General features: G+C 34.1%; 5 protein-coding genes across 6 annotated transcripts; 4 read left to right on the top strand and 1 right to left on the bottom strand.

The window, feature by feature from the left end:
- The first annotated feature begins 17,136 nt into the window (after positions 1-17,136).
- Positions 17,137-22,893, top strand: CaMKII (Calcium/calmodulin-dependent protein kinase II). 2 transcript variants are annotated; one of them, XM_073084705.1, is made up of 2 exons: positions 17,137-17,714; positions 18,540-22,893. In XM_073084705.1, exon 2 carries the CDS (start codon positions 18,624-18,626, stop codon positions 20,157-20,159), a length of 1,536 nt encoding a protein of 511 aa, XP_072940806.1. In that variant the 5' UTR covers positions 17,137-17,714; positions 18,540-18,623; the 3' UTR covers positions 20,160-22,893. The 2 variants fall into 2 exon arrangements, with proteins under 2 accessions (XP_072940806.1, XP_072940807.1); XM_073084706.1 differs by lacking the exon at positions 17,137-17,714 and adding an exon at positions 17,920-18,091.
- Positions 22,894-23,928: 1,035 nt separating this feature from the next.
- Positions 23,929-25,248, bottom strand: LOC140750786 (torsin-2A). The gene has a single exon (XM_073084508.1). It carries the CDS (start codon positions 24,990-24,992, stop codon positions 23,979-23,981), a length of 1,014 nt encoding a protein of 337 aa, XP_072940609.1. The 5' UTR covers positions 24,993-25,248; the 3' UTR covers positions 23,929-23,978.
- Positions 25,249-26,189: 941 nt separating this feature from the next.
- Positions 26,190-32,484, top strand: bora (aurora kinase A activator-like protein bora). The gene is made up of 8 exons (XM_073084704.1): positions 26,190-26,383; positions 26,463-26,627; positions 28,005-28,141; positions 28,675-28,760; positions 29,078-29,266; positions 29,822-30,067; positions 30,800-31,097; positions 31,442-32,484. Exons 1-8 carry the CDS (start codon positions 26,265-26,267, stop codon positions 32,293-32,295), a joined length of 2,094 nt encoding a protein of 697 aa, XP_072940805.1. The 5' UTR covers positions 26,190-26,264; the 3' UTR covers positions 32,296-32,484.
- A 3,375-nt stretch (positions 32,485-35,859) lies between these two features.
- Positions 35,860-46,796, top strand: LOC140750946 (pancreatic lipase-related protein 2). The gene is made up of 11 exons (XM_073084707.1): positions 35,860-36,386; positions 36,539-36,656; positions 39,336-39,483; positions 39,719-39,880; positions 40,273-40,368; positions 40,693-40,840; positions 41,988-42,196; positions 43,240-43,405; positions 44,076-44,214; positions 45,583-45,774; positions 46,570-46,796. The coding sequence occupies exons 1-11, from the start codon at positions 36,284-36,286 to the stop codon at positions 46,655-46,657; spliced, it is 1,569 nt and encodes a 522-aa protein (XP_072940808.1). The 5' UTR covers positions 35,860-36,283; the 3' UTR covers positions 46,658-46,796.
- Positions 46,797-47,663: 867 nt separating this feature from the next.
- Positions 47,664-48,838, top strand: LOC140750770 (THUMP domain-containing protein 1 homolog). Its single transcript, XM_073084485.1, has one exon. It carries the CDS (start codon positions 47,822-47,824, stop codon positions 48,680-48,682), a length of 861 nt encoding a protein of 286 aa, XP_072940586.1. The 5' UTR covers positions 47,664-47,821; the 3' UTR covers positions 48,683-48,838.
- The last annotated feature ends 23,251 nt before the right edge of the window (positions 48,839-72,089 follow it).

Consider the following 72,089-nt stretch of genomic DNA (forward strand, 5'->3'; position numbering starts at 1 on the left):
AAACCTACATAATATACGTAACGATATGTATTCTTTTTAACAGACTTAAAAAAGGAGGAGGTTTCTCAATTCGACCGTATATATGTTTTTTTTTATATAGACGCTTATCCCAAACCTTTCCTTTTATTATTATTTCTATCTTTTCAAAAGCGAAATAAAATGCAATCATTTTCTATTATGACAGAATTTTTCCACATTTTCTTTTCGCAACACGATTATCTGTTGGCCTAAGAAACGGGTCGCGCCAAGTTATCACGAAAGTTGATACTAAACCACAGATCCAAGATATAAAGGAAAAAGAAATTCAGCTTGTGGTTTTTGTACTTTTATTTATTTAACATGAATAGCTGTACACGGATTTGTTATATTGTATTTTGCAACGAAATGGAAATGGAATTTTGCAACGAGCGTGCATTCCACCTGATGGTAAGTGGCTACTGCCCCATTCACATCTGTGATCAATCTCAGTTAAGATGATAATATTTAGATTCCTATCTGGAGTCGGCCTCAAAAGTGTTGCTACTCCCGCGGACTAATTTGGATCATCTTGGATAATCGTGGTAAGGGAGACATGAATATGTCCTTACCTTACCTTAAAATTCGTTATTCTAAAGCAAATTTAAGTTCTGTGAAACCAATTCAAGATAAGACATTTACTACTTACTATCTACTTTATTTTTTCCTACTTCCAACCATATTTAGAAATCGCTACAACTTTACTTTCAACATGTCTATAGTTTTTGAAAAAAGTTCCTTAACCTGGAATGCGGTAAAATTTGAGTGGTAGAAATGGTCATATAAGGAAAAAGTGTTGTGTCCCTGCATCTTTCACGCACTTTATTACATACTAGCTGACCCGGCAAACTTTGTACCGCCTCAAAATCTATTTATGAAATATATTTCATATAAAATATAGCCTATGTTACTCGTAGATAATGTAGCTTACGAATGGTGAAAGAATTTTTAAAATCGGTCCAGTAGTTTTTGAGCCTATTCATTACAACCAAACAAACAAACAAAGTTTTCTTCTTTGTAATATTAGTGTAGATACGTACTAAGCTAAATTAAGGTGTGATAAGTGACCATAGAGCATTTATTTTACATTTCAATTTCATGTATAGGTACCTAAAGAGTGATGTCATCAAAAGCTGAAGTAAAATATACTTATTAAAGCTGATAGGTGCCTTGCCGCAAAATGTTTGACCTGAAATGTAATTTCGGTGGCCCTCGATCGTCCCTGGCAATCTGTCGTTTCACATTTCCGTTGAAATTGTAATCACTTTACCTTTTGGATCCGGTTATTCAAATTGCGAAGCGGTGCTACGAATGTAGCGAAGTTTACGTGTAACTATCTCATTCCGAATTCTAGTTTCCAGAACATTTTCTTTGTCCCTGCCCTAACTACTTACGTCATTATATATGCTGTTCACTTCGTCGTTTTTGTTCATTAATGAGTTCTGGGTTTTTCTTATACGGTTTGGTACACACGTCCCGCTCCTCTCCCCGTAACTTGGATAAGCCATGATGCTAACAGGGGTAGCTCAAGAACGCATATGGGGGACCACTAACCCACGGGCCGAATGTGGCCTGCCGTTAGGATCCGATTATCCGAGCCGTGGCACACGTTATAGGGCGGCTGGAAAACCTTTTTTCGTCGACCAAGGATGCAGAATTGTACTGAGACCTGGGGCGGCACGTTTTAGGGGCGGACAAAAACATTTTTTTCGATGCTCTATTTTTAGAAGGCAATTTTAATCCTTGGTAGCTTAACCTTAACTTGTCAAATGTGACTTATAAACATCTTTGTTTTTTGTAGAAGTACCCAAAATAGTGTCTTTAAAAATATCCCGCCAGTCCACTTCACACTTGACCAAGTTTTATGGGACAGAAGTACGAACCGCCCGCCTCACATTAAGTCGTAACTGCCGCCTAACTGCCGCCCAAGCACAGCTATACGCTCTCCATGGACTCCGTAATCCTTAGTTTTAAGTTCATTAAATACGGTGCTAAAAAAACCATACGACTAAAATATACAATAATTAGTCAAGAAAAAAATATATCTACTTACCACAGTTTAAAGGACTAAAAAGTACAAAACCAAAAACTCGGAGCGCACGATTCAAAATATTTACAGTTATAAATGAGTAGAGTCACTATCAGATTGATGACTTCTACTCAGTTTACATGATTTAAAGTGAACTCAATAATCAATACATTGTATATCGGATACGCCCCGTTTTTCGATAAAATGGTATTCTACTTTTTAGTCCGTAAAAACATGGTATATGTTTTCACATGGTTAGCTATAAATTTCGTGTAACTTTTAATTGCCCCGGGCCCTACCATAGCCTTTATGTAGATATTCATAGTTTGATAGCTTTGTAATACATATTGATGAATAAAGTTCACGTGTTAGTTTACTTTCTATTCATATATGTGTTAATTTGGTTTTGAATAATCGTATACGTAACTTATTTACTTATTTGAGTTTAATTTATTATGAAATAATGAACAAGAAAAACATGCACATTACTAACGTTAGGTAAAAGTTCGGATTATTTGACCTCTTTGTAGCTACACTTTTTTAACGCAGAGAAATCCTTATGGTCCCCCTCCCGCCAGAGGGAGCGTAAGGGGTATGTCGAACTCTCTCTGAAAACTCTGAAGCATTCCTCTAAACGCTCGGGGCCGGGTTGCGAAAAGCTTTTTAGTTACACTACATTATGACTCGCAAATAATATTTAACAATGTCTTTTTTAATTTAATAAAAGACCCACATCTCGCAAAGCTAAATCCTAAACATATAAATGAGTAATTAAAAGGAATATCTATTTTTTTTATAATCCACCTAGGTATGTAAAATTGTCACACGCTCTCATTATTTCTTTTATTCCTCTGGCCTAGCCTGGGCAACCCTACTATTATTTTACCTTTCTCAATGATACATTATTTACCAATGGTCTACAAAAACAATGAACAGGCTAAAACTATAGTGGTTCCGTTCCCTATTATTTGGCTGTGGTAACCCCAAGGGAACAGCTTAAAAATTGTTAATGACAGCGACAATAATTATCCAAAACTAAACACATTGTGGAAAGCAGACACAAGCATCCTAGCCCCGTTATGATAAGGCACGCACATCCCCACGGCGAGTTTCATCACGACCTCCTATTTTGTGCCTTTATTTACTTTGCCGAAAAAATGTGACGCCATTTTGTGATTTTTTTAGTTTAGTGTTTTAATGACCTAGTACACTTATTGTACTTGTGTTTTTATTGTTAATTTTTAGAGTAAATAAAATATTTTTTCTAATCAACTAAGTACAAAAGTACGGATTTTATGACAGTTTTCGTTAAGTCGTTTCGTAACACTACATTTGCGATCGCACGTGCAAAGCTTAGTGTACCTTTATTAATTAGTTTTAAACAAAATAACATAAAGCCGTAAATTATTACAAATATGTATTAATGGATTAATAAATAATTTAATAATAAGTAGGTACTAAAATAATGATTAAACATGCTGATTGGTAGGTAGGTAATAAGCAATTACTCAAGAGTTACTTTCGCAATAAATCATCGAGTGACAGCGTAAACGGCATCGTGACGCCCGTACAAATGCTAGGTTCATGCAATTCTTAACTAGATTGCAAGCACTTCCTAAAGAAAATTGCAAAAAAACAATAACTACATCGCCTTTCAGAATTTCAGGAGTTTTGCCCTGGTTATACCCGTGGAATTGACAGACGGCACAGGCCTTCAAAATTTATTTAAAAAACATATTTCTCTGTAAAAATAATAGGTATATCCATCCAACCAAAGTTTAAATTCTAAATCCATAATAGAAAACCGATATTCATATTACTGAACAATGACCACGTACATATTCAACAATAATCCGGAAATTTATTTCAACGACATAGGTCAGCGAAATATCGGCTGCGAATGAAAACCACACTCCGCTCGTTTGGCAGGCCACAGTGTGCCTGTAGATAAGATAGTTATCTAGCAAACTCGGCTATTTGAAATTTCCGTTCGGAGCTAATGACTGAGCCTCTAATCCCTCTCAGCGGGGATTACCGTTAATATCTTACGACTCAGGAACCTATCAGAAAACTACTGATAGAACCAACTTTGACGCGGAAGTCGACCTATCTAGGTTTTTTCACTTGTAGGTATAGTCTATAGGTATCTAATGTAAGCTGTTCAAATAGCTTATGAAGCTTACTATACTACTAACAATCATTTTCAATCAGAATAGAAAAACAGCAAATGCGCACGTCGTCCAATAAGATTTAAATAGGTAGTCACTGCAGCTCATGGACTTAAAACTTCAATTAGTGTAGGACGCCCACATAAAGTCGATTGGTTCGTGGCCCGCTCCATAAAAGTAAGCCTCTTACCAAAGCCGTCAATCTAGAATAGAGTGACATAAACAACGGCAGGTACTATATAAGACAGTACCTAAAACCGATCCTAAACCTCATACTCTTAGATTCTAATACATACACCTTCAATATGTTTATCAGATCAAAACATGTTTATGATGAAACTTCATACTTTCAGGAACATCGAGCATAAAAATAGAATGTGTATTAAACTTCAAAGAAAATAGGTACGAGTAATGAGTTATCCGTAACACATTGATACCATTATTATAATTATAAGCATATTCGATGATCTTCGTGGAAAAGTTAAATTTAACTTTGGTTTTAGGTATTCAATTATAACTTGGCTTCGTTAAGAAAATTTCTCTGAAATGTTTTCATTTTCATGTAGGTATTTTATAATTTCAAAGTCTATGTTTATCTAAAGATTAAAAGAAGGAAGAAACCAATAGGAACGAATTTCGAAATAAAATATGTATTGAAATATGGACCAAAGCATTTGAAAAGATCCGCATACAGTGTCAAAGGAATTTTGTTCAGTCGTACCTATATCCAGTTTCGTTAGCACACGCGGTGAGTATGGATAAAATCAATATAGTAATGGATTTTTTTATGTCTCATATTACGACTGATAAGAATGGGGAGAGAAAGGCAGTTCCCAATTTTCCATCGCATTTACGATCTAGAAAGGAGCTGGAGAATTCACATTAAAAGCGCGCGGACGAAAAACTACGAAGCAATAAATGTCGAGCTCGCTAGAATAGGGTTAATATCTTGTACTTTAGACTAGCAATTCTTGTATATAAACATATATGTAAATGGTTTCTTGAAAACGACTTTATAGATTTTAATAAATACAGAGTAGGAGTTCTTGGTGTTGAAAAACCAGATTATTTAGGAGATTGAGGAATAGTAGATGATACTCGTATGATTGCAAAGATCAAGAGCACTAAAAATCTTAAGTACCTTTGTCTTATTACTACCATTAAAACTGAAATATCTTGACAGTAGCGAAGCGAAGAAACAAAATGAGAAATTGAAATAGAATATTGGTGTCATGGGTCGGTGTTCGCATAAAAAGAGCAAGTCAATTTATTAGCAAGCAATGTTGGCTTTTAAGAGAATGAGCAACTAGAGAAAATTCCAAGAGAAATGAACTTGAAGATAAAAATTAAGATTGGTAGAAGCTAGGAGATAGAAAGATAGAAAAGAATTGAATATAGAAATATGGAAAATAAACGAAACTTACATAACGATTTAGGTATAGAAGGGAGAACATCACTTATTTAAATAAAAGAGCAGTATAATGCTTAAAAATATTGATATGTAAAGGTTCGATTAAGTCATTTAGGTCTCTGAGTTTTCAACTTAGATTCAATTTTATAAACGTGGACACCTTACTTTATTTATTTAGAGAAAAACTTCGTACCATATTGTACCATCATACTGAGTCAATAGTGAATTAGTGACGTTAATTATAAATAACAATACTGTACCAGTAGGTAATTATATTGATAAATTATGAACAACAGCTATGTAGTCAAATAATAAACTCTAATAAATACCATCAGGCGAAACGCCTTACATTGAAGCGGTTTAGCGTCTCTTATCGGTTTCGAATCCATCTATAAATAAAACGGTTCTATAAATCGAAGGGTTGAATCTGTGCCCAACTTGAACGTTTCTCGTCATCCGAGTAAGTTTGTTAAAGGAGTAAAAATGTGCTTCTGAAGCAGCATTGGAGCTCATGATGAATAATTCAAATACAAAGTCCGTTAGGTTGGGATTGGAAGTTGAGTACGGTCTTGGTGATACGGAGATCTACGTACGCAAGATTCTTATTTATTGCGTGCATTCGCATTATGTTTTGACATTAAATATATTATTCTATGAATTAATGTTGTCCGGAGACTTAATTAGCATCGTTGTCTGAATTCTTGAATCAAATTCGCCTTTTTCTAATCTAGGTACGTACTTTTGTTCCTACCCTGATTTTCTCGCGAAAAAATCCGCATGATAATTCCGCTTCAGAAGGGATCGTTATGAAAATTTGCAGTTAATACTTAAAAAGTTTCAAAGTCTCATATACCTATTACTATAAAAATCTCGTGGTAAAGTGAAATGCATTAAACAAGAACTAGTTAATATAATAACCTATGTAATATTAAATAATTATAGTTTAAACTAAAATCACGCTAATATCGCACAAGGAAAATTGTTAATCCTGATTCCTGACGATTCTGATGAGGAGAATGGGATAAAATTATTAAAATCGTGTATTGTCATCGGTTCTTGATAATTGTTCAAAACTTTAAATTGGGTTCAAAGTGGGTAAAAATCGAGTTCAAAGATTCCGTTACATACATAGATACAACCCAAGCTAATAACAGCGTAGTAAAATGGGGAACACGAAATACAATTATAGAAATTGCACGGTAAATTACTTCTATAATATGAAATTAAAGAAAGTACTTGTTCCTTCCACTGTCACAATCATGAAAATGTCACGGATACTATCTATACAATTATTATAACGTGTGTAACCGCGCCACTAACGTCAGGAAAATTATCGGCAAACGCCCACTGCGAAATGAAACACATTAAAGCGTAAAGTATCACTTGTATTTTATTTGTGTTTACTTTATTGGTTGCTTTATTTTAAAGATATATTAGATCTTATTATGGTTAACTTTTATGCCAAACATTCATGATCATCAAAGACCAGTTATGAGTTTAAGTAGAAGTAAACGGTGGAAGAACCTATTATGGTTGGACTCCGAAGGCACCATCGCCACATCAATACCTGCCTAATAACAACGCACTCTGCGCCGTTTTATTCCGGTTTGAAGGATGTAAGGGGATATACCTACTTATCGGAAGCGCTTCCAATTTAGTCCTCAGGGAGAACTATAGTGTATCTGGAGTCAACAGTTATATATGGGCTGCAGTAGTCACTCACAGGTGGACTGGCCTGTTTATTATTTCTAGATTACAAAAAAGAAAAATAGTCCATCTTTTTATAGAAAAAGCACACATTTAATAAAATAAAACCTCAATGGTCACAATCATATAGGTATTCGTAGGTGAATGTCACTTGTTTATTTATAAAGGCGTCACCCGCGCATTCCACAGAATTTTTGACGTCGAGTTATATCAATGTGACAGATATTGACAGTCTCATTAACTCTTTATGTGGGTAGGTAGAAATAAACATAAGCGCCATCTACATAAGGCTTCGAGTCGCCTACCTCTTGAATAACACTGCGTGACAACACGCGTGGATCGATAGGCCTATACGAAACAAGTTAAGAGAATAAAGCGGAAGCAACGCTAATATATAAATGGCTTTTATTCATGAAACCACAGTGTCTATTCTTCTATTCTAAGCTTTCCTTGACTTAAATGACTCAAAATAGTAAGTACATATAGTTTATTTAAAGGCAAATTTAAATGAGGAGGTCTGTTGTCGGTGTTTCATATGTTTGCCTTAAATTATTAATATCATATTTATTGCATCCTCCATTTGAACACTGCTCTAATACAAGTGTAGAATCAAGTGCAGAACAAAGTGGTATCAAGAATTTTATTTTCATTTCCCTTTTGTTATTCTTGTGTATGTAAAACCTATTATAATTAACATATTTAATTTTCTTTTTGGGCATATTTTCCTACATTTGAAGACATTTTATCGGTGTAATATAAAGTGGTCTAAATAAAGTCCAAAAATGTGAAATTCAGTGTTAAAAACGGCGCGCGTATTACATATGTACGTTACTTGTAACACACGTATGTAACTTGGTATTACGTACAAAACTGAGGTATGAAAGCGAGTTCATTACAGTGAAAATTAAAGGCCTCCTTTGCACGAAACAGTAATAATCTTACCTTCCTGGCTTAAATTTTGTCCTCTTTCATCCTGGCTTCGCGCCGTCTTATATTTGGTTTAATAATATTATTTTCATCTCATTTATTTTGTATGTTTTAGGTAGAGTGGATGTTATTTACATCTTTAAATACAGATATTTTTCTGTTTTTAATAATTATATTAGTAGGTAGGTAATGTACCGAAAAATAGTAGTTTAGTTTAGCCTTCTTAAGGTATTATTTAACCCTTTTAAAATTAAAAATTGTAAGTCTGTATATATGTACCTATTTACATACATAGGTATCTGTATCGTTTTATTTAAAGCACATTAATATCACTATATAATTTAAATCGATCAATAATATGTTTAACGTTAATGCAAATTTCATTCAACTTATTATCAGCTGTGGCAACATGCGATTAACTAGGATTGCGTGAAACCGGAGACAGCGGTATCTAGTGTCAACCAACCTCCATTCTCATACATCTGTATATATATAGATATCTGGACGCATAGGTATCTTTAAGTAGCGCGTATCAAATAATTTATTGCACAAAAATACATGGCCGCTGCAGATAACAGTTATTTTTACATTTTGAAATATTTCTTTTAAACATAGATTTAAAGGCAGTCTTAAATTCAATGCACAGTGTTTTGATTTTATTTACAAATTTGTGTACACAGAAACATAATTAAGAAATAGAGCATTAAAAAGAAATGTAGTACAAAGGACTACTTATTCCAACCTGGAATTTCTTCCAGCAGCCCCTATGGTCAGAAAATTTATATGATAGGCAAATAAAGTGCACAAAATAGATAGGTAGGATAGATATCATATACATATACATATATACAATTAAATACACATAATATATACATATGATAATTTTATTATAGTTTAGGTACAGTTTAAAACACCGTGATATTTTCTGCGAAATCGGACTAATTGTTTAAAGCTAAATTGTTTTAAGGAACGCCGACTGTCGTATTGTGTTGTTGACAATATACTGAAAATCATTTTTTACCTAATGAAAAAAAACCCTGGTTTTTCGCTTATTGTTCACTAATTGGCCGTTCGCAAATACCGAAACAGTCAGGCCGACTTAATGTGAACTGGCACTTACATTTTTCATAAATCGAGAGTAATAATTTACCTCCTGATAATTCCATATCCATCATCCAAAAAACGAAATATTGTAACTTAAAAATTTCAAGTCAATACCCCTCTACATGCTACAAAAAGAACTAGGAGCGGTATCTAACTAAACCTTTAAATATATAGCTGTTAAAGTCTTGTAATTAAATTAGGGATAAAGACGTTGTAAACAAGAACTATATTTTACAGTTTACGGAGAATAATAGTTATGTGTAGTGCTATCTAGAAATTAGCATTTATATTGGCTAGCCAGCCCGCGTCAACCACTGAAATGTCACGTTGTATCTACAAATGCGTAGAGGTCAAATAGGAAAAACTTATAGGTACATGGGTTTGTACCTCTGGTACATAAAAAATACTTTTAAGTGCTTCTATTATAATTTAGTTAATCAACTCCACGCATAAATAAAAACAATTTGGCACATAAATACAAACTTAAAATAAAATGTACCAAACACAAAATTTGTATAGTATGTATAAACGTATAAACGATAGTTGTATAAACACAATAGTTGACGACCCGCGTGGCGGAGCGGTCACCATGCCGGTCTGACGCGCAAAGGGTCCCGGGTTCGATCCCCGGCCAGACAGATATCTAAATGATGAATTTAGATTTCTGTTTCTGGGTCTGGGTATTTGTGTATTTGTCTGTGTGTGTCCATAGCACCCACGACACAGGGAATCCTAGTGTGGGGCTGTGAGTGTAGAAAGCGTTTGTTTTTTTGTTTGTTTTGTTTGTATTTATACTACAAAATTACACTCATAACCCGGTCTTATTTTTTGATACTAATATTTTATTCGGAATTTATCTACAGCAGTTTAAGTAAATAATTTATGAAACTTTTCTTTCAAATCTACAAACTGTACTTTCGTTCAGAGAAAAGTTTATCATGTCTAGGGCTTTAATCAACATTTTATTAAGTACCGAAAATGTATTTAAGTACCTCATTTTGAGTCACGAGACTGTAATGAATGAACAAACTAATGTAACGACTTCTTCTGATCTCAGTAAATTACTTAATTCCCTCTGGATCTCAGAGTAATCACTTGTATCAAGTTTAATAATATAGTTAGCAAAGAGAGAGTGGCCAATGATTAAATCGTTAAAGTGTTCGTAAAAGAAAAATGTCGTACTGGCATCTAAGAGACCTACTTTTTTTTATAAAAGTAGCTGACGGGCAGTCTAGCGTTTTTTTTATAATATAGGAGTAGCAGACGAGCATGCAGTCCACCTGATAGTAAGTGGCTACTGCCGTCCATGTGTAATCAACTCCAGATAGGATTAGATATTCCTACCTGAGGTCAGCCACAGATGCGCCGCTACCCCTGGGGACTAAGCTGGGACGCGTCGGAAAAGTCTGTCTCCCTTACCACACCCTTCAAAACGGTAGAAATAGGTGTGGTGGTAGTGCCGCCAGAGTCGAACCACAAAGTTGAATTGAAGGTGGTAGAACCCACCTTCAATTCCTACCTTCTAGCTGATAGTAAATATTCACTACCGCCCATGGAATTTCTACCTAAAGCTGATCACAGGTGCGTTGCTTCTCCTGAGGACTAAAATGGTCACCTCAAATTAGTCGATATTTACAATACCATACCCTGCGAACAAAATGTTAATTCCACGTTAGAAATAGGTGTGGCGATGGTACCTTCCCAGGCGAACCATGCTAGTTCTATTACCTTATTACATATACAATACCAACCTAAGCTTAATAAAGAGAAAGAAATCAAAATAAAAAGGTACATCTGTTTTGATAGGTGAACACAATCATAAAGGACCACTTTTTTAAATTAGGTAACGTTTAACAGAAAATGTCCAGGTGGCGATTCATTTTGTAAACCCGGTTTTTTGTCAGTTCTAAACCCCACTATAAAACGCATGAACAACAACCCAAAATATCCTATACAAAGAACATCTCTACATAGGATTTTATTTTGCTCCCCCTATTAGTCCCTGTGTGGATTTTAATAAAAATTCAGCCATTGGGGCGATTATTCCTCGATTCCCGTTCTACAGGCCGGGGGCATTTTGCGCGGTGGAGGCAGTGATGACGTCAATACGTGCCCTGTCCAATACTTCGGAACGATCACGTGGCCGCACACTCGAGTATGCGTAATCACAATATCGTCGATCGTGCAGCTCCCGTTTCCCGCTCCCAGATTACCAGTTGGTTGTTAGGTTGGATGGACTTTGTTAAGCTTTTCAGAATACTCATTTTTGTCCTCGAAAGATTAAACGGAATGATAAGTGCCAACGACTGCTTCGTAAATTTGACGACTGACAATAGATCATATTTTTGATGTGAAACATCTATAGCCGCACGTAAAACCGATTTCTGGCGTGGTAACGCATGCCGTGGCGACGCGTCGCCACGCTATACGATGGTATATATATAGTACAGTCTATATGCAGTAGTGTGTACGGTGTTGCGACGCGTCGCCATGCGCAATCGAATTCAATAAATAGTCATCGTTATCTGGAAAAAAATCGTAATATTTTATTTTATCATTATAACATATTTAGTTCCTATCACAATATATTCTTTTCTGCATATTAATTTTACAAAATAATGTCGATGTTTCACATCTGCCAGGCGTCCCGTGACGGCTCACATTTTTTTACCCCATAAATAGGATATTTTTCGTACTCATATTCGCAAAAAACAATAAAAAGGTATTGACTGGTTTCCATTATAGGTACTCTTATTTTATACTGTGACATTTCGGGTTTCGCGTAGGACGGTGATATTTTTCATAACTTTTACGAGATACATAAGCATGTGATGCTTAGGTGACTGTCCAATTACTTAACCTTAGGGTGTATATTTACAAATAATCCATCATTGCCGTAAAAGTTACGCGTCATTTCGATATAGTGAATCACATGGGCGTGTGACCAAAATATATTTGTAGATACTTACCATCAACTAGATCACTTGCAATTTTAGCCGCGCGTTTTTACGTATGAACAGTTAAATGTATGACCGAAATGACCGCTGTGGCCGAATTCTATCAAAGTTATAATAAAGTTTATCCATATTTTCGCGTCTCATCTTATCTTAAATATCTTAGGAACGTAGTGTAAGTACACATTGATGTTTCTAAGGTACGACTCGTAAGTCACAATGTCAATAACTGTGATAATTACTATTTTGAAAGTTTACATTTTCCAAAATGCCGTAAAATACGAACCATACACAATGAAGGTTCTTGTCGGGATAAGATATAATTTAATCGGCTGAAAAAAAAATTGTACTTTATTGTAATAAGCACACGACACACAGCACACGCACACGTGCAGACATGGCGAAATAAAGTTTTAGTTGCGAATATACCCAAATGGGATAGTAGTTTGAAGTAAAAATAGTTTATATACCTTTCACCATAAAAAATTGATATATCTTGTAGGTAAAGAAATCGAGGACTAGGTAAAAACATTTGAAGAAAACTAAAATTATAATTATTAAGCTTTTGTGCCATAACCTTCTTTAGGTACGCTCGTATATCTATTACTCACAGCATTTCAGTGGAAATGAAAGTCTGTACAGAAATGGATAAAAAATTAATGAAATACCAAATTTTAATTTCGGTTTATGGTTCGTGCTCGAGTCGCGCCACGAATATTGCCATTTTAAGGGCTTTTATTTTTAATTCAACGCCCTCAACTCAACTCATCCGGGTGTTTTTGTAGCAAATGTTTGCCCGGACCGTCAGCGACCAAATAGAAGGGTAGGGGTTGATTAAAATCCAACCAATTGCGACCGAACTGCGAATCCGGTGAGTTTTATGTGATTCACGCACCGAAAAATCGAAGACGCGAATCTTCGACAACGTTTGCGATTTCAACATCGCTTAAAATGGTGTATTTATAATTTGTTATTAAAAGAAAACATAGGTACATAAATGTTGAATTGTATTCTTAAAATGATTTTCTTTCTTTAAATTGGACGCTCGAAACAAAAGTTTTGCTCTTTTCGCCTATTATAAAACTGTGTAGCTACTAAATTATTTAATTGAATCGATAAATACATTAGTAGTTTATTGCTTATTTAGAGTTAAGAGTAGGTAGCAATTATTTTAAACACATTTATGGAAAACACATTATAACATAAACAATAAACATAATAACATAAAAAACAAGAAACATAAAAATAAACAAGAAAACTACTTATACATAAACATTATATAAAAACTAAATTAGAGGAACTGCTGAACGTTAGCATTATAGCATTTTTATTATGAATGAAAAACTAATTTAAATAGTTTTTTAAGATTTAGTGATTTAAACACAAAAAGCTGTAAATGTTATCTACTACATAGGTAACGTTGTACCATAAAATATGTCATTTAAAACCAAGCTAACTTACCAATGTCATGTCAAATATTGGCGTGGCGTCTCCGCTCCCGCCAATTGAAGGATCACCGAATACACAGAACGCACCGAACACGGATAGAGAGGTAGTACGCGATCGATATCCGTTCACTGCACAGCCGAGCTGGCTTGCACGCAGCGCGCCGTGCATCCGACGCTCCTACCACACAACATATTACTCTCAAGTTATTATTTTACAAGTACGTCCACTCATGAGAAAAGCAACCTGAGACGACCGCAGCGTTCGAAACCTTAATACTTCCCTTCGCTGCAAATATTAGGTGACAGCCGTCGACGGGTTCGATCGAATACCTTAGCGCAATTATTTCGCACAACTAAGCCGACGACTGACAAGTTAACACACCGAATTTCACTTTATTTAAGTCAGTTTTCTTAATGATATTGATAAAGCGCGTCTACAGCTAATGAAGTACAGAGTACGAAAATTCGTGACGCGTCAAGCGACTACCAATATAAAAATAATATGAACAATGTGGGGACAGGAACAGGACCCGCGTAATAATAAGAGAACTCGCGTGGGGATGGTACGGAGGGTGCATTGTGCACCGGCGAATTTCGGAAGGGCCCGTCCCGAAAGCCCTTGTTTTGGGCCCCCTACACTTGCGCAAGATGCGAACCAGTTTTGATTTTTGTAAACCGTTCACAAAGGGGAGTTATCCAACTATACCGTTATACTGTACTGGACCAAACAATTATTCAACGCGTTTCAAAACTTAACACATACGTGCAAATATTACAACCTTTTGAGAGCAAAATTATATTATTATTCTTGTCTATCTGTAAGTGTTGGTACTTACTATTTTACTGTAGGTTACTGTAGGTGTACTATCGTACTATCGTACTATATATTTGTATTTCTATTGTATAGGTAGTATTGTACTGTAAGTACTGTAGTTGTAACATAAGTAGGTTGTAATATAATTATCATACTGTTCAAAATACTTATAGGGTTTAATATTTGTTCAGTTCTTTCAGGTTTATCCTTATATTGTTGGCAAAAATCCAGCTCAAAGGACCAACACGCGTAAGGAGAATGACATAAAAACGTATTCCATTTGGTTTAAAAAGGGTACATTATATAATATACTGAATATGTAATATTTTTATCTACAGTTATTGTCCGTTTTAATCTGCATTGTGTGACTGTACTTCAATCCCTTACCCAGTACCATATGCGTCTGCGCAGCCCTTCATATCAATTCTACTGAGCTCCAACAAAAGGTGCACCCAAAAATGCAAATTTGTGAAGTCGAGTGTTTCGATATCGAAATAAAATGTTTATTACAGAGTGAGTTCAGCCAAGGACTGATTTACTTTCGCAAATTGAATAAAACTTATATAATTATACAGTGTACTGGTGACAGTTACAAAAATATCTTTCATGTGAATGAAAGATATTTTTGTAAATTAATAGCTAAAGTTAAGTCTAAGAAAATCAAAACTGGCTAATCAAATGCCGCTAATCATTGGTTCCTACAATACGAGTACCTACAATTAATTGTCACCAATCTATTCATAGTTTTACTTAGTTCGCTGATGACTTCTTATATGTATATTATATAAGAGCGTATAATCTCTAAGGGTAATGTTAGAGTCATAAGTTAAATAAATAACATTTAATTTTAAGTTCTTGAAATAAATAATCTATCTATCTATCTATCGAATGCATAGATCAGATGTCCAAACATTTAAACCTAAAAAGATTTTATTCAAAGGACAAATCAGCTTTGCACGATTGCTATATTATGTGGTTACGGGGGAAAGATTTTACCGTCCTTTTTATTGTATAGATCTTACCTATTACTATAAACCTTTTTCAAATTACTTAAAATTATTTCGTTCCTTCTTTTAGTATTTCTTTGCCTGCCATGTAAGGATCATAATAATTGGCTAAATGCGAGTCGGATTCGCACACAGAGTGTTCCGTGGCACCAGATTTCCATTTTTTTATGTTCGAAGGTATTTATAGCGTCCATAGAAGTAAATGCAATGTGAAAATTTGAACTATGTACCTACTATGGTTCAATAGATAAAACTAAAAACGCCGAAAATAGCGGTCCCTTGTATGGCGACCCCCATTTATTTTGAAGATGTTTTCTTAGTATAGTCTTGTTATTATACCGGCCACTGTTATACATATTCTGCAAAACTTCAAGTACCTATTACAGTTCAACACACAGAACACTGTGACAGACGGTCAAACAGCGGAGCCTCAATGATAGGGTTCCGTTTTTATGCTTAAGGTACGGAACCCTAAAAATTGATTACCTACCTAATTTTTGGTTGTATGTTTTTGTTGCCCGTTCTTACGAAATAATTAGGTGTGTGAATGTGTCTGAGTAAAGCTGTTAAGATTAAATTATTTTGAGATAAATCTTATATTGTGAACCAATTTTCCCGTAATATTTTTATGTAATGTTCTTAGTTACGGTATAGGCCTTACCAGATGATAAATGTTGTGCCTGGAGATCTTCAAGCCCAGAATAACAAAGAAAATGTACATAGGCAGTAGATACAGTATACCAATCTTCGATCACTAATAGGAATTCCTATTAGTGATCGAAGATACCAACATAACTAGTTTATGATTCATGCATACTATGGTATATACGATAGGATAACGAAAAATAGCCAAATGTTGGAAATTAAAAAAATGTAATTTATAATATTCATAAAATTTTGACATTAAAAATGTTAAATAACAATTATTATACGAGGGCATGAAAATTTTAGTTATAAAATATGTGATACACAAATAGTATTTTCTAGTAAGAATAATCATTTTAAAATAACTGTAAGATAATTTATTAGTGAACTATGTATTTGCATAAGTTAAATTAAGATTATGACAATTTATATTTAGATTTACAACTACGACAACAAAAATATAAATGGAATTACTTTGTATCTATATAAAAGAAATATTTTATTCATGTCATAATGATATCAACGCTATGATATCAACAAAAACAAAAACCTTTTATAAATATAATTTATAAAAATGTAATAATCTGCCTTATTGCTAATTCTATTATTTTGTAAGACAATATAAAAAGGACAAATTAGGTAGATATTTATCATGTGGTGCTAAATTACAAAAACGATCTAACCGATAGGATTAAAAAAGATCAATGAACTTATTTAGTATTTAAATAATATATTACCAATACCTACTGATACCAGAATCAAAACGGCCTATTCCTGTTGTTTATAATTAAATACCAAACGATCATTTTTTCCAGCCATTCTCTCTTTAATATATTATCGTATGTTACATTGTAATCATATACAACTACAATTGTAGGACGGTTATCCTGTAGCATCCGCCAATAAAAATAGAAAACACCGTATTTAACATTAGATGTTACGTATTAAATTATACGTATGCTAGTAATGTACTAATCGGTCCAGAAACGTTATACAAAGATACAAGAAATCAATAACCACAATAATGTTATCGCTAGTAAATTAATTGCCTCATACTAATTTTTAAACTACTTCATACGTCGATAGATGGCGTGGAACTCAAGACAACGTACAATCATATTCTCTTTGGACAAGCGCTGCGCTGGTGTATCGATTTTAGACGACACGACGGTATTATCATGATTAAAAATTCTTCCATACGCTTATGTTCTAATAATAGTTTTTTCTTATTTGTTTCAGTGTAGCGTTATAATAAAGGGTTATAAATAGATTTCAAATGGTTTCATACGCATTTGAGAGGCGGAACGCGCCGTTTTAATAGATTTGTCAAATATTGTTGCGCAGCGCCCTCCTGGCAACACACAAATGTCTATGAATTTGACCCCGAAGCTCGTGTCCGGTGCAGAAGGAGAGTGTGGTGTAGGGCCAGGCCCTTAGTTTTCGGTCTTCACCTCGGTATTACTCTGTAAAATGGGCACATAATAGGTAAATACGTTTTCATTTATCGAAAGATGTTAATGAGACATCGTTTATTTCGTTTGATCGACATATTTTTATATCATTAAAAATACATCGCGAGCGCTCCGAACGAGTTACTACTGCTAAGAATATCGTCAAAGTTGCGCACTGTTCCTTTTACTGAATAATTTAATGACAGTGTTATTTATGAAATAATAATTATGACCTTTATTATTTCAAAACGCGTCGTTTAATTTAATAACGCGAAGAAGATTATTCTGTGATTTTCATCTTAGAGATTTTTGTGAATGTGTTGAGACAATGGTGTATCGATTATTTTGCGCTAACGAAATGTCATCCCGGTGCCGTAGTGTTAATATTAGAAGTCTATGTTTGTGATCACGGTAACTATTGTCTAGGCATCTACGCATTTTATATTAAGCCTGAAGATTGAATACAACTAAAATTAATCAATATTTCATTTTAGTTTTGATAGATTATTTAGTATCGTTGATCAGTAATAAGTCGATTTAATTAGTTTTTCACAATTAAATACAACACAACAGATAAAATGTCTATAATATTTAACAAAGTTTAGGGTAACAATAATAAAATATTTGGAAAGTACTAGTACTACACAGCAATGAGAAGTTGCTTTCGATGTTAATTTTAATAAGGCATGAATTAGAAAATCATTTTCCCTCTAGCAAACCTGTTTTTTGCAATGAATGCTCGTGTCTATTGTCTTAGCATTTTTTGCTACTGAACATCAAACCATGCAAAATTGTTACTAGATATACGTAATTTTGTTTTTAGGCGAGTGAATTCATAAAGTATTTTGTATTGTTACAGATCCATACAGTATTGAAGAGATTTGTGCGGAAAAATACGCCGTCAGTTGCCCATTTTGAACCAGGTAAAGTATATTGATTTAACATGGCCAATCCAAACCGTGAAAGTGTTAGTACTCGTTTCTCCGATAATTATGACCTTAAAGAAGAATTGGGAAAAGGTGCTTTTTCAATAGTGAGACGCGCTGTTCAAAAATCTACCGGACACGAATTTGCTGCTAAAATTATCAACACCAAAAAACTTTCGGCTAGAGATTTTCAAAAATTAGAAAGAGAAGCACGTATTTGCCGAAAATTACAACATCCTAATATTGTAAGATTACATGATTCTATCCAAGAGGAACATTTCCACTACCTAGTCTTTGACTTGGTAACTGGTGGAGAATTATTTGAAGATATTGTGGCAAGGGAATTTTACTCTGAGGCAGACGCGTCTCACTGTATTCAACAAATTTTGGAGTCCGTACACCATTGCCACCATAACGGCGTGGTACATAGAGATCTTAAACCTGAGAATCTATTACTTGCCAGCAAAGCTAAAGGCGCTGCAGTCAAGTTAGCTGACTTTGGATTAGCTATTGAAGTACAAGGAGACCAACAAGCATGGTTTGGATTCGCTGGCACTCCGGGCTACCTATCACCTGAGGTTCTGAAGAAGGAGCCATATGGAAAACCAGTAGATATTTGGGCTTGTGGTGTAATATTATACATCCTACTCGTGGGTTATCCACCTTTCTGGGATGAAGACCAGCACCGACTGTATGGACAAATTAAAGCAGGTGCTTATGACTATCCGTCCCCCGAGTGGGATACGGTAACACCAGAAGCGAAGAGTCTTATAAACCAAATGTTAACGGTTAATCCTAGCAAGAGAATTACAGCGTCCGAGGCTTTGAAACACCCTTGGATTTGCCATCGTGAGCGTGTTGCTTCGGTGATGCACAGGCAAGAAACCGTGGACTGCTTGAAGAAGTTCAACGCCAGGCGCAAATTGAAAGGTGCCATTTTAACTACCATGCTTGCTACGCGAAATTTTTCTGGGAAGTCCATGGTAAACAAGAAGGGTGATGGTTCGCAAGTTAAAGAGTCTACTGATAGCAGTACTACTCTTGAAGATGATGATTTAGATAAAGACAAGAAAGGAGTAGACAGGGCATGTACTGTAATTTCAAAAGAACATGATGAAGATGGCCTTACAAAGGCGGATTCTTTTGGTAAAGCACGCGGGGATAGTAATGCTTCTTTACGTCGCGCCGAAGTTATCAAATTCACTGAACTTCTCATAGATGCTATTAACAATGGTGATTACGACACATACTCTAAATTGTGTGACCCGAATGTGACCGCATTCGATCCAAGTGCTCTAGGTAATCTAGTGGAGGGCGTAGAATACCATAAATTCTTCATTGATAATACGCCAACACATGTTAAGACTAACACCACTATTCTAAACCCTAGAGTGCACCTTCTGGGCGACGACGTTGCAGTTATAGCTTATGTTTGTGTTACCCAAAGCGTGGATGCCGAGGGTCGACGCTCTACCCATCAATCCCAGGAAACTCGTATATGGCACAAACGCCACAACAAGTGGACAGCGGTTCACTTTCACCTCTCCAACTAAACCCTTCTTCAGGCCACTACGCCAGAAAATAATGGGTCTCAAAAACCAAATTAAGAGCAATGAATTTGCTATTAATGTAACTATTTATGGCGTAAATGACTTCAGAGACCTCGTAACTAGATGACAACATAAAACTATTTCAAACTTGGTATCAAATTCTGCTATGAAAGATACACGAATTTTATTAGAAATTCTTTGTAATTTCAAAATTAAGTTATAACTTCTAGGTAATTGATATCTTTACCCATATAAGCGATTCAAATGCTTACTTTTCATAGTCGAAAGCCCAATTTTAAAAGGCATTTAAATAATATTGTGGCTAAAATGTGATACCGTTGAAATATCCAATGCTTGATGCTAGTTATAGTAGAGTATAAAAATCCTGATCTCTGCCACTATCGAAGATTGCAACGAAATTTTATTAAAATCGTTGTTGATCGTTGAATTAAATCAAATAATCTCGAAACTAAACAGATCTGATACTAATGAATCTATATTATACCTAATGTAAGTGATCCTATAAATCTGCAGAAATTTTCAAGGTTTAGAATTATTAGCACATTTCTCAATAAGTCTCTCTACATTTTTAACTATGAATGTTTTGTCGTGCTTAAAGATGGTGTTCTATTTGTTATTGAATACCTAGCTAGTAAGGTTTAAGTAACTATTCATGCAGTTATTGGCACTACGCAAGCATCAGTGAAAATATTTCTAGTAGGTAATAATTTAAAGTATAGAAAATATATTATATTAATTCTCTTCAACTCCTAGTGTTAGCTAGTGCAGTTTCATTGTATCTTTTTAAGTGAATTATATCAATTTTGTCAATTTTTAGATTTAAAGTTGTTATGATTGCTGTGCTTCTGGCTTCACCCACAAACATTTGTGTATGTTAACTAAACCTAATTATCGAAATGTTATTTTTAAATGTTATCCACCTTGCAATTTTTTAAAAAATCTGAGTTTTCTGTTAAACTGTTTGATTTTATATTTTGGTAGATAATTGAAGTGCAAACTGTGCTACAAATTGAGCTGCTTTGTTATAAAAACATAACAAAGAGGATCTTTGAGGACAGTGATATTTAGTACCTTTAAAATAAAGTAACTTGCACAGTTTCACTTAAAGTACCTATGTGCTATTACTATAAGTCTACAGAAAATTCAGTATTTCCTAGAAATATATTTAGATATAAATTATGACAATTATTCATGTTTTTTACGATTTTGTAACATATTTTAGTATAGTTAGCAAAACTTAATTTTCAAGATAATTGAAATGTAACTAAGTATATTATGAAATGCATAATAGTTAACTTTAAATCGCGATGATGTTGTCGCTGTATCTACAGTACATAGTTGTGCCATTACCATTGAATTTAGTGCCAATAACTGTAAAACCTAAAAAAAAATGTATTCTAGTCTTTATTGTTACGCATATTTAGTATTTAATCAATGTTTTGAATTAATTTTGAGAATTATACATAACTACATAGTAACTTACGATATGTACATAGATACTGATTTGCACGTTGCATGTTTGAAAGTCAACTTCAAATTTTCTATATAAAGTATTATCATTTTTTTATATTGATACACAGATGTTTTTATAATTTATCTAATATTGAATTTGTGCCACTTCTACAAGTGTGCATAGGCTTTGCTTGCTGGATTTAGATGATAGGTGTACCTTGTAATGTATTGAAAAATCCACATTGAATGACATTATCTATCCAGTTGATGTGTGGCTCTTTACTTAACAAGTTAGGTCTTATAGAACAACTATAAAGGACTAAGCTGTTAAAGTTAAAAAAAATTACCCGTTACTGCCACCATGTAAGCTTACGTCCCATCTGATAGTAATTATCTGGGAGACTAACTGAATGGTGATTTAAATATTTATTTGCTTTAATATACTTACTTTATATATACTTACTTAACTATTTTTAGTTATTAATTGTCTTAGGTGCCATAGTTTGTTGGTGAGCAATATTTCAAATGTTATTATCTTATACAAATTTATATTACACATAACTACCAGTTACATTATTAAATATAGTATTAATATAATAATATGTCCCTATAATGTTATTACATTTAAAACCATTATTAATCACAAGATGTTTAATAATTGGCATTTTCTCTGAAGGTTGCAGTCACTTTTAAGATATAAAAACCAATCAGTATAATAATATGCACAAACATGCAAAACATCTACATTAAATCTCTCTCGTTCTTTCATCAATAGTATACAATCTTCCTCAAACAGTGTTCCAGATATGAATTGCATATTGAAGAAATAAATTACAAACTTCAAATTTAACTACTTTTGGAATTTTTATGGCAGCTCTCCATGTATTATTATGGCACATATTTTCCTGTTTGCATGCACTAACTTGCTCGCTTTTAAATTTAGGAGAGCTTTTTAAATAATGTTTGAATATTGCCTATTGAATGAAATGTATATCTTCTTAACAGTAAATATAATGGAGTATTAGTTTTCATTTTAAGGATATGTACTTACAATTTGATTGTGTCAAATGGCCATATGCGTGCACACATTACATCAATGAACCAAGACATAAGGACTTTGCACTCATCACAACAAAATGATTGTGCTGAATCTCCTATGGTTTATGATGTAAACTAAGTAAATACATTTTAAAGGGTGCAGTGCAATAATATGGTACTGAAATGTTATATATTTTTTTAAAGCTTCTGTTGTTTTTTTTATACATTTTTGTAGTTTTATTTTACTAACAGTACCCTTTTCTAACTAACTTTTGACCATTCAGCTAGCATATGTATTGTGTGGATACCTATAATGAAACATAATGTTATATGATAGGGATGGTTTGTTAAGCCTATTATCAGCATTGTAATGAAATAATATAGGGTGTACTTAAATTGAGTGAATAGTAACTTTAGTTAAATTTAAATCATTATAGCACCCTATTAGGTATATGATTGAGATTTTTTGTCATAGTTAGGTCTAACAAAAGTATTTTATACTTTCATGCACCACTAAAATTATTTTAAATTTGCTCTTTATTATTATATAAAGGCTAAGTTTGTTGTAGCATAATTTCAACATGTGAAAGTGTAGGTGTATTAAAATTTGTCAATATATTTCTATTCAACATAATTTCTTGAACCTCTGCATTGCCGATTATCATGTAACATTCTCTAAAATAAAATTCTTTTGATCTATAACTAAACTTATTTAATTTACTACTAATTACCCATTACATAATTAAGCATGAGACATAAGTTCTAACACTGACCTATTTACTTTCTGTTCGGTCGATCACCAACTGCATTGTCCCCAATTGGTTTAACCAAATTGATTGGTTACATTAGGTGGGTGACTAACAGTGACAATTTTTATTCTGGTCAGTCACTGCAAACTTGCTACATTAAAATACGACCACCCTACGTTACATTTGCATTAGTCCATGACCAAAATAATTTGTAGGAGATTTGCTGACTTAGTATCTTTCGATCTATTTCATAATTCATTTATTAAAAATTTTACTTCAACATATTGAACAGATTAAACCGGTAGTTAATATTAAAAAATCTAATTTTATTTCTTATGGCAATTTTTATTTATTTCTACATTTTAAAATCCTTCTTACAAATATGTGTCAGAACTTACCAACTTGGCGATTTAAAAAAATATACCATATAAAAATAAAATAATCTACATAAATAAAATTAAATTCTAAATTTTACTAAGTACTGATTAGTTGAAATAATACTACTAAATTAATTAATAAATCACAATTTTTAATTAAATAATAGTCATCACATACCTCAAATTTACAGATTCAATAATTTTATCTTTGTGTATACACCTTTACAACCATCAACTGATACATTGAAATTTTTAATAATATCATTATATACTTCTTCGCTCAAGATTTTTGTACCCAATTCCTTTTGAATACATCTTCGCAAGTGTTCTTCGGTTAAGGAATTGAATTTTATGAACTTTTTCGAAGCATTTATTTCTTTGAAGGCTGCCTTTAATTCAGTATAGAAAGAATAATCACATTTCTTAACGTACTGATCATTAATTGTGTCGCAATTGAACACCAATATTATCGTGATATTCTTGTTTAAATTCTCACTTTTATCAATAAATTTTCTTATATGTTCCTTAACGTACATATCAGTTTTATTCAAGTCGTCAACAACAATCATTGAAGCAGGACACATAGTCAGTCCGAGCATCAAGTCTGTTGAAAATGTATCGACAAAACTTGGCATTGTGTAGTGATATACATTTGCATAGTGGTAAAGATTCTCTAAAATTAGTGACACGGTTAACGTTTTTCCAACTCCTGTTCCACCATAGAACACTAATATTTTACTTTTAGACTTGTCTTCAAGGGATTCAATTATATCTTCTATTGCCTGTGATTGCCCAAACAAGTTATTTGACAACGATTGCTTAAGCGCGTTCAAGTCTAATTCTTTACTGCAATCGAAATTCATAACTTGGTATGCTAGTAACGACAGTAAGGCTAGAGTGCTGATAATGACTGATAGCGCAAAGTTAGACACAAAAGGCATTTTTTCTTTACGTGTAGGAATTTTTAATGAAAATCGTTTAATTATTGTTGGAGCTTGAATGATTTCTTCGTCGTCAATTCGTTCTTTACAATCTACATAGTTATCGTCGGCAGGTTCCTCCTTAATTTTAATTAAAGGTATAGTATGTTCGATATGATTACTGTCATTATACGAAATATCCATCGCGCTCACTGAATGACTGCTCAAATCTATGTCCATGGGTTCATAATCGGAGTCCATGATGGTATTTGTCTTCATTGGTCATTTATTATCGTTTGTATTTGAACAGGACTCCCAAGTATCAGTTTCCGTGAATGTCGTTCCTTTGCGTCGTCAAAAGTATAAAAACAATTATTAATTTTAAACAGAGTTACTTGGTTGATTGCATGTAGAATTCAAATCCAAATAAAATATTATTACTTTCATTCGATAGTAAAAAAATAAAATAACAAATAAAAAAAATAATCAACGGACCCTAATGTCAATAAATTTGGCAATTTTGGCATATGTCAAAACGTCGTATCGATGAATTTTAGTTGATTCCAGATTCCAGTTGGCTGTGACATATTCGATATTCTATATACTTCTATAAACTTGCCACGCCAATAAAAAAAACTATTATTATTATAGTGGTGCGACTAGACTCAATGTATTGGTGTAATACGATCATTATACTTAGTCAAATTTAAGAAAGGACTTTATTTCAAATGAATATGATTAACAAAGTAATAATGAACAAGTCTAATTGCTTAACTCAAATAACTTGAGTAAATTTACTATCAATAACAAGTATGTTTTACTTTCATCCGCCTGGATGTTTCCTAGTTAAAATTTATCAATAGTTCAAAACAAATATTGTGTATCAGCTCTTTAATAGACACACGGCACACACTACCTATCGTATTGCATTCAATTTATAAAGTTTAGAAAGTAAAAGAAAGGTCTCACTATTTTTAAAATGGTAAGTATGCTATATGAGATATCTGGAAATGATATCACAGATATTATGTGGATCAGTTTATATTGAAATATTTTAATATTAGAAATTTAATAAAAAACATCTCTATCAAACAAAAGGTTTTAATACTTTGTGCAGCAATTATCTTATGAAGACTTATAAAGCTAGAAATACAATGAAGGAAAAACACAGTTATTTTATAACAAAAACAATACATCACGTATCTGATACCAAAGAGTATTCTGATACATCATATATATCATAGCAGCCACTATTATCATAAAGGCACATACGTACTACTGTTTTACTCTCTGGTCACAGAAATGTTGACGAGGCTAAATAAATAAAATAATGAGTTTAGAATCTTTGCTGAGTGAATATCTATTTTTTTAAATATAATAAGATTAAATATTCATCGAAGATGAATATTACAAAATATGAAAGAAGTATGATCTTATCATCTTTGCCTCCCTTCGATCAAAATCAAATGGACACAATGAAGTCAATGAACGTTAAAAAGTTGTCAAAATCACTCAAATAGTCAAGTCCATGTCCAAAACGTTATTTTCGAAATGAGTGCTAAAAATGATGGACCTAACAAAAATTTTAAATCTACACCCCCAACAAAAAATAAAGTTCGCAATCCCTTTGACAAAGCTCTTATAGAGAGATTACATAAACCGATATGCAGGTAAATAGAGAAAATAATTTGTGTTTATGTTCGTAATTAAGTTTGGTAAAGTGAGTTTATAACAAACATTATTGTCTAGCCCTGGTATGTGCAAGATTTACAAAAAGAAAAGCGGTGGTTCGTTCAAATGGGATATAGACCAAGCCTGCACGCTGGTGCCTACGGATATCGTCGTGTGCAATAGTCAGTTTGAGCCATCTCCCGACCCCGCTCTCGAGAAAATTGCTGAAGAAGCTACTGAAAGGTAAGTATACGATGATTTTCCCTGAATGTAACAAATAAACAGATCTTCAGATTTTAGATTTTAGAAGGTGGTAGAACCCTTTGTGGTTCGACTCCGGCGGCACCACCGCCACACCTATTTCTACCTAATAACAGCAATGTTAGGCGCTGCTGTGTTCCGGTTTGAAGGGTGTGGTAAGGGAGACAGACTTTTCCGAGGCGTTCCAGCTTAGTCCTCAGGGATAGCGGCGCTTCTGTGGCCGACCTCAGGTGGGAATATCTAATCCTATCTGGGGTTGATTACCGATGCCCATGGGCGGCAGTACCTTTTTACCTTGAGGTGGACTGTATGCTCGTCTGCTACTCCTATATTATAAAAAAAAAAGATCTGAAACAGATTGTTACTAAGTCCATACAATTCAGGAGTGCTAGGTACTTGATGTTGATAACTGATTCATCACTGTTCACTGCCTGTAGTGATGGCCTAGTAATTTGGAACACTGCCTGATAATCTGATTTTCCATGGTTCGAATCTCAGACGCATTTATAGATTTCGAAGTTATGTGCTCAGCTGTGGAACTGTAAAAGGTTGATGAAGACACTGTCCTAGGACATAGAAGTTTTTAATTCAGCAAAATTAGTACTAGTTGAAACAGAAATAGTTCCATTTCTGTAGGTTCATCTTAGTCTTTAAGTAATCAATAAGTAATATTGTTTCAACATTGAAGTTTAGGGTAACATAGTATGTGACCAGTACTGTACATCAGTGGTTAGGAAATTTTAAAGTAGCAGAAGCCTTGCTTGTGCAAATCTAGAGACAACACTACCATATTGTGTTCTGGTTAATAGAGTGCTAAAGGGACACAAGTCAGGTAAGAAACAAGCATAATGGCAAGATGCTCATTGATATCTTTCAATCAATACCAGATAATACTCTTATCTGAGGTCAGCCACAGGTCTATTTTTACCCCTGCAGGCTAAGTTAAAATTACTCATTAATTGTCTTTCCCTTATTAAATACTGTTTAACCCAAAACACAGCAGCACTTAACTACTGTTACATGTCAGAAATAAGATTTGTAGTAATTGATCACTGGGAAGATTCACAATAAAAACCCTAGAGTTGTATGTAATAGGAATTTTATTTTTTTTTAATAAATATTTAGACCTAATTTTTTATATTTTATTGTTACCAGAGAAACCATATAGATATTATTAAAAATACTATTATAAAAATAACAATATATGTAAAAGAATACCATTTTAAAAGGTACACAAACATAGTAAAATGATTCAAATGTTTCTATCTGTTTGAAATGTTTCGTATTCTATACTCATAGCGATCTGACTGCATTTGTCAGTCAGTTGAACTACTTACTAAGTATATGTTATTATTTCAGATTTTTCTCCCAAGAGATGGTAATGCCTAGTCCACTTGAGTCATCGAAGAAAATAAAGCCCTTAATTCAAACATGTGTTGATGCTAGTATCCAGATAACTAGCATTGTTAAGGAAACTACCATTGAAACGAGGGAAGGTAAGGATTTTTTCTTGGTTTATGAACAATTTTTTTAATAGTTATAGTGATGAATCCATATATTGAGATTTACATAACATATAGGCATAGACACCAAAAGAGCAGTTTTACATAAATTACAATAATCACAATAAAATTAAAATTACTTTATTATACAAGACAGACATAGACTATAATATATTATAGGAAAATTGTAAAATGTATCTTTTATTGTTATGAAGCCTTTGATGTAGACTGAGATAAAATTACATTAAATTTGATTTTTAATTCTTTCACTCTTTAATCAATCGAATACTCCATGTAATTGTAAGTCATTTGAAAATAGTGTGGCCTCCCATATCTAGCAGACATATGAGGTGATGGGATCTAACCTAACGTATAATATAAAAGTAGTGGCTAAAGCTTACTACATAATATTAAATGTAATTAATGTGTAGTCTTAAAACCAGATACATGATATCACTGCTTTTTATGGTAACAAGTGCAAGTATAGATACCATGTATGCACAAGTCATTATTAATTTGGTGCACAGTTTCAGCTCAGACAGTATTAACATTGCCACCAATTCTACCTCCAGAGGTGGAGAGCATCTTACAGCCATTCTGCACTTACACTCAGGTAATGGTCATGTAACATACCATACATAAAGTTTACATCTATACCATTTGTATCGAAAATACCATTGCACATATTGCATTTTACTAAACTAAAAATTTAGACAAGGTTCTTCTTCCAAGGTTGGAATAATAGTTATATTTATAGATGCTTGTAGAACACCTTTATAATTTTTGTACAACTAAGCTTTATATTAATGAAAAAACTTTTTACAAGTCCTGTACAATCACATACAATTAGGTGAACTATATGCTTATATAAATATCGTGTTTACCAAATTCTGTACTACAATATACAAAAAGATTTAATTTACATTTCAGGATCAAAACCTTTTATCAGATGAGTATGAAATCACGGCGAATGGATCGCTACGGCGTAAGTTGTTCTTCGAAGAACACAGTGACATGGAACACTATGATTCTGAGCAAACTGATGAAGAGATACATATAGAACCCCGTCCTCCATCCAGATATGAAGCTCACACTCCTGTGATATTCAGTCCGGACTTAGTAAGTTAATTTGATAAATTTGCTAAGTAAAGTTTTTAGGTTTAAATCTTTAGCGAAGAATAACACTTGCTTGCAAGCCTATAGAATGATGATTATGGTTTTGTGTTTGAAATTCAGGTTTGAAATGTTTTTAAGTTATAAATTAATGATCACTTTCTTATACCAAGAAAGATGGTGTCGTAAGAAAGCTTATTCCTGAGATATCTCTATAAAGTTCTCAAGGTGTGTAAAGTGTAGCAATTCAAACTTGATCATGCGGTGGATTGTTGTTATTCACCCTTTTCATTCTGAGAGTAGAGCCATGCTCAGAAATGGGACAATAATGGGATAATAATGGGTTGATAACATGATAACAATCTCCAATAGTTAAATATGGTTATTGTAACCTAATGCCCTAGTGTAACTAATTCCATACCTTCCCGGTGTAATGGTTCTTGGAACAATTTTTCCTCTCAAGACGCACATTAACAAGTTTTACTCCAATAATCTAACAAGCCTTATTCACTTGAACAAAACCCATCTCCACATTTCAATGAATTATTTTTCTATTTACAGAGCCGTGACCTAGTCGCAAAGGGAATGAAGCGTACATTCGGTACGCCGTTGCAGAAGGGCAAAGCGGGTACCAGTAAGCCGTGCTACAGGAACAAGATTCTGGACGTAGTGGACTTTGGAGAGCCTTGCTTCAGCCCTATAGAGTTCAGGACGCCGCAACGCCTTGATCCAGAGTCGGCGACGTCATCGTCACTCGCTTCGGTCTCGATATCGCCGGTCACGAAAGCCACGTCTAGTGATGAAGAGGTAAGTCTGTATATTAAGAATAGAAAACGATAGAATAGAAGACGATAAAAGCAGTAGCAAACAAACATGTAGTCCATGGCTACTATAGCCCATGGACATCTGTTATCAACCCATGATAGGATTTCCTTGCTATGCCTGAGGAATAAGATTGAATGCTTCAGAAAATTTTGTTTCCCTTACCTTAACTTCCTTTACCTGTTTCTACCTAATAACAGCAGTGTTAACTGCTGTGTTCTGATTTGAAGGGAGACACATACTTTTCTAAGGCATTCTAGCTTAGTCCTCAGGGGGTAGTGGCGCATCTGTGACCAACCTCAGTTAGGAATCTAATCCTACCTGGGGTTGATTGCAGATCTCCATGAGCGGCAGTAGTCACATACATACAATTCTATAATGCGTTTCAAGTGTTTTTTAGCTGTAATGTATTAAAATATTTTTATACAGAAGTTACTATATGTTTATACTAAACTGGGATTGTTTGTAAAGCTAATAATATTGTCAGTGAAATGAAGCATTAACAAAATATGATTTCAATATTTTCATCAACTTATCTGTACATATATCTATGAGATGTATGAAAATAGAATATTGGTTTACTATATGAGGATTATATATTATGATAAACCATTGAAAAACTAGTAATAATTAGTATTAATATGTAGATTAAGATTCTGTCGTACATTTTGGCACTGAATTTGACATTTTGGCATTTGGATGCATGTTTCTTTGCAGAAAAACAACTTTACATCGCCAGAGTCAGAGGCAATGGCTACCTGCCTCGATTGTATCGAATCGGAACCAGAAAGTGCAAAGAAGGGATTGTGTCTTTGTAAAATAACTCCAAATAAATCGCATTTAAAGAGAAGTGCGTCCCTCAAAAATTCTCCATTTAAGAATAGGCGAGGGTCGGAGTCGTTGTCAGAAAAACGAAGCCTCAGCATGTCCAGTTTACATAGAAGCCGATCAGTGCAAAAGTTAGACTTTAGTATGGACATGAGCATTGATGGATCATTTCACAGTAACACACAAGGTATGTATTTTGGTTATATATTGAGTCATAAGTTCATTTTTTTCCATTTCAATGGAAGCATCGGCCATTCGTGTTGTAGCGATTGTATCGATGCTGCATCACGTTTTGGCTATTGCATCGAAGCTAAAAAACTGGTTTGGAGTGTAGCGTTGACCACTGAATCTTATTTCCGAAAAGCAGCTAATGTGATGTGTGATGTCTGTCTTAAGTAGTATTTTCTGTTTTTTTTTCTTTTTTTTCTCATGGAAGGTAACTAAGAGATTGAAGTTGGTTAATATCAACCCTTATCACAATGATTTCAAAGTCACAACAATATTTTTGACATTCAAATATTTTAATTTCAGCTGATTCGGAAAGCAGTCCTACACAAAACAAGGACACATCTTGGTCCATAGTCGAAGACACAAGCATACAACAACTAGTTAAAGTACAGTCGTTAAGGGAAATATCTCGCGAAATCCAGTCTTCCAAGGAAATATATCATATTAATCTACTAGACGATACTCCTATCAAGGGGAAACGTAAAATAAATATACTCTCCCATGAGATTAGTAAAATTCGTGCCCCGGTGACACTCAGCCCGGCGCACATGTCTCTAGACAGTAGCCTGGATAACTTCGAGAATCCACTCTGTTTAGAAGATAAAAAGATAGATTTTAGCAAAGTAGATCTCAATTTTTTGACTGAATCATCACCTCAATATAATTTAAATGCTAACAGTGCCAAATATACCAGTGATAGTACGACGAGCTTCAAGAGAGTCGACAGCGGCTTTAATGAGAATACGTTTTACGCTAACGCTTCTAGTTACTACGAGAGTGCCATAAAACCGTCGGAACTGACCGTGACTAATTCCTCCAAGTTGAACGCCAGTAATAATAGTAAGACTGCTCTTAAGGAAATATCCAATATTAATTGGATGAGAGTTGATAGTGGGTTTAAGGATGAGACAACGGGAGATAGTATGCAGTTTTATCCAACAAGTGAGAATAGTGAACGAAAGTTTGGGTTTCATTTCTCTGAGCCTAAGTTGGATGATAAGGAAAACGTAGCCTCTGGCGATTTGGAACGACTATTGCAGTCCGCAAATAAGAACGAGGGCATGTCTATATCGGACATTTTTACTGAAGACTTAACCTTCAACTGCAACTTCTCATCTACTCCCTCTAAGAATAAGTCACGCAAGATCAATCAATAACGGTTCATTTAGTTTTAATTTGTTTCTGTCAATTCAGCTGCCTTTAGTCTTTGGGTATAGATAGATGGTGTGTGGGCGCGTATTGGCATCATAGTCAATTATTTTTAGAAGGGTTAAGTCCATAACAATGTAAGTGTGACATCATTGGCACCTTTAGTGTTACAATGATGTAAGTGCAAATACCATGCACTTAGGAAAAATGCAATTGAAGAACATTAAAGTGTGTAAAATCCTCACTGAATCCAAAATTTCAAATACAATCCATTTACCGGAATTTGCGGTTATTACAAAGGAGACAAAGTTGGCACGTTTGTTCTGTTGTTTGACCATTATTCATTGTAATGAGTACAGGTGTGAAATTCTTTTGAGTATGTTTTGTCATAAGTTAATTAAAATTTAATATATTAGTGAATTAATTATTAGGTATAATTTTAATAATTTTGGGCTAAATGACAAAGTACTATAGAAAATTAGGAGTTTAATTAGGCAAATCTCTTTCCAGGCCATGATAGGATATTTTTTTTTTTAAGAAAACTTAATAAAATGGTTAAGATTCGCACTGCAATACATAGAACCACATCTATTGGTCTATCTATTGTAGTGTGAGAGATAGTTAAGGTTAAATGTATTGCCCTGACTGAAATTGTGAGAGGATTTTTTTATGAAAGCAAATTTTGCTGTAGTCTGAAATACTTTAGAATCTCTAGATTTATAAATATTATTAAAAATACAAATACATCGGTTTTAAGTGTAGAATACAAGAACAAGACTTATTTTCGTGAAGTACTAGCTGACCCCGCAAACTCAGAATCTATTTATGAAATATATTTCATATTTACTCACCTTTTAAACCTTCCCTGGACTTCCATAAATTATTTTAAACTAAAATTAGCCAAATCGGTCCGGCCGTTACCGAGTTTTAGCGAGACTAACGAACAGCAATTAATTTTTATATATATAGATAGAAGATATTAGTATTCTTGTGAAATATATAGTTATTCGCATTTTCAAGGGCTACAGTTAGTAGGATAGGTTATGGCTTTATAACCTAAAGACTGAAGACTGTCGAATTGCACAGAATGTAGGATATTTATAGGATTATGAATTTTATAGAAATTTAGATATTTTGGGTACATTATATTTCTGGTTTGTATTGACGTTGCTCCATTATTGTGGATTAATTTATCGATTATGTTGACATTGTTTATAGATAATGACTATGTAGTGACATTTTTGCATGAAATAACTGTTTTGAGATTGTGTGTTTACTTGGTTCAAGTAAGTAACATTTAATAAAAAGTTAAGACTGAACAATGGAATATTTGACTAATATCATGAATAAAACACTTATTTATTTAATTATTAAAATAAAAGTAATCATATGCTGAACGGTACCAGTTTAAATTCTAAAAAATAGTGTCATAATAAAATTTAGATTAAAAGAGTACTAGAAATTAAAATAAATTTATTATTACTTTACATTATAAATATGTTTTAAAATTGAAATAAACAGTACAAAGAGTATTACAGTATCAATTTAATAAGTGCAACATAAGTATATTATTAAAAAAATAAACTGTTTATCCAATGGAATGCTAATATTATCCGATATATAAATCGGAAAATGTATCAATATCTATAACCCCAGTGAATTTAAATTTGGTGCCCCATACCTTTATATTTTACAGTATAATTACTATTTATTAGCATTATTACATGTATTATAATGACTAGAAAAGATCCTTTTTGCAAGACTGCTTACGGCAATGTTTTTAAAGAGTACATATGTATGTATTTTTCATTCCTTGACACAGCATATAGGTCGAACGGCTTGACGAATTTTACATATGAAATATAGTTAGATTCATCTAAATTATATGAGTGACATAGGCTATATTTTTAATCGTAATTTTCGTATTATATTCTCATTATAATAAGTGTAAAGTTCATTCTCATTGTAATTATTGTATTTTATTTAATTACCGCTTAGTTGCGCACCAAATAAATATGCGTATCTACTAACCGTTAAAACATCAAAAAATCCGTATCCTCCAAAGCATATATTTCACCGAATCATTAACCGATTAAGTTGTTTTTGTAAAGCGTACATCGCGAATTAATTTGTTAATTAAGCTACAGATGATTTATCACAACGCGGTTACAAAGTCCACGATATTGTTTACAACGAGTTTTGTAATGAATGTCACCATATTTTCTATTATCTCCCTAATTTAATTATACGGACTCGTTCTAAATATAGGTGTGCGTTAATAATATTGTTTCGGATTTTATCGAATTCCATGAAGATCGATATATTTATGATTGATTCTGTGGAACTGGGGGCTGGTGACATTCTTAACTTACTTAGAAAAGTTTACTTATTAAACGCAGGGAATAAGATGGCATGTTTACTGGTCGTATACCACGAATCCTAATCAATACAAATGTTCTAAATACTTGAATATATATAGTAATAATTAGGGAATAAAATCACTTGACTTTTCATAGCTTAACACTAAATACTACTTCATGTAAAAGTCGTTAAGCAATTTATTATAGTATGACCAGATTTTATTTATAATTAATATGGTTAAAAAAATAATATCTCGGAATTATAATAATATGTCGAAGTATGTATGTAACTTTGAATATTTCATGAATATATTCGTTAAGACAATAAAGTTCTGTCAACAAGATTATATAGATTTTATGAGGAAAATAATTAAAATCCATAGGGCAAAGCTTGTTGAGAGAATCACTAAAGGATTGTACAGGATTAGGAAAACTAAAGTTTTCGCAAAACCAACACTTTATTAAGCACTCATACCTTTGTAACGTTTTTGTATGACCAAATTTAAACAACGTGTCACACACATCACTTGAGACATTCCAATCGAGGTAAAAGAAACAAAATCGATGAAAGGAATTATCAAGTGATCCATGTTCTTATCTATCGACGCCATCGATCGACGATATAACAGAATGGATCAGTCTACGAAAATCGTTCATCAAATTCATTTTAAAGACCTTTTCGATAATTTAATAACCCCGCGACGAAGTCAAAACTACCACAATGTCGCGTGTATGTCGATCGATGTCGACCAAGGGGATCGATCGACGATCGAATTAGCACCCAAATGTAGCTTTGGTAAAAATATTTACCTGCAAGTGTTTATTTTTATTTATACATTTTCGCATAACAGGAACATGTTCTAATATCTGTTTAGTATCTTATCATAGGCTTGAACTTTGGCCTGTAATCATATATTTTAAATTATCCTTCAAATTAAAATAAATATCATACATCTATCACATAGTGGCGGAAGTAGATAAAACGTTACATAGTTATTCAAATGATGCGTTAATTAAAACGTGATTTATACTCCAAACAGTTTAACGTGCATACGGTTGTGTTAAGAGTGCACTATTTTTATTAAATTTAATTTGAAATTAATAAATTAAGTTTATAAGTTATATTTGTGCCATACTAGAGCTCTGTTAAGTTTTATTTAACGAGTTTCAGATAGTGATTATTAGGAGGGTACTTGATCAATATACCGTTGTCCATTGACGACCAACATCAAACTCACGGTGTTTTATAGTTTTCACAATCGAGCTCCGTGATCGAGCAGACCGCTCGTGCGTCAATCGTATTTAACAAATAACCGCAGATTGATAACGTCGTAACCCCTGTTATCGGTATCCCGGAACGTCTGCGAAGTAGCAATGCGGATCTATTAAGTAATTACATGTACCAACGGAGGTTGTGTCCAGTGCATTTATGATTATGAGTCCCTATATAAACATCGGGTACGAAACAAATCGTTACTGTCAACCGAACAATTAGCAAGAACGGTACTGCGTCGCCTGGGGTCAATTGCTGATCGTGTTTCATTACGCTGAAACTGTCGATAACGCTTATTGACACGTGAGCTCAAATTGCGGGTGTCTGTTCGCACTTTCGTCACTTTCGTGAGTCGCGGTAACAATGTACAACAAAACGAGTGCAACGTTGATGCTGCACACCATCATGATATTGATGGAAAAGCAGAACGCCACTGACGTCACGAATTTCCCTAGCACGTTCTATGGTTAGTTTATTTTATGTTTTCTGTTATGTATTTTTATATTTGTTTCTTTGACTATACTTTTTAAAATGTAAAAATATAGTTTTGGCCTCTTTACGTTTGTGGGTATTTTTTTTTTAATTTTGAAATTAATGTAATAACTTTTAAATTTTAAGATGATCCTGAGATCGAGCGTTGCTATAGTGTGTACGGGTGCTTTTCAAAGGCGTACCCCTGGACCGAAAATAGACCTGACAACTACTTTCCTGCATCACCCGAACAGCTAGGAGTAAGGTAAAAAAATCATTATTAACTTGCCCAATTAACCCAATTGCTATTGAGCTTAAGGGCTCCAAATGTATCTAAATTCGTCGATATTATTTCTCAATGCGTACTTGAGGAATCCAGATATAAATTTGGAAAAATGCAGAATGTCCACTTCAAAATCTGTTTTTGCCAATAAACCTTACATAGTGTTTTTTTTTAATGGGCATTTTCATGTTATTTCTTTGTATACAATTATTAATTACTAATGATAACTTATGAAAAGTGTTTATAAAGAAAGAAATCTATACTAAAAGTTTCGCTCCTGCACCTGATCCAAATTTACGCACAATAAATATTTGGCATTGATAGAAGACAAATTGTTTTATAGTGGAGTTTCCTGTTATTTTTTTCCTTGTGAGGAATTCCTTCTGTCCAGAATTCAGGGAAATAATTATCGTACTAATATCCTTATTGATAATATTACACTGTTACATATCTGCAATTTTCGCCCGTCTTGACACAATTATATAGAATAGAGATTATATTTTTATTTTTTTTGGTAAGATTGAAATATTCAGGCTACAATTTAAAATTAATCTGACTTTAAATTGAATTCTTGGAGGATTTTTACCTGATTTTAACCCTAGGAGGGTTAAAATCAGGTAAAAATCCTACTTAAATGAAAATGAGAAAATGTACTTTTCAATTATTTTCAAAACTTTTTATTTTTATAAACATAATGCATAACTTTGATTGCTTACATATATTTTTAATGAAAATAGATAAATAACCGTTTTTTTGTATTTTTACCTTACAAATTGGATATATCCATACTGTTAAAATATAATGCATATGTAATATAATATACAGATCATTAATATATATACGTATTGAGGGTGTGGTCATCAATAAACTTAATTAATTGTTTATCCTCAGCAGTGATTTATGCTAAGCAATATAATTAATTGATAACGAGAATTAATGCAAAGTTTTGTTAATGATTAAGGAAAATGCTCTTCGGTTATCAAATCCCCACCATTCGGAAAGGATAAGTACTTCATTTTTATAAATATATCACAAAATTTAGGTACGGTGGTAAAATCTCTCAAAATGTAGGGTGAGACTTTTTCCTTGTAATTGTTTATGTATTTCATCAGATTTCTTTTTATTTTGTGTATGTAAGTCAATATTGCAAAAGAAAATAAGGACACAATTGTCGTCGTGGTACCACTCTGAAAGTCCAGTATCTAACTAAACATTCGTCGTACACTTGAATAAATACTACAAAAATAATTATATGGGTTTTGGGTGTCTTCATTTTATTAAACGTTACACGAGAAATTGATTGAAAACTTTTACTGTAATTGATTTTGTTCTTAAGGATTGCATTTATTGGTAAAAAAAAAGTGTGTTCTTCATAAAAAAAATATGCTTTAAAGTAAAAATAACTAATTTTAGAGGTGTATGCTGTTAATAAACACCTTGTAATATTTTAATTTGGATAATAAAAACGAGTATTTACGTTTTAGTTGCAGGTAGGCACAAAATAAAATATTAATATTCCCGAAGCGCTATGACGTGGGACTCTTCAAAAAAGCGAAAAGATGTTTCCTCGAAAGCCATCGATGCAATGGCGAATCCTCTGGTGTTACAAATGTCCATAGGCGACGGTGGCCCGTCTGCTTTATCGTTTTTATATATATAAAAGTATTTAATAATGAACTCATAAACTTGTACTACTTTCGTGTCAGTATAAAAAGGTTATTAAAATTGATATAGGCACCTCTATAAATAGGCTTCCCTAGCGTTTGTATCGATACATTTTATCAGTCTACTGTCTCAGCACGAACCCAGATAAGAGGCGGGGGCTCGTCCGTGACATCGATCCATCATTACCGAAGACTAAACAAATATTTACGTCCCATTATTGCATTCGTGACGTTTCTATATTATACTTTACATTGTGATAAACACGTTTCATATTTCTGTTGCAATGTGTGTCTTATCAAGTGGCCGTAGATATCAAAATAGGGTCTAATGACCTTTGAACTAAGCCCTGGTCTGTGGGTGTGTTGCGTAGGTTTGGATTGTTCCGAAAATTTCGTCACTATCGTATAGAATTGTATGATTAGGAATCAATCTACATTGGGTGCCCCTGTAATTATTTTTTATTAACAAAAGATTTATTTACTGTTAATTATTTTTGTCTGCTGCCTGCTGGGCACTAGATTTCCCTTACAAAAGGCTAGGAGAAATATCTTATCTTGGTCCAATGCAAATTGGTGGAGTATATTGCCTCATTCATGTTGGATATTTTTGAACCGCCCTTAAACATGTTGAGGTTTAAGGGTTATTGCTATCCAATGATAATTATTGAGCAGCATCAGCAAGCATTGTAGCTCCATCATCATCATAAGTTTACTTTTCCGGACACTTTTTCTAGAAATATAATTATCCTAATTTATTGGCTGCATTACTTTATAGTTTATTTCTACACAATGCCGTTTTGGCACGTACCTTTTTTATTTTTCTTATGTGGGTCGGGATTATGTGACCCCCTGAAGGTACCATTAGCAGCCGTTCGTTGAAAGTAACCTACATCAGTCACTTCTAACTCGCGAATGATTTTGCATAACTTTGTAGATACAAGGAAGGACCAATACATTCTTTAGCGAACCTTACGAATACTATCTTCATTGGTTACAGATTCGCAGTTTTCACAAGGCGAAATAGAAGGTTACCAGTGATGCTGCGTGCAGATGATACTGATAGAATACGGAATGCGAATATTGATCCAAAAGGACCTTTCTACTTCATATCACATGGATTCTTAGACGGCGGTCATAAAATTTGGGTAGGTACTTTCAGTTTCATATAAGTTAAATGATTTGTGTCTTTCATATAATGTGTTTCATATAAAGGAATCGTAGTTAGGCAAATGGTCCATATTCATGAAAGTTTTAAGTTTTCAGCACATGTTTTGATCTGACGCATATCCTTATAAATCGTATTTATCATTATCACATGCTTTAACTGTCCCATCACGTACTTTAGTTATTCTTATTGACTTAACATTTTTAACATTTTAGATTCAAAATATGGCAGAGGCTCTTCTCAATCTGGAAGGTAATGCAGCTGCGACGGTGGTGATAATAGACTGGCGGAGAGGGTCTCAGCCACCGTACGGGCAAGCAGTGGCCAATATTAGGCTTGTAGGGGTCATGACCGCACATCTCATCCATAAGATGTATGTAAGTATCGGATTTAGAGTTCTGCTACTTCGAATACATACAAACGGACATTGTGATTCATTTGAAAATTAATTCGTATTTATAACTGAATCTCATACTGTTCTCTTTGTGTCAATTAAATTAATCTATGTTATTTAAATTTGTTGATTACGATAGCGCCAATTTTTTATCAAGAACAACAACAAGCCTTATGAATTAGTTTGAAACGTTAAAAGTAATGTAATTAACGTTAAGTAATATAATTATTGCCGACAATTTTCCCAGTGGCATCATTACATTAATGTAAGGTGCATACAAATCAAAATTTTATAAATAACTTCATAGTGCATTTTTTTTTGTTTCAATGATAAATAATAAAATTCTCACACCATGAAACTTTCCTTACTTTACAGGAAATCCTGGGTTTATCCAATCTGGATAATTTTCACTACATTGGTCACTCCTTGGGAGCGCATTTAGGAGGGTACTGTGGACATGCTTTACAAAAGGTTTGTTCCAATAGATGACTATTACTACAATCTTTAATATATTTGTGTTTTTCTTATATATAAGTATTTTTATGAAAGTTAAATGTGATAATAGTTAACTAGGATTACCGAAATAAAATTATGTGTTTGCAACTTTGCCTGTGTTAAAAAATACTTTGGTCGCTACTAGCAGAAATAAAAAAAAACATCACTAATATTTATTCCTATAAATGAAACTATTATAATATTATCGTCAGTATAACTAACATGAGCTGCAAATTACGTTAAAAGAAAAATCGATAAGTATGAACAATAATATAAAGAAATACATTGTTATTTTTTCAGAAATTTAATCTGAAACTGGGAAGAATAACTGGATTAGATCCCGCGGCACCGTACTTCAGTAACACCGTGACACTCGTTCGTCTAGACCGCTCTGATGCGGAGTACGTAGACATCATACATAGCAATGCGATGCCGTTGTACTTATCTGGTATGTATATTATTCCGGGTATCTATTACTTTTCCGGGATTAATGTTTATGAGATGATATGTTATGATGTGGTTATCATACTTGTTTAATGCACAAGGAGTTCCGGGTTCTAGGATCTCTGGTTATACAAACATCTATATTTTATTTATTTATTCTGGATTGCGTATTAACGCTTTTGTGTATATCTAGCACACTAACGAAAATTATCCTGGTATGAGGTTATTATTAAATATTTGTTATTTTTATATTCGTAACTAGCTGACCCGGCAAACTTTGTACCGCCTCAAAATCTATTTATCAAATATATTTCATATACAATATAGTCTATGTTACTCGTGGATAATTTAGCTTTCGAATGGTGAAAGAATTTTTAAAATCGGTCCAGTAGTTTTTGAGCCTATTATTTACAATCAAACAAACAAACAAAGTTTTCCTCTAATATAAATATTAGTATAGATAATTTATACTAACGACGACGTATAAATAGTGGAATAATTTGAAATATTTGTAGTAAACACTTAATATAAGATCATACAAATCATAGGATAGGTGCATTATATGTCTCTCTTAAATTATATTATTAAGTCCTATCTAATGATTTATTACAAGTATAATCCGAAGCATAGGCCTGTCAATCACTTCAGGCCTGGCTATATAGAACGTTTATTCTAGCGCCGCGCTAGAGCGTTCTGTGTAACCGCTTATTACTAACTCAGTAAAACTCAGCGGCGTTAGGATTACTTCTAGCGCTAATGCCGAGTACGGTGTTAAAATACGCGTTCTGTTTAGCCAGGCCTTTACAGGTTGTCCATGTAGTTCCGGGACTAGAATAGGGCTACGGAATCCCCTGCCTGTCGTAAGAGGCGACTAAAAGGGGGCTTCCGGGGTTGCGGGCGGCAAGATTGGGAGCTCGAACCGTCCAGTAAGGGACCCCGGGAAGGACGGCGGTATGTGTGGTCGCATACCGTCGTAATCACCAGATTTTGTGGGAGGAGCGAACACTCCCCCAGGGCAGAGCCCGATCCGGACATCGCGCTTGGAGGACTCCGGTTGTGTTCCGATGGAGATCCCGGAGTTCTCCAACAAGCGCTGCAGCAGGTATAACATGCACAATGAACACAATAACATTTAAAATTATTCTTTCCAGGCTTCGGCATGTCAGAGCCTATCGGCCACGTGGACTTCTACCCTAATGGTGGGTCAACGCAACCGGGCTGCAAGAACGGTGCGAGCGGTGATGTGTACAAACAAGTGGCGGCCTACGTCAGCTGCGATCATGAACGAAGCTATGAGTTCTTTACGGAGAGTGTGGCGCCCGCCTGCCCGTTTATGGCGATACAGTGCAGCTCGCATCAGGTAATGAAGCATTGACCTCAATTTTTTATGATTTAAATAGCAAACGAGCACAGTGACAGTAAGTTGTATGTTACTGAAAATTTATTTATTTATTTATCCTTACTTCCTTACTAATATTATAAATCCGAAAGTAACTCTGTTTGTCTGTCTGTCTGTCTGGTTGTCTCTTCTTCACGCCTAAACCACTAAACCGATTTTAGTGAAATTTTGTACAAAGATAGTCTGAGACCCGAGAAAGGACATAGGATATTTTTTATCCCGGAAATCCCACATGGGAACTAAGGATGGCGATCTAAGATCGATTAATCGGAGAATCGATCTTTTGGACCCAAAACATCGATTATTTTAATCGATATTAGTAAGGATTGAGTCGTAAACTATGAATTTGATCAAGTGATGATCTTTAGCAAAGTTGAAGGTACGAATTTTCAGTTTTATGTATGTTAGTATGTTATATTATTTTCTTTTAAACGCGGGCGAAGCCGCGGGCAAAAGCTAGTTAAACATATGCCACCAACTCCCTATAGAACAGGCGATCGCATCTGAAGGCGATCTGTGATCACAGATGCATTGACATTTGACACCCCTAAGTCTAAGATAAGTCTAAGATAGTCGTGATGAATATATGTTGTCAAATGCTGGCTGTTTTACCCAACAATAAGTCTAGGATGGCTACTTATACTATTGAGATCGGAAAAATTCTACTACATTACGCAAATATATAGCAGTGTAATTTGGCTTCAATAAATATTGGTAGGAAAGATCTCTGATAAATTATGTTATGCAGTGACAGCCAATAAATTGTTACAAGCGAGACTGAAAATATAACATCCCACGAGGATTAAAAAATTATAAAAAAATCAGTATCAAAAAACAACCGCGGTATGTCTGAAGGTCATTTATGATTTATCTGAACATCTTGTTTGCATCTATAGTTCTCAGAATGTAGGCAATCTTAATACACCTATTGCTTAATCGTTTAAACCTAAAGAACACTAGATGTGTTAAAAATCATAATTAAAAAGTATAATTAACATTTTCAGGCATTCCTAGAGGGCAACTGCACAACATGCGATAACAAGCACTTCTGTATACCAATGGGCTACCATTCGTACAAAGTTTATAAGAACTTACAAGCTCTGGGACATGTGGACACGAACACACATATCGCTTTGTATTCATTGACGGGATTAAATAAGCCTTATTGCAGTAAGTATCATAAGTTTATGAGTCGATAAAATTATATGTCATCCTCATTATTAGAGTCCCACTGCTGAGCATTGGTCTCCTCTTAGAGTGAGAAGGATTAGGCCACAGTTTACCGCGCTGGAAGTGCGTATACCAATACGCGACTCAAAGGTATACGATATCTACAAAGATTTCATATACCTTTGAGTTTTTTTTTATAAATCAATCATGTGTGCAAGTCTTGTGTTTCACTGTTTAAGCAAGTGACAATTAATTTCTAATATGCACATCATTTTGAAAATATGAGGAGTCCTGAGATTTGAGCCTCGGAACCCTCGATCGAGAAAACGAGTTTCTTAACTACTAGCCTATCAGTAGTAAGGAATTTATACAAAATAGAAATAGAAAGGATTATATTTAAACTATGTATGTTTGTTATTGTTTCATGTGGGTTTACGCGAAATGGTTCGTGATTATGTTTTGTTTGGATGCTTAGAAAATATCGATAAGTAACCTTACTCCCGTGAACAAAGTTAAAACACGTTAAATTACGAAATAACTATAAAATGGAATTTAGAAGGTTCACTGTCCAAACCCTGATAGACGTGAAACACTTTAGAGGTTCACTTTAGATTTTTCATCATGGTCTAATTTTTTTATACTTTATCTGTTATTTACTTATTTTTTTCAGGAGTACATTATGAGGTAACTCTGAAGGTAGCGAATACAACTGAAAGTATCACCCATGGTCCTGAAGTTGGCAGAGTGTTAGTCACTCTGGTTGACAAACACAATAACAAGAGTGATCACAAGTTTCTAGATGATGAGCCGTAAGTTTTTTATTTTTTTATAAATGTTACACTGGCCCTACACGCCGTCTTAGTCGATTGTGTCTTGACATAACTTCGAAAAATCAGAAGTTCATTCCTGGGATTGAAACCTCGTACCTACAGAATGATAGTCCGGACTTCTAAATATTGACATGGACCTCATAACAAATGAATCATTAGCTAAATGCAAGATAAATAAATTCCCAATCATAAATTACTAAAGATTACTCTCTCCTAATAAGAAAATGTAAGCAGTTTTGACAACTGAAATTGTCGCTGTCATCTATTTTCGCGTTTGAAAAATATTTAAAAAATGTAGTTTTAGAGCATTTGCGAATGAAACGATATTTTTCCGTACTTTTTCTTTGATTTCGTGTTTTTGCACCACTTAACTGCACATGCATAGAACACATCTGGTCCAGCTACTCCATATTCTTTTTATCGTACATGTGTGCTACTCCTAAGGACTGAGTTAGAAACCCATATTTATTATATATCAAATACCTAATGGATATGCGTAATTCATAATAATTTATATTGGGCATCTAGGAAACAACACGAAAACCACTATGAACCTGTAGATTCTATATTTATAAAAAATCCGAAGTATCATCTTGACCCGGATGTTAAACAAATTGATATATTCAAGATAAGACTTAAAAAAATCGCACAATATAACTTTTATTGCCATATTCTTAGTACACGGAACTAATTTATCAAGTCAAGTGACATTGTTTAAAAAACATATGATAAACTTTTGCAACATAACAATTTGTAAACATTCAACGTAATTCTGACGCTTTAATAAGCTTTATCGAGATTGGAATAAACAAATATTAAATTTAGGTATTCTTAGATTTATTGACGTAAATTATCTTCCTACAGCTGATATAGGTAGTGTTACTGTTGCAATAATGCATAAAAATACATCATATGTCATTTTTGTGTCATGAACTCACAGGTGTCGTACAAAAATATCATGGACATTATACTCTCAGTATGAGCAGAGTAAAATATTGTTAATATGAACAAAGGTTCGGTATGCAAAATCTTTATTTGTTCTCGCCAAACTTCTAGTCCGCTCTGAAGTTGTTGCGCGCAGGTTTAGTTACAATATACTCCGTAACGTAAGGGCACGCTATCCCAGCTATGTACCCGTGTGCGAGAGCGGGCAGCGGAGGGTGCCGGGAGCGGTCCCGCTAATATCTACAATTTGCTGTTGCGACGCGACTCGTTTCTATATTCGGAGCGGACTAGCAGTTTGACGCGGACTGTAACACTATGAAACCAATTATACCAGCCTAACAGGGTTATGATCGCACTGTAATGTTTAGTAATGATTTATTATTTAAAAATATTTTGTTACAGTAAATACTACAGACCAGGTGACATTGAGAAAAAGATGATAGCCTTCAAAGACACAGGGCATCCACCGCTGTCAGTGATTGTGGAGTGGAAGTACGAGACCAAGTTGTTCAACCCCATGACCTGGAGGTTACTGCGCTCGCCTAATATATACATTGAGTATCTCAAGATATCTTCCATTGAATACAATACTGAGTAAGTTGTTTTTTAAGAATTGAGACTGATCCAACAATGAATTTTACCCTTAAAAATCCTGGTCAAACCACCTAAAATTAATGTTAATGAAGAAATAGTAATAATGATTAACAATACCATATTTTCTTTTATGGTAAGAAACATATGTGTGCGAGGTTTTCTAACTTAGTTCCTAGTTCTCAAGGTCCCACTGTGGCTGGCTGTGGTGTAGACTCTTTAATATTATCTGAGGTTGATTACCGATGTCAATGGGCGGCAAGGGCGTGTGGATTACGTACGTGTTATTGTTTGTGTTAGGTTCAACAATTTCTATTTGCTTTGCCTTTCTTCTGTACAATAATGAATTAAAGAAACATTAAGAATACATATAATAGAAATATTCGACAACATTGTAATAAATGCTAAACAAATACACCTATATTTTCTTGCTTCTTTAAATGTTTTAAACATAGATTAGTAAATATACTTCGCCGCCTTAAAATTAAATGAAACTACAAACGGCTTATTTGTGATTTTTTTTTTAATTCTTGACAAATAAAAAAATTTTTAGAGTAAATTTACGAATAACTCATACTGCGTAATTTACATAATAAATAAATAAGTATTTCAAATATTTTAGGGACATTTTATCACGGAGACGTGGCAAAACTTTTTTACGCAACTATTTCCATTGTCAAAACTGGTTACCTTTTTTTGTTAGGAGTGAGTAATCTTTACTAATCTATGGTTTTAAATAAGAAAATAATTGATGGTGTATAAATCCTGCAAACACTAATATAATATTTGTTGTTTCAGTATAACAGTTTGTCCGAAGTTAAAAAAGCCGGTAGTTACGAACCTACCCACCGTAATGCAGACGAAATACTGTAATTTTAATAAATAGTGTCCAATGCTTCCGATGTATGCTCATAGTCCGCAAAAGTATTGTTATAGTATTTCGTATTATTTAAGTTAGATAATTATAATTATTGTAAAATATTATGAAGTTTGTATTTGTGTTGATTAAATGCTATTTATTTGAATTATATTACCTTTTGTTATATTATGGAAATAGATAATAAAGAAGGAAGAGTAATTAATCTGTGTCATAAAACCCTTATCTCTAAGAGGAGAATTGATCTTCAAATAAATATTTCTGATCTTTATTTTTTAGAATATTAAAGAAATTAATTAATTTACTTAAAATTACACATACAGAATAAATACTTAACCGGCTACTTTTCAATGCATACATACAAATTGCAATGTGTATGCAATATGATTGATCAATCTCAAAGATTTACTAAGGTTGATATATATGTATGTATTACTTCAATGTTTATGTTCAACCAAAATTGGTTTAGCCGTTTCAAATATGAATCCGTACATACTTATAAGTATAGTCCGCGTAAAACTGCAAGTCCGCTCTGAATATAGAAGTGAATCGCGTCGCCATAACAAATTGTATGACTACACTTACTCGAAACAACTTCAGAGCGGGCTAGCTATTTGGCGCGGACTACACGATAGGTAGACAAAAATATAGACGGTTACAATGGATGGTTATTAATTATTACGTTTTGCAGTTAAGTATTTACTATTGAGCTTAGATATATATAGTTTTTTTTAAATAAATAAGGCTACACACACACTTCTACTTTTCTTTGTTTTAGGAATATGGATTGAGTTATTCATAAATAAAAAAATAGATCATTAATTTACGAAAACAATACATCTACGTAATATAAAAATTAACTATATATAATAAACGTTTTTTTACTAATTAATAAAACTACGATTTATAAGGCTTTACGTGCAATATTATTCATAGTTGATAGATGATTTAATTTAGAACGTGATTCGAAACATTTAATAAAAAGCGGAATCTGGCAACATTGACTAACGTCAATTGAGTTTGGCAGTTCTGTATAGTTATGTTTGACATGGGTGTGCTTTTGCTGTCTGATATTATGATTTCATAATTCAATTCACGTAATATTATCAGTTATATCACAGTTTCATAGCGTTCGTATCGATCCCATAAGGGCACATCGTCGCTCGCAACACAATGGGTGATACACGAAAGAAGAAAAAGTTCTACTTCCGAAAGCGGAGAAACAAATACTTCTTAGAACCCGGCTTTCGGGGTTTCTTCTGCACGTGCAACTTCAGAGAAAAGGACTGCGTGAAAGAAATGTATAATTTGCTAAACGAGTACGCGGGTAAACTTTACCCAGAGGACGGCGAGCAACCTCCGGTAACCAGCTTTAACTCCGACAAATCGGAGAGCGAATCTGAAGATGAGACTGACATTGGAGACATGCTAAAGCGCGAGCTCGATACCATGAAGAAGGAGTCGCAGAAGTCGCTGAAACACAAGCGGTTCCAGGTGGTCGAGACCGGCGCTTCGAACTGTATCTTTATAAAGACGAACCTACCTAGTCCAGAAGAACTCACTACAGCTATTATCAAAGATTTATCCACAACTAAAGTGCAGAAGACGCGGCATGTTTTGCGTTTGCTGCCTATAATGGCGACTTGTAAGGCTAACCTGCCCGATATAATGGAGTGTGCCGGCAAGCTGTGCGACAAGTACTTCCTGAAGGAATCCTCAACGTTTGCCGTCATCTTCAACAAGCGGTTTAACAGTAGCGTCTCACGGGATCTCATTATAAAGGAGTTGGCGGATCTTATTGTATTGAAGAACAGCAACAATAAAGCAGACTTAAAGAATCCCGGTTTATGCATTATTGTGGAAATAATCAAAGGCATTTGTTTATTAAGTGTGGTGGACAATTATTTTTCCTTTAAGAAATATAATTTACATGAGATATGTAAGGAGGAGATGTGCAATGACTCGGAGGAGTCGCAGGCGAAGAAATTCAAAGCCAATTCCGTTTCTCCAGAGGAGGAATTGAAGGACCAGTAAAACTAACCAAACATTTATTCTCTATTCTATTATTATTGTTATAAGACTTATTGTGTGTACTCTACAATTTTGTGTAATTAAGACTTCTTCTAGCACCAAATTGTCTACTATAAAGTTTTACATTTATTATTCCCTTTAAATATACATGTGAAACCAGCTTGTTTTTTATTTCCGATAATCATGATCGGGAGGTACATTTCAATTAATGTAGTTATAAAACATGTAAGAGGTCAAAGTAATAAAATCGAGGCATAACATTGTATGCACTTATATAAACAAAGATTCGTTACGTAAACTTACGTAAGGGGGCGAATGACGTAGGTTTTACGTAATGGAGCCATTATGCAATCTGGGCGGACCTCGCGAAGGTACCTACCTAGCCCGATGATAAAATGTTTCCTTTCACGTAGGACGTCTCGACTACGCTAGCGTCTAGATGCGACGCGCGCGTCACAGATGGCGCTACAATACAGTTATTCAAGCTCGCAGTTCGAAACTTATTTATCTTGTATAATATTTTGGTACTGGTTTATTCTAAACTATGATTGTAAAGTTTTAATAATAACTATATCAATGTATTTCTTCATTACGCTATATAAAGTTTGTGATTAGTGTGACTTAAATAATATAGAAAAACATCAATTAACTACAACTTTTTCCTATCGTCTTCGACTTCAGTTACAGATAATTTTAAACACCAAAAACTGCATCTTTTTCGTAGCCCTAGTTGCCTTAATTTAAAAAAGAGCTGAACGATGGAAATATAAGCAATCAGCTCAATATAAGTCTACTCGATGTTAAATACCTACAAATGTGAAGAATGTAGGTAAGCAAAAATCAATACTTTATACCTACACTGTTATTATTAAATGATGACACTGCAGTCGAACTACGAAACTTCTATAAACAAACTTCAGTTGCTGTTTATTAATTATTGCTCGAATTGTAGGAAAACAATCGACTCCACATACATCTTTAAAACGGATTTAGTAAGTACCCATATTATTTGTGAAAACAATAGTTGAAAGTCGATAGGGGTGTTAAACAAACAATCTACCCTTTGACCCAGAGTAGGGACGCGTATTGCCCATCTCATACAACCTAAACTTTCTGTCCTTTGAACTGTAATTTAATTTACATACATATTATAGGAATTATAGAAGTTATTTCGCCTTTATCGTGCGTGTGTACCTAATCCTGGTTCAATCAGTTTTTTGTCTCACATAAATATACGTAAGTGCAAACAATTAGTAAAACAAGAGTTTTAAGGAACGTAGGATTAGGAGCAGGGCCAAAGGGCCCAAAGCAGCAGGTAGTGCAGATAGTTTATATTGTAGTTGCCAAAGTTGAATTTGCTGCTATTTATGTTAAATACTTTAAGCTCAAGTGCTGATATGCACAATTTCGTTCACCTTTTGCCAAATCTTTCTTCAAGATTTTAATCTTTCTTCACAGTCCATTTTAAACCATATTGTTGTACCTTATTTCTTTATTCATTCCTACAGTATTTTTTTTCTCAGACATTAGATTTTTATTTGTGTAATTGTTTTAATCCAAATTAAATGTTCGCGATTTTAAGTAAGAATTTAATTAGTTAAAAGTTATGCTCTACTATACAAGTATTTTGTGTTGAATACAAATGTGTAAATTTTCTTTTAAAAGTCGAAACATTGAGTTATATTGAGGCACGAAACCAGCTTAGATTCATATACTTTATTTCTCCACAAATTGTTCATGTACGGGATCAATCTGGTACAGTGTTCCAAATTCTCTGAATTCGGAATAGTAGTTTTCGTTTTAGTGCCTACACGATTGCGTTTTGTACCAGAGTTTGTTTATATTTTGGAACAAATCAGGGCAGCCTATTCACTGAAGTTACAAAAAGACCCTTTTCAGAAGTAGGCACTTGATTGTTCAAGTGGCTAATTAAAATTTTCCAAGGGCGCGTAAGTTGGGATTGCGCCAAAGCGTTCGCGATAAAAATTGGGTTTACTAAGGGTACTATTATTCCTCTTTATTTAATGGCTCGAAGCAAAAAAAATGAGCTTTTGGTAGAAATCACAAAATAAGGTATACCGACACCGTTATTTATAGTTTCAAGCACATGTTGTTTTCCGTCATCGTAATAACAAGTTATAATAAATTTTATAGGCTTTAATTAATTTATTATGCAACATTTAATAGTAAACCGTTTTATAATAAATGTACATTGCATAGCTATTTACCCAAATGATTTTATGGATGAAACATATAGTCGTAGATTTGTAGTCATGAAGCATTGTAGGTAGGTACACCAACTAATTGTACCCTAGGGTTCATTTTGGTTACATATGTAACAAATAGGAATGATACTTAGTATGCAAACGTTTTCAATAAATTGTGAAAACAATAGTTGGAAATAGAAGGATAGGGGTGTTGAAACAAAGTTAGATGATCAACAAAAGCGGCCTTTGACCAACAGTACGCACATTGCTCCCCCAAACAAATTGTAAACTTTCAGTTCTTTGAATTGTAAATTTATTAACATGACAAAGCAGATGTATAATATTATTTCATCTTGATTTTACTCAAATTTGATCAAATTGAATAAATTGATCAAAGAAAGCAATTGCTTTTCGGTTAATTGGTAAAATAAAATATTAAAATGAATATGGGTATGGTATCGACTGTATTAAGTAAATTACATTTTCCTTTGTAGTCACGGATTTGTCGTTATTCCTAACCGCTTTGTCGACTCATGACAATAACATTCTTCTAATGCCCATAATATATTTGGTGTTTTATCGATCAAACATTTAATTGTAGTCATGAAGCAGTGGACATCAGCTAATGATATCCCGGGGGGGTCGTTAAGGCTCGCTGCTCATTTTGTTTTTCCCTACGCGCCTTAGTCAGCGAGTTTCCTCATTCAAGCAATCGTTTTTATCCCTCCGATGAAAAATTTGTCTGTGATCAGTGCCGACTGTTACCGAATTCTGGTAAACATTTTAGGGAAATCGTAAAGAAATATCTCGTTAAAATAATCATTATAATTAACACTTTATTAAAAAAATTTACACGCAACGCTGCGGTCCGGCCTGACATAACAGAGGATTCGGAATTTCGCTCAGTGTTTTTGTGTGTGTCCATAGCACTGACAACTTAGCGTTGATATTCTGGAACATTACTAGGATCAACTTCACGCTATGAGTGTAGAATGAGAGAGACACAAAAATACATTTTAGCGTCTTTTAGATTTTTTTTATAATGTAGGAGTAGCAGACGAGCATGCAGTCCACCTGATGGTAAGTGTTTACTGCCGCCCATGGACATCTGTAATCAACCCCAAATAGGATTAGATATTCCTACCTGAGGTCGGCCACAGATGCGCCGCTACCCCTGAGGAGTAAGCTGGAACGCCTCGTAAAAGTATGCCTCCCTTACCACACCCTTCAAACCAGAACACCCTTAACGCTGCTGTTATAAGACAGAAATAGGCGGTGGTGCCGCCGGAGTCGACCACAAAGGGTTTTACCACCTTCGCTATATTTTTTTACAAACATTGTAAAGGAGACAGTTTGTGATGGTTGTTTGTTACTTTTTCATGCAAAAAACTACTGAACAAATTTGGATGAATTTTGGACCACACATAGTGTATGATTTAGTTTAATACAGTCATAGGATATTATTTTACGCGGTAAACGAGATGCACGCGGGCATATCCACGGGAAAAAGTCACTTACATAGGCAAACCTATCATTTTAGTGTAGTATAATAATTATAGTCAAAATCCATATAAATACTTCAGTTTATATGTACCTATTATAAAGAGAATGATTATTATGTATATTGATAATATGTTCCTACATTTATTCGCCTGGTAGCCTATGGTTTAACCAATCGCCTCGAACGCTTCCCAGATTCTCTGATATACATGTTCCTGTCATGTTCGTCTCGTATTAACCCATTATGTTCAGTATCCATGACCGGTTACAGTCAGATCGTGGAAATTAGACGCTATTGGATTGCAAATGCATCCGTAATTATAGTAAAGTAGATACATGTATATACGTAACTAGCTGACCCGGCAAACTTTGTACCGCCTCAAAATCTATTTATCAAATATATTTCACATAAAATATAGCCTATGTTACTCGTGGATAATGTAGCTTTCGAATGGTGAAAGAATTTTTAAAATCGGTCCAGTAGTTTTTGATCCAATTCATTACAATCAAACAAACAAAGTTTTCCTTTTGATAATATTAGTATAGATACAACTTACTTACTTACTTATAAATGATCTCACAATGTTCATACACGTTAACCTTTTGTGATAGTTCTACCGATTTCAATGAAATTTTGTGAGTGCGCGTGGTTGGTTTCAGCTTTACTTTCAGACCCGACTGGTGGTACCGTTGGTGAGAGCTACAATTTTGTGACAGGACAACGTCTGCCCAATCTCATTACTTAGTTTGTTATAACGAGAAATAATGACATACTTACGTTATACTCGAATTATCATTAAATAATTGATGATCCGCAACAGCGCTACGGTTACCGTACCGGTCCGATTTGATTGTCGCCAGGCATATATAAGGTAAGTATATGTTGTTAATTTGTAAAATGAAATTTTTTTAAGTTAGTATAATTATCGGTTTTACTCCAGCTCCATTATTGTCTCAATTTTTTTCTTTTAAGAACTAAATACAAATTAATTCGTTTCTCTTTACCTGTTTCATTTGGTTTTATGATATATCTAAAGACTGGATTTCATCCAGTGAACGTTTTCTCATAAGCTGTACGTGTAAACATATTACTTCCACATAAATAAATATCTGTAACAAGTGGTGTCCACAGTGTCCGGACACTTAAGCCACGCCGGTCCGAGCCGTGGAATAACAAGCACAAAACGGATCCCGCTCAATCCAGCTCAAGTCCGGGATTTGTAACAAAGTACGGCTTATTCTGTTTAGATTTTCAATGTGGTTCCAATTCTTATACGTTATCTTCTACTTTATTCTCATCGGATACAATAACGAAAATTATAAATTGTATAAATGTCGTTTAAGCGCAAAGTTAATGGAACGAAATATTGTTGTTAACAAATTGTGAAAAAATTGTGTAGTTAAATAATGCGTTTGTTAACTAAATTGATGGACATTTGCTGACCATTAAAAGAAATTAAAAACAAAATATGGCAGGAATATCAGATATTGGCTTTTACATATTCCGTAACATAGCCCGACTTTATCGATTCGTGGTCAATACCACCTTATAAAGAAAAAAATGTCTGAGGTGTCACATGTGGGACACCCGATTGGAACGATGTTCCTTTTGTTTTGAAATAAGTATCACAGGAGGTATAATTAAATAAATGAACAATATTTAGAAATACAATGATAAATTAAATAAGTGGAATTGGAAGGTGGTAGAACCCTTTGTGGTTCGACTCCGGCGGCACCACCGCCACACCTATTTCTACCTAATAACAGCAGTGTTAGGCGCTGCTGTATTCCGGTTTGAAGGGTGTGGTAAGGGAGACAGACTTTTCCGAGACGTTCCAGCTTAGTCCTCAGGGGTAGCGGCGCATCCGTGGCCGACCTCAGGTAGGAATATCTAATCCTATCTGGGGTTGATTACAGATGTCCATGGGCGGCAGTAGCCACTTACCATCAGGTGGACTGCATGCTCGTCTGCTACTCCTATATTATAAAAATAAAAGTGAACAATCCATTGTTTATTTTTAAAAATATTAAAAATAACTAAAACTACATACACACGAACACGACAAAACAATGTACACATACAAACAAAACGCGCGTCGCGTGGCTTGTCACTGTTAAGAGAGAGAGAGAGAGAGAGAGAGAACGAATAAGTCGAAATACACGGCCTGTCCCCTCTCCGAGCTCTATAGTAAAAGTGTCGTGAGGATTTTTCGTGACGCTCGCCTAGCCCTCTTACGCAGCGTACCCGTTCCAATCGTTCCAACAATAAAAATAAGTAATGCTAAAGTGAAAAATAAAATTTAATAAATTCTTAAAAAAATAGATTTCTATCAATCCGCATTGGAGCATCGTGGTAGTTTTCCCTTCAGGCCTCTCCTATTTGCAGGACAAGGTCTTTTACCAGCAACGGGACATATATGATTTCACCCAAATTTCAGTGAAGTATACGAATGTATTCAAGCTGCGCTGTTTTGAGTGCCAAAATAGCAAGCGCAAAGCGGACAGCGGCAAATCCAACTTGAGGCTGGGATTTGTTACAGAATATGGCTTGTGCTCACTTCGACGAAACATGACCGACGTGTCTGGTGATATTATCTTGCATAATTTTAATGCGGACTATATTCTTTGTTGATAATGGTCTTGTCTATCAAAATGGTGGTGTAGTGTCTGTTTTTGGTTTTTTAATATGACAATTAAGATGAACGGGGCAGCATCTGGCCCATTTATTTTATTTATTATAATTTTAGTTATTTTTTGATTACTATAAAAATTTTTATTTATTTTTTTAATTTAGTTTAAGTTATTATAATATCGTAAATAATTAAATAAAGCTTGGAAGCTCACCACGTTTCTCTAAGATTTAACAAAAGTAGACTATCCTTACGAGGACTTGATCAACAGTGCTCTGAAGGTTAATAAACTGAAGATGCATTAGTCTAGGTATTTACGTTTGCTGGAGAGCTGACAAACATTGAAGGAAATGGAGAATGCGCTCAGGTAATTTGAGAGGCATTATATCGATACGTAAGGATTTATACAGGAGCGCGGAAATTGAACAGAGATGTATAGCGCATCTTGTGATTGTCTTTTATCCAGGCACACATGGCTGTTAAAGAATTAAACAGGAGAGAAAACAGGGAATAAAAAAATAGTCTAAGACTCGAATTAAGGAAGACCTTTACCAATTTTTTTAATCGATGAACTTATTTCATATCTAAGTGAGTATGTTAAAAACATTACCCATGCTGACGCTTCAGCTAGGACCTCTGTTATGGAGTATGGAGTATATGGAGTTGTTTACCGACACCCAATGGCGGCAGAAGTCACTTACAATCCCGTGGACATCGCTCGTTTACTACCCCTTTTAAAATTATTAGAATATTATTCTTATTTTGCCATTGATAATAAATACCTTCGCGTTATCTGTAATAGAGTGAAATAAAATAAAATAAGCGCATCTACACAAAAGCAGTGCGCAGCAATAAAAATGAAAAGCGTATCGTATTTAATATTAATAACGAAGATTATCACACCCACAAAGTAATAAGCTGTATATTATAAAAACAACAATATACATGTCTCATAAACGAGCATATCTTCAGCCAATTGAACAATCAGTGTGCATATAATTTTCATTTATTGTAATTTTTAAAGGCACACACAACCTCTATGAAAATGAGTATAAGACTGAAAGTTGTTTGAAAACAATTCCTCGTAAAATGCAAGGTTTAATAAAAACCCCGAGTGAGGTTAAACTCCTTGCTTATAGTTTCAATGGCCGCCAACAAACACTCATTCTGCGAGTAAACCTTTTGTATTATAATTATAAACAAGATAGTGCGGCTACTTAAACCGAGTAAACTCAGATAATAGAGTTATTTTGTTGTTATTGTTGACATTTGGATGGTATTTATTAAAAGTATAGTTGTAATACGTAGGTTTAATAGAGTCAGTATGGTTCATGAAGGTACCACCGCCACGACCATTTCTAGCGTAACGTAGTTTTGTACTTCGGTGGAAGGTTGTGGATATAGCCTGAATAAGGCGACCATCTTACTCCTTAAGAACGACAACGCATCAGTGATCGGATCTGTTTTTTAAGTTAGTCATATAATATATCCATGGACGGCAGTGAGCTACTAATATCCGGTAGAATACAAGCTCGTTTGCTATTTCTTCTAACAATCTTATATAAAAGACTAGCTGACCAGGCAAACGTTGTGTTGCCATATAAATAAAATGTTAAGGGTGAACAACCCTTAGGGGTATGAAAAATAGATAGTAGCCGATTCTCAGACCTTCTGAATATGCATATAAAATTTGTTGAAAATCAGTAAAGCTGTTTCGGAGGAGTACGGTAACTAACATTGTGACACGAGAATTTTATACATAAGATACTAACATTTTGGCATGCACATTGCACACATACAAAGAGAGTACTACTAGGATTAAGTCGTCTTCAAACAACTTTTTAAGACAGAACAAACTTTTAATAAAATAAATACTCGCCAGTGACACAAGATAAACGCAACGGTCTCATGTCGCTCATAAACAAGAAACGGTTACTCGTTAAACTTTTAACCGAGCCCTAACTTCCGCTCTACGTAATCACAATAGATTCCACGTCACAACTCCTTTGTCTTACTATTACTTTACCGAGTTACTACTGTCTCTTTTGGTCGGGTCACTGCCTGTGGACACTGGACATCTATTATCAAGTTTAACTAACGTGAATGTCAAGTGGAAATATTGAGACTACGAGTATTATGTATTACTGTTCTATTATTATGATTACCACGGGGTTGTGGGAATCTATTCTGTTTCATGTAATATGCTCATTGAAGATTTAAGACAAGGAATTCATTAACAGTTTGTTTTATTTAAACTAAGTTTCTGGATTCACTATGTACCCGCATAGTGTTATTACAGCATCATAGGACGTTTTCTACGGTACCACGACTCGTATTTAGTGACAAATCTATGTTTTTTTCGATTGCGATCTTGCAATACACGAGACATACAAGAGTAAAAGCTAAGTAATATTCCTGCTCGATCCACTTGCGAAAATTGAAGACCACAAGCGTGTTTTTTTATAATATAGGAGTTGCAAACGAGCATGTAGTCCACCTGATGGTAAGTGGCAACCGCCGCCCATGGACATCTGTAATCATCCCCAGATAGGATTAGATATTCCCACCTGAGTTTGGCCACAGATGCGCCGCTACCCCTGAGGACTATGCTGGAACGCCTCGGAAAAGTCTGTCTCCCTTACCACACCCTTCAAACCGGAACACAGCAGCTCCTAACACTGCTGTTATTAGGTAGATATAGGTGTGGCGGTGGTGCCGCCGGAGTCGAACCACAAAGGGTTCTACCACCTTCAACTTGTTTTTTTAAACTTAGTTTCTGGATTCACTGCGAGTACATAGTGTTATTACATCAAATGACGTTTTGGTACGGTACCACGAGTCGTATTCAGTGACAAATATATGGTTTTTCGATTGCGATCTTGCAAAACACGAGACATAAAAAAGTAAAAGCTCAATGGTCAATAATATTCCTGCTCGATCCACTTGCGAAAATTGAAAAAACAAGCGTGTGTTATTATTGTAGCTTAGTAGCGTTGTAGATATCTATTGTCAAACATTAAGACAAAAAATCTTCATATTCAATATCGGCAACAGATACGATGTTTGAAGGGTCTTACAAAGTGTTTTGCAATATTTAAGTTATGTATGTATGGTCTACCTATGTATGTTATGATGTATATATTGAAACTGTATCAATCTGTATTTGTATCCTAACGTTCCAGTGATTCCCGGTAGAGACATATTTGCGTGACAGGCAAATGTTTGTCTGGAGTGAGTGTGTACTGTGTATTGTGTTTGTTGCGAACACACAGTAACCAGGGCATCTACAGACAGGGTATCAAAGTTCCTGGGATCGTTTTTAGAAAAATACATGATCTTATTCACTGTATAGCGTAGGGTAGATTTAATTTTTCTTAGTGCGTATTTGCGCTATTTTTAGAATGTTCTCGTTCTATCGGTGTTAACATTTTACTAGATATTATTTGACGCAATATAATATTACGTATCGTATTTATTACAAAAAGTAAATGTATCGATGTAAATGGTCGCATAGGACACACAGAAGCGATGTCAGGTGAAGACGATGCGCCGCTAAATAGCGTACGTACTACATATTTCGCATTTTCATATTTTGTTTATGAAATGTCTGAGATGCGAGTGCGCGGAAAGGTGAAGAATGAAGATCTTTCCGCGTTCCATGTCACTTCTGTCTTCTCCGCGTAAGTCACGAGTATTATTTATGTCGTTCTATGGATCATTGCTATAATTTTAGCTTCGATTTATACAAATAGGTACTGAAATAAAGTGACTGAAAACAAAATAATTCAAATGCATAATAGTACGCAATACTGGCAGTGCTTACCGTGCGATAGTTGATTAATTTCAGATGTAGAGTGGGGCAATACTGCTGAGTTGTATTCCACAATGAATTACGAAATAGCAGTTCGCATGGTTATTTATGGATATTTGCAATATTCCAATGTTGCCGCATGCATTACTTACTGGCAATATTCGAAAAAGTAGCGCGCCCTATTCGCGCTCTGCGGGGCGTTAAATCGAACCATTTTCCATTTTGATTTAACGCTTTCGTAGGCAGTTATGAGCGTTGAATTTTATGAATATGTCGTTCGGTAATGCGGGAAGCAGTCGACACAATTGGTGATGAAAGTGTATGGGCATTTCAGGGATAAGGCTTTTGTTTCCTTCGTACGTTGGAACGAAATACGGATGGAAAAATGCAATGATTGCATATTAATAACGGGACAAAAGGCAAGCAGTAATCAGTTATAAACTCGTACACTTCATTGGGAGGTACGAGGTTTGTCACGTTCCTCCGAATTTTCAAAATTATATGCGTATTACAAATAAATTATCCCTTGCTTGGTGAAGGAAGACATCGTAAGGAAAATTGCATCCCTAACAGTCCTTAAAAAAGTTCTCAATGGTGTGTGAAATCTATCAATCCGCACTTAGCCAACACAGTGGACTATGGCCTAGGCCCCTCTCATTTTGAAGCTAAACCGTTTTCATGTCATAGTTCACGGACCCGTGCTCAACAGTGAGACAGTCGACTGTCGACTGTCGGTCGAACTGAACTCATATCTCTTACCGTTGACCGACTGTCGTCGCAGCTATTGTTGTGAGACAAGTACCGAAACATTGCAATTTTTCAGTGTAAAGTTAAATACAAGCCGATGCGCCACATCTCGTCAACCGCGGCCAATTACCGCCGGCCAATTTGTTGCGGTGTCGTGCGAAAAACATGACAGCGTCAGCTTTGCACGTGTTATGGACATAATCCAATGCCACTATCATACAAAATTATTTTTGCTTTTTACTTATACGCTTAATACTTTAAATACGTAAGGGTCTGGTTGTAAAAAAGATTTTGTGAAAATCCACAGTTTGTATTTGTATTTTGAGAATCGAGTGTGGGTGGTAACGAATTAAGTAATAGGTACATTAGCCTTCGTCTGACGGAAACACTCTAATGGCGCTAGGTATGTAGCTAATCTAAAATTACCTGTTATTTTCTTTAATGTTATATGCTTAACGATTCCAACCTTGACGGCTTTATTGTATGAATTTCTGCAAAGGAACGCAGGGTACTATTAAATAATACATACTATCAACTGTTATTCTACTCAATCATTGCAGTTTACAGCTAGGCATGGGTCTCTTCTCGAAATAAAAAAGTACATATCCAGCGCGTCAAAACCATAATAATATAATCATGTAATTATAAAACAACGAAAGTGTTTAACCGGTATAGTGTTGGTAGAACTCAATTCCACAATTTTTATTCGAAATATAGAAAAACAATATAATGTACACTGCTATCCGTATATCCAGGAAAGAGACATAATAAAAATAGTGGCCTAATAAGCTCGTCATAACAAAAAACAATAATCAGAACAATCTAGCACAACAGTCATTTAAAACAGAAATTAATTAAAATAAAAGCATGGAAATATTCTCTATTTTCAATTCCATCAAAGCAATGGCTTGGCAAGCCGAGCGATTTGCAATAAATATTGGCAGAGTGTTAGCAAACACGCGGCGTGTGCCGTCTGCAAACTGTAAATATCAAAGCGCAATATTTTAATGTATGCAAACCCATGTAACTTCAGAACAAATGATCTGCAAGTTGTTTGACGTTTGAGTTTTTAAGGATTTGCACTTTTAAGTTTTAATGCGGGTGTGTATTCTGTATGTGTATATTTTTATCTATGTTGGAGCTCTCGCTAATTCAAGTACTTGAAAGTTAGTCAAATATATATTTTATTTATAAAATATGTTTACAATTACGTTATGGATTTTAAATCTTGTATATAAAATTCTCGTGTCACAAGTTAGTTACCGTACTCCTCCGAAACGGCTTTACCGATTTTCACCTAATTTTATATGCATACTCAGTAGATCTGAGAATCGACTACTATCTATTTTTCATACCCCTAAGTGATAAGGGTTGTTCACCATTAACATTTTTTTATTTATATGGCAACACAACGTTTGCCGGGTCAGCTAGTAATATATATATATATATATATATATATATATAAATATATATATTGATTATACAATGTTTACTATTACAATGAATTTTAATTGAATAAGACTCAAATTAAATATGACATTTTAACTGTTTCTTTAATAATGAACATATCTCTATCATTTATGTATTTTTTTAATAATTAACCAATAGTTCAAAAGTTTAAAACTGACCTAACGACTTTGTTAAAACATTTACCCTTTGAAAAAAATCCTGTCAAACGAAAAAGTTTGAAGCGTCGAATATGCCTTTGCTCGAAATTCGGACCGTTCAAGAGCAGTTCCATAACAAATTTTGTTTTGCTAAAAATATTTTCACAAGTGTATCGGCTGTATGGACTACAATTTCGGAATAAGTAATGGTTTTCCCCTGAAATTGTACTCGTAGGTTGAATATTGATAGTTACTAAAATGGAATGAATTATCTTTATCAAACTACTTATTCGGTTTAAATATTAACTAGTTGAATGATATAATATTGACTAATATTATAAATGAGAATTTTGTCTGCTTTGTTTGTTCGTTTGCTATACTTTCACGTTTTAACTACTGAACCGATTTTCATAAAATTTTGTACATACGTAGCCAGGGGTCCAACTATTATTATTGACTGCTGATGCGAGCGAAGCCGTGAGTAGCGACTGATAATTAATAATCAGAAGTAGCAAATAAGTATGCGGCATACATACCTATATAATACCTGTAAGTCACTGTAACTGTCGCTCATGGACATTTGTAATGAACTCAAAATAGTGACAGAAAAGACGAGAGTGAGACTATGAATGCGTTTATTTATTAGTTATTTAACTTTGAGCTGAAAAACAGGATTTGGTTTCAATACCAGGTAAATAAATTACCAGGAGGATAAATTATTGCTCCAAATAATACTTCGGTAGAAAATTGTTGATCCATTTCCCGGAAACTGCGTCCGTTCGGTCAGGCTTCATAAAATTGAACGGTTATATTGCTAACGCTCGCCTGAGATTTCAAATAAGAGATAATTGTGTCAACGACAGGCGAAATTGAATGAACAATAAATTTGATGATACACAACTGCTTTTCACACAGTACAATACATTTGTAATATAGAAGTAGCACAGGAATATACAGTCCATTTTTTTATAATATAGAGGTAGCAGACGAGTATGCAGTCCACTTGATCGTAATTGGCAACTGTTGCCTATGGGCTTTTTAATCAACTCCAAATAAAATTTTAGTCCTACCTAAAGTCGGTTACAGTTATGATTTCTGTGACTCGATGACTAACTTAGCACGCTTCAGATAAGTATGTCCCCCTTACTATACCATTCAAACCGGAACATAGCGGCGCTTAACACGGCTGTTTTAAGAAGAAATATATAGGTGTAGTGTTGAACCACAAAGTGTGTCACCTCCAGCTATATGCGTGTACTATGAGCGATATGTGTATTTTTATGTTATGCAAAGCATCTAGAAGCATATCTATTTAACTACGAGAATCCTATTTTAAAGAAAGGAAAATATATTTACCTTCGAGCATTGATTGGTTGAAATTAGGTTCATATAACATTGATGTTGACTAAAGTAATGAAAGAAAGTAATTATATGTTTCATTAGTTTACTTTCTATCTCTGTAATGTAATGTAGTGTAATGCCATCTGTAATTAACCCCAGATAGGATGAGATTCCTACCTGAGGTCGGCCAAAGATGTGCCGCTACCCCTGTGAACTAAGCTGGAACACCAAGGAAAAGTATTTCTCCCTTAACATACCTTTCAAACCAGAACACAGAAGCGCTTAACGCTGCTGGTAATAGATAGAAATAGGTTTTTTTGTGCTGTAGCGTTCGACAATGTTCTAGCGAGTAGATATTGTTATTTATGGAGATGTATCACGAACTGAGCGTAAGACAAAGCAGTTAAGATGCCTCCGAGCTCGCTGCTCTTAGCTTCCATATTCATGAGACTGTGGCTACTTTCAGAGCATATTGCAAGCTTACGACTTTATTGTTGTTGTGTGGGCAATATTCACGAGAACACTTTACTGTCCATTATCTATTCTTTGTTACTGGAGACTAGTTTTTGGGACGTTTATATCTACTTATATAGACTACTACGGCATAATTGTTATTAAATTATTCTATGTAAGGAAGATTCTCTTTGTGATCCGACTCAGGAGTCCATAACCGCCTGTTTTCGCCTTATAGCAAGTGTGTGTGTGTTTCCTTGTAAGGGAAATACTTACGAGGCGTTCCAACTTAGTCCTCAAGGGCAATTTTAACATTAAAGTACTAAGTACTGTCACTAAAATAAAAAAGTAATGCTTTATGTGAAACACAAAATAAAAAACAATTCGAACAAATTCAACAGCTATGCTTACCTCACAAATTGCTACATTCAATTAATTGTAAAAACAAATAAAATAAATACAAATATTTTTCCGTATTGTCGGAATTTACAGAACAATTTACTGTAACCGAATGCAGATAAATTGATTACTTTGTTGCTAGACAAAGGGCAATTTTATATTTGCATGTATCCAAAATCCAGTTTCATTAGAATTCAGAAGAATTCAGTATAGCACAATCTATTAAAAATGTATTGACTCACCTAGTGTGATGCCCTTGTCGTCTAAATATATATAACTCAAATGTGACTGACTGACATAGTGATCTATCAACGCACAGCCTAAACCACTGGACGGATCGGGCTGAAATTTGGCATGCAGGTAGATGTTATGACATAGGCATCCGCTAAGAAATCCGCTGATCAATTCTACCCCTAAGGGTATAAAATAGGGGATGAAAATATTACTTCGCAACGCGAGCGAGGCCGTGGGCAAAAGCTCGTTTTTTATAAAATTAATTACAATTACAAACCAGAGATCCGTGTCTGAACAAAATATTTTCCTTCCTTCTTCATTTATGTTAAAATTAAGTAGGTACATCTAATAATATTAGATTGAAATAGAAAAAAATATAATAGAAAAAGTTCAATAGGAACTCACGTTATATAGGCACTCATGTTTTTATGACGTGTTATCGATTTAAATTAGATGTTTTTTTTTTATTTAAATTTTTTCTTTCTTTTAATTCATCCCTTTGATGTTTTCATATCATAATACGTTCCTATTGAAATAACACCACTTATTAAGTTTAATAAATTGTCTATTATTATTTATAGATATGTAGTAACGTGTTATTTAGATAAAATTAAAGTATTGAATTATTATAATTTGGATACCGGTACTCCATTGGAATGTACCACTATAGCATGCCACCGTCACCATTATAACAAGTGATAGATAGTTAATTTCTTTTCCAATATGCACATAATTTTTTAAAAATCAAAGGATGGCATCTGGGATTGAACCCCCGATTTAGAAGCTCAATTTATAATTTAGTATAACTTTAGTAATTCATTTATGAAATAATAAAATAATAATACATTAAAATAGTAATAAATGTTACCGTATTACAGTGTACTTACATGTTGTGTAGGTACTGCACTACGTGGGCTTTGTTTCCAGTAAATGCCAGGAAGCAATGCTAAACTCCTTGCATATGGTTTCAAAGGCCACCAAAGCTAGAAACAATATCGCTACTTGGATGTTGCAATGTATGCTGGAATTAATATGACCTTACCTGTAGATGTGTGGACAGCTGCAAGGTTTAATATAAATAGTTGTTTCGTTCGCCCGGTTTATAATAATACGTACTCAATGTCGAGTATGAATTTATTCATGTAGTGGCACAAAATAGTTTTTCTTTATTAACTTTGCCATTTTTAATATTGACGTAGCATTACTGCCGTCCATGGACATCTGTAATCAAACCCAGATAGTATTAGATATTCCTACCTGAGGTCGGCCACACATGCGCCGCCACCTCTGAGGACTAAGCTGGATCGCCTCGGAAAAGTCTGTCTCCCTTACCACACCCTTCAAACCGGAACACAGCAGCGCCTAACACTGCTGTTATTAGGCAGAAATAGGTGTGGCGGTGATGCCGCGGGAGTCGAACCACAATGAGTTCTACCATCTTCTAAAGTTCATCTCATAATAAGTGTCTTCTGTCGCCCATGAATATCTAAAATCAACTTTAGATAAGTTTAGATTCCAGATTGAGGATTGGCAACAGAGGCGTTGCTACTCCTGAGGACTTGAAACGCCCCTGATAGGTACCAGATACTATACCCCATACTTTTTAAGGTATAAGACATCGGGACTTTGCTACCCGTAACACTGGTTATCATAATAGAAATGACCGTTGTGCCAATGATAATTCTATCATTGGGTGGCGCAGATTACATAGAAAATATATTTTATTTAGCGTTTTTATATTTATACTAGCTGACCCGGCAAACGATGTGTTGCCATATAAACAAAAAAATGTTAAGGGTGAACAATCCTTATCACTTAGGGGTATCAAAAATAGATAGTAGCCGATCCTCAGACCTACTGAATATGCATGAAAAATTGGTAAAAATCGGTAGAGCCGTTTCGGAGGAGTACGGTAACTAACATTGTGACACTAGAATTTTATATATAAGATTATATTTTTATACTGATCATATCAATACACGCTCAAATATTAAATTGTAAAACTATTACGCTATATTAAAAACTCCATGATTTCCATAGTTTCACCGGCTTCTGAAAAAGGTAAACAATATTTGTTATTTAGGTACTATGCCTCCTTCGTATTATTACGAAATTGAGCAGCGACGAAGAAAACATATTAGCCATTATGTAGATCGAGTGTGTAGAAAATCATAATATTTACATTGTTCTTTATCATACATTATAATATCTTCAATATTTGAGATTTTTCGAGTTCATAAACATAATATTCGTTTTACTTTGTTTAATATCTGTAAGAAGTTCCGTTAACCAAATTTATTAAGGAAAGTAATTCATATTAATCTCACGTCTTAGATAAATTTTGTATAAATAAAAAATAAATTCTCTGTCTTATAATATGTATTATGTAATTCTGTAGAAAATTTCAAAGATTCACATTACAAAGCTGAGAGGTTGAGCCGCTCAAAATAGAATTAGTAATTGTAGGAATATTACTCGTAATCTTGCTTCAGTTACGAACAGTAATTTTAGTGGGTTTCTAGTAGGTACTATTTTATAATTTTGTAGAGAAAAGAGACTTATGTATTTATTAAAAAATGTGTTCGTGGAATAATCTAAGTAATGTTCGTTGTAGTAAGTAAGTACTTTGTATACCTATTTTTTTTGAACAATTTTGTATTAATAATGCTATATAAAGTAGTGGGTATTTATTACTTTATATTAAAATAACACTTTGATAAAACCCTTCAATTCTCGTTTTCACCCCGATGCGATTAATAAAACTTTTTACTCTTACCGTGAGAGAGATCTTACTCTTGATTAAGAATAAATATTAATTTGTTATTTTTTAAACTGGTTGTTGGTGTTGCGTAAATTTCACGTTGCTGTAAGTACAGAATTTAGAAACAGTCAGTGAGCAAGCGTAAAGAATGATTCTATATTCAAATTCCGCATTTTTATGGGTGCGTTCTGTAATTGTGACATCGTAATATACTTTTTCATGTTATTAAGTGTTTTATTTTATGTTTCATACTATATTAACAGACTAATCTAATTATCTTGAATTATTTTTTCTATAAAACATTTAACTGTAATAGTAATAGCCATAGTTATTTATTCAATTGTAATAATTATTTTAAAACTTTGCTAATTAATTGAGATATCAACAGAGTAAACAGTTTCTGAACGTTTACTGAGCCAATGTAAAAATATCCAGCTTGCGGCGATCTAAATTCAAAATATGTATTTGCGCATTAGTTTCATTTTACCTTTGGAAATACGTAGAAAAACTTAAAAGACATTTTTAAGGCGGTGAAATGAAAATTATTTTTGCACTGCCAATATATTTAAACAAAATGCTGCGATAAATGGTATCTATCTCAGTGCCGGTATTAGGTATGTGTTCTTTAAATTACATAAATAGGTATATTTTTTGAAAATGATTTGTTATGTAAATTACATTTGGTTACTCACAAAAGAAGTTACCGATTACTTAACACATATTTAAATGATCGCAAACATTTTTTTGTCTGTTATAGAAACATACGTACTATTACGTACGTCGTACATATATAGTGTACCTACATCACAGGTGGCGCCTCTTACGAGAACCTAAATGGGACTGTTCTAGAGTACGGGTCTCTATTATTATCTCTCTCGTTTATCCCTTTGTAAAACGCCGATACGTCGGAAGGTAATACTTACACATACTTTTAGGTAAGAATGTTATATAATTGTAATAATTTTATTATAATGGTATCTAGGCTATCATTACTTAACTTTCGTTAGTACTTGTAAAATACTAACAAATATTAATATGTATTTAATATAATATTTCAAGCAAGTCCTTTTATCGTAGTTTATTGGGTAATTTGGATAAAGTTGGTTTTTGCTCGAAATTTCAACTATAGGCGAAGCGCGACATTTTATGTATTGAATTATATAAACGATTAAACTGAAAATACAGTTCATTATTTTATCATATAGTCTGTTTATGTTACAACTTTATTAGCTACTCCACACTTCCTATTCAACAGACATCGCAAAAATCAGATGGCACTTCATAACTCAAAGCAAGATTAACTATTATTCCCATATTGCATTAGATCAATATTGAGCGAGTTATATAACCATTAAATAAATCATCGTGATGTGAATATAACACACAACCTTACCCTGTTTACCTACCCTTCAGAATACGTAACTACAGGCGAACTCAACAAATGGGTGCCAATTATTGGTTGCTCGCAGGTGTGGCGCCGTAAAGATAGGTATTCGATTTACTTCTCCCGAGTTCGCTCAGTTATTATCTAAATAGTACGGCGATATGATTAATGTGACCTCCACTATTCCATGTTTATATACTTAACTAAAAGATTATATAAAATAATACCTTATAGTTCCAAGTAAGATTGGAGTTCTCTACCTGAGGTTTGCCATAGATGTGTTTGTACGTCTGAAGACTAAGTTGGAACACCGTGTTTCAACGGTTTTGTTTGCCACACTTATTTTTTCATCCCTCTAATGTTATGTGTCAGTATAAGTACGCAAACATTTCTTAACTTGATTATGTAATATAAAACCCTTTAAATTAGAAAGTAGAGTAAGAATAGATCTACTTATCTTTACAATGTTTGTTTAGTGTATTATACGTAACAGCAGCCGTGCTGCATCAAAACTGGACAGACTGTTTCCATAAGTGTGGATTGATTTCCACTTACAATGGACTCATCATTTACCTTACACGTTACGCACAAAAAGATCGAACAGTAAGTAGGTTAGTACAGACGAAGGGTTGAAGGCGTCGACAACATTTCTTATCTGTATTGAGTTTGACGCTCCAAATGTAAAATGTTATCGAGCTGCGCTGTGGCGATATTGGTCCATCGTTCACGTACCGAGGGCTCCAGCAAAGCGATATAAAGGCAAAATTAATATTCATTGCTTTTGAATTTAATATTCCCTTAACAAAGCGGACGACCAGCGTGGCACAATATTCATCATATCGGTTTGATTATGGTTCTCTGTAATTTTATTATGGAAAATACCCTTTTATATTTTTAAAGCTTCTTCGATTTGCTTTACTTATACAGCATCTTTATTTACCAAGTACCCTTAAATACATGACTCATGTCAATTTTTCTAAATGGTGAGTTTTTCAGCTGTGTGGTGTGAATGTCCAAATTCGACATTAAGGAATACTTATCGAAAAAATATTCATAAGTGTTACGGGGTCGATTTTGAAATAAAGTAACTTAATTTCATTAAAAACACATTTTCTCTTGTCAGGTATCGATCATCATCGAATGGTTTTGCTTATAAGGATTAAATTATGTGTAGTAGGTAATAAATGAAAATAAAAAAAATACATTCATTTTTATGAAATATTTTATATATTCTCATAGTAATGTTATATATGCCTTAACTATTCGATAATATATCAATAATACGATTGATAATGTTAATGATCAATGAATTGCTTCCAAAAACATTTAAAGCTAAGCGTTTATGCAGAAATGTATTCAGAAACACAAAGCTGAAAGCATACTGCATCGGACGTTCTCGACAGCACACTGAAGTATCAATAAAGAACGCGCTTGTAGGCATATTTCGATCGGATTTCATTAACATACGAGGAAAAGCCCACACACAAGCTAGATACTGTGAGTAATATCCAATGTGACTATTATAAAGTTCATGTTTACAAATTTTAACGTAGGAACCGTTGTTTTGGAATTAAATGAAACGGGTTCAGTAGATATAAGTAGATTTTTTTAATAATATTAAGGTGGTATCAGGTGGTAAGGGGGTGCTATAATATCCCTGGAAATCTAACAAACTTTATGTACAGCAGGAGTTTTAACAGTATCTGATCATTAATGTAATTCCCCTCCTTAAGATTAAGATGGTAATCTCATTATGTAAGTCAGCCGGCATCCATACTTCTATTGAAATGCAAGAACTGCTTGACGTTAAGTGGGCCGGTGATGTTTATTAGTCGAACAGTACCAGTTCTACCACCTTTAAAAATAAGACATTAAATTTTCATAATAATGTGGGAATTATAATTAAAACGTCTTCGAAAACCTTCCATAACTATATTTTACTACTTTATCCCAATTTTTACACAGAACACCTTAACTGTAGCACGGTCACACGTCGTCTCCCAGATCCTTTCATTCCATTCGTTCTCCGATCATCATATCATTCACACACTCACTCATTACGTTATGATGCACACACTAGCAATCCCACAATAATATTCTACGATATCTAATGACTTAGAATACTTAGATCAAGATATTCGTAGTTCCTAAATATAGCTGTAGTTACTCAGCCGAATATAGGCGAATTTCTCATATGTACCGAGCCAGCACAAACGTTTTCGTAAACTAGGTACATTTAGTTAGCGTGCGCAACTCGAACCACATTTGTGAACAGTCAACTATTAACACAATTACAGGCGGTGTAAACACAGTTTTAATTAATCTGTAACGTAGCTTCGTTCCGCTGTTAATTTTCAAATATTCGGGACAAACAAAGCGTCTCACTCTAAACAACTGTAACTACAAAGGCAATTGTGTAACCAGTAACATTTTCGAAATGAGTGGGGAAGGCGTGAAACCATTGCATGTGTGGGGTTTGTTTGAACGAGCTCGCCTACTTTACCGTACTGTGGTATGTAAGGCACTGTGAATAAATGTTAATAGGATTTCAAATGTAGAATTCTTCGCGTAAGATAAGATGAAAAAAAGCATCACTTATTTTGTACATTTGGACTTTTTAAAATAAAAACCGATTGATTCAAAAATATCGTTTACTTACAGTTTGTTTTGTTTCAGTGCAGAGTTAGTTTACTTCTCTAGATCAGGATGATTAGAGTTGAAAAGAAAAAGAAAATAATAAGATGTATTAGTTTTCTATGTGTCTTGTGTGACGCTATTTCATCATAAATTACGTCAAAAAGATAATCCTGTAAATTATGTTAGTCCCGCCAATTCCGATCAATTGATGATATAAATCGAGAAATAATCATTTGCTAACCCTAAGTCCGTAACATTAAGTCAAGTGTAAATAAGTGGAATAAGTAGGAAACATTCGAATAGAAAATCGAGTTTATCTCATTTATGTCGAGTTTGGTGTTCGCGACATCGTTTTATTATTTTCGAGCGTGGTAGAACGGCGGTGGAAGTCGTATACATCCTGCTAGTCCGCCCACGGTAAACTTTGCTCTGACTTATTCACGCTAGGTTTACTCGCGTCTTTAAAACTAGTTTTGTTATCATAAATGGAGCGTACTCTGTGCTATGAACGTAATTATTTGTTTGTGTATTAGTAAATAAGCTCGTGGTTTGACTTTGATTTGTATGAGGCGTTTTAACTCAGAAAATACCTCAATGCTATCTATTATTGATTTCAGATGTTCATGGGCAGTTGCCATTTACCACCAGGTTAACTTTTACGAAGCGTTCCGACAGAGGCAGTAGTCCATTCCAATTTTGTGGTTGCTTAATTTGTTTATGGATTGCATTTATTATACTTCAATGTATAAACTTTTTTTCACCTGTTAGGTGTTATTATAAGATATGATTTTATAAACTTTAGTATGATTTTAGGAGCTTTAACGCGTGGAGAGTCCGGAGACGGAAGTCATATATTTTGCAAATTTCGCCCCACGTCCCACCGTGAACTTTATTCACTTACTTTACAAGTAGCTTTTATCACTTTATCCCGGGATGTATAAATTTGGTAATTACTTACCTAAGTATGTTTTAACATAAAAGGTCATAAATAAACGCTCAATATTTAATAATTAGATTTAATGTCGTAAGATAACAAAGGATAAGCAAAAAATATATAAAACAAAAAAAAAATTAAGGATAGATACAAAAAATAGTATTCTTGAAAAGGCGTAGGCAAAATAAAGATAACTTTCTTGTAACAGTACATATATAGTCTAATATGTGCTCTCAGGGAAATGTAAACTTTTTCGTTAAATTACTCACTGAAATTTGATATTTTCCTCTCTATTGTGTAAAAAAAGATTGACCTTTCAATTCCGTAAAATTAACCTTTTCGAAAATTCGACGTGAAAAACAGGCGAGCAAAACAAAGGCGGAAACTGTATACAAACAGCGCTTACAAAGTTATGGTTCCAAGTTTCTAAAGCATTGTTAAGCTTCGCAGTTGTGAAATTAAATTACATCTTTTATCAATTACAAACTAAAGTGAAATTATTCTGTGAGGAAGGAAGTGAAAACGACAAAATGAAGTCACTTAGACGTGGGGCGGAGAATAATAGGGAGGGCCGTGATTACTGTTACCCGCATGGAAGTAAATAATTCTTTTTAACTCCCGAGGGCTAAAAACATACTCACGATACGATGTCGTATCGTGACTCGTTGCGATGTCGTGTCGTTAAATATCTAGGATGCGTATTGTGCAAAATCACGACATCGCATTTTTTGTAAATAATTAGAAGCCAATTCTTTTTAAAACCTG

This window comes from Epargyreus clarus, unplaced genomic scaffold, assembly GCF_041222505.1.
Source record: "Epargyreus clarus isolate Ecla_fem2 unplaced genomic scaffold, WU_Ecla_fem_2.2 ptg000021l, whole genome shotgun sequence".
NCBI classification, from domain to species: domain Eukaryota; kingdom Metazoa; phylum Arthropoda; class Insecta; order Lepidoptera; family Hesperiidae; genus Epargyreus; species Epargyreus clarus.

Bases quoted from the DNA above. Each gene is read 5' to 3' on its own strand.
- CaMKII (XM_073084705.1), top strand. From the start codon at position 18,624: ATGGCCAATCCAAACCGTGAAAGTGTTAGTACTCGTTTCTCCGATAAT.
- LOC140750770 (XM_073084485.1), top strand. From the start codon at position 47,822: ATGGGTGATACACGAAAGAAGAAAAAGTTCTACTTCCGAAAGCGGAGA.
- LOC140750786 (XM_073084508.1), bottom strand. From the start codon at position 24,992: ATGAAGACAAATACCATCATGGACTCCGATTATGAACCCATGGACATA.
- bora (XM_073084704.1), top strand. From the start codon at position 26,265: ATGAGTGCTAAAAATGATGGACCTAACAAAAATTTTAAATCTACACCC. The intron at 26,384-26,462 runs GTAAATAGAGAA...ATTATTGTCTAG, and splicing joins TTACATAAACCGATATGCAG to CCCTGGTATGTGCAAGATTT. The intron at 30,068-30,799 runs GTAAGTCTGTAT...GTTTCTTTGCAG, and splicing joins CCACGTCTAGTGATGAAGAG to AAAAACAACTTTACATCGCC.
- LOC140750946 (XM_073084707.1), top strand. From the start codon at position 36,284: ATGTACAACAAAACGAGTGCAACGTTGATGCTGCACACCATCATGATA. The intron at 36,387-36,538 runs GTTAGTTTATTT...TTAAATTTTAAG, and splicing joins TTTCCCTAGCACGTTCTATG to ATGATCCTGAGATCGAGCGT. The intron at 40,841-41,987 runs GTATGTATATTA...TATTCTTTCCAG, and splicing joins GATGCCGTTGTACTTATCTG to GCTTCGGCATGTCAGAGCCT.